Source organism: Chiroxiphia lanceolata, unplaced genomic scaffold (genome assembly GCF_009829145.1).
Source record: "Chiroxiphia lanceolata isolate bChiLan1 unplaced genomic scaffold, bChiLan1.pri scaffold_52_arrow_ctg1, whole genome shotgun sequence".
In the NCBI taxonomy this organism is placed as follows: Eukaryota; Metazoa; Chordata; class Aves; order Passeriformes; family Pipridae; genus Chiroxiphia; species Chiroxiphia lanceolata.
The window spans coordinates 207,294-278,295 of record NW_022476525.1 but is presented as its reverse complement, the minus strand read 5'-3'; the positions used below and the strand labels follow the sequence as shown (position 1 = coordinate 278,295).

The following is a 71,002-nucleotide window of genomic DNA, read 5'->3' as shown; positions in this document are numbered from 1 at the left end:
TCTTCGGAATCCTGACTTGGGACGCTAGTCCTCAGGTTCCCGGGCCCTAAAATAAAGCACCGCATAAACCGGCACTCTGTTGGTTTGTGTTTTCGTTACGGGCAACAGTTTTCTGGCGACCCAGATGGGACTTCGGGGGTAGCTGGGGCGGCTCACGAGCTGATCCACTCCATGCCGGCAACCAGGTGATTTCTGGGGAGACATCGACCCGTGCCCGACCCCGCGCCCGCCGGACAACCATCCAGGTAAGCCCGGAGGTGCTTTATTCTTTCAGGTTTGTTGGTTGGGAGCCTGCCCATAAGACGGGACCGTGAGTTTACCCGCTGGGTTGGGTAAAGGTTTTATTGGGAAGCCTAGGCGCTGGTCGTAAGACGGGGCGAAAGCCGCGCTGAACCAGCACTTGTCACTCATAGTGAGACTTGACAAGTTGGTATAGGAAGGTATTGGTTTATACTGTTCGTATCGAACTGTTTACTATTTGTATTGTACTGTTTGCTGTTTGTATTGTACTGTTTATTGTGTGATTGTACAGTGTGTGTGACTATGATGCCTTTTAAAACCTTTAAGGCACTATCTTGTGCAGAAAATGATATTCCTAGCGATTCTCCGCTTGGTTGCTTGTTAAAACATTGGAAGGAAGGAAATTTCGGACAGGAGTTAAGTAAGAGACAATTGATTGATTATTGTAATAATGTATGGCCTCAATATGAAACAGAAGGAATGCAGTGGCCTAGGAATGGTATATTAACTTCAGAAATTATAACCCCCTTGATGCAAAATTTACGAGAGAATGAGAGGTGGAATGAAATACCGTATTTAGATTTGTTTTATTATTTGAAACGTAAGACTGGATGGCAAAAGGAATGTGGTATGTTGGTGTTAAAAGAATTGGATGATAAATGTATAGGATGTCAAGAACCAGAGGAAGGGGAGGAATGGGTAGAGGATTTAACAAACAATCGGGATTCGGAAATCAATGTGGGGGAGGACGTGGTAAGATAGGTCCAAATCAATGTGCTCTTTGTAAAGGACAAGGACATTGGAAAAATGAATGCCCACTGAATGCTGGAAATGGAATAAATCCGTGGCAACTGAATGCTGGAAATGGAATGAATCCGTGGAGCCCCCAGAGCTTTGCAAATTCGCAAAACCCTGTTAATGTGGGCACGCCACAAGGTGTCGCTCAAGCATTTATGTTAGGGAATTACCAGAATCAAAGCTGACTAGATCGGGATTTAACAGTTGTTTTAGAAGTAGAGGGAGAGCCGACAGAATTTAGAATAGATACTGGAGCTAGTTTCTCGGCAATGAATAAATTGATGGGGCCATTAAGTGATTCAACTGCATGGGTGGTAGGAGTTTCAGGACAAATAGAGGAAAAGACGTTTCTAAGACCCCTAGATATCAAATTTAGAGGAAAAGAATTAGATCATCAATTTTTGTACATGCCCAACAGTCCTGAATGTTTACTAGGAAGAGATCTGCTCTCAGCCTTGCAAGCTAAAATTATATTTGAAAAAGGAAGGGTCAAGATAGAAATTCCGGAAGAGAACTTAGCAAAAATTTTTGTTGTAAAAGAGGTAGAAAAGGAAGAGATACCGCAGGAAATAGAACAGGCTGTAGTGCCTTGGGTATGGGAAACAGGGGTCCCTGGAAAATCCAAAGCTGCTACTCCAGTTAGAATAGAATTAAAAGAAGGAGCACAACCCGTTAGAGTGCGACAATACCCAATTAGTTTAGAAGCCAGGAAAGGAATAGCCCCAATGATCTCACAGTTTTTAGTTTTAGGGATATTAAAAGAATGTGAGTCAGAGTTTAATACTCCCATTTTTCCAGTAAGAAAGCCTAATGGTAAGTATAGGTTAGTACAAGACTTGAGAGCAGTAAACCTCATTACAAAAGATATCCACCCAGTAGTAGCAAATCCCTATACTTTGTTAACATCTGTTTCTGAGAGATTTCAGTGGTTTACAGTGATTGACCTGAAAGATGCCTTCTTCTGCATACCACTGGCACCAGAAAGTTGGAAGATTTTTGCCTTTGAGTGGGAAAACCCAGAGACTGGACGAAAGCGACAGCTTACTTGGACTCGATTACCACAAGGATTCAAATGTTCACCTACAATATTCGGTAATCAGTTAGCAAAAGAACTTGAAGAATGGAAGAGTACTCAGGTAAAGGAATCTCCTTTTTCATATATAATACTTCAGTATGTTGATGACATCTTCCTGGGAGCTACAGAACAGGGACTCTGTCGTCAGTTAACCATTGAACTGTTAAACATACTGGGGCAAGCAGGCTACCGGGTTTCAAAAGAAAAGGCTCAACTAGTAAAACAGAAAGTTATTTATCTGGGATGTGAAATTTTTCAAGGAGTTCGGCGTTTGGGTGCAAATCTTATACAAGCAATATGTGCTATCCCAGTACCCCGAAATAATCAAGAATTAAGATCCTTTCTAGGAATGGTCGGATGGTGCAGGCTGTGGATTCCCAACTTTGGGCTGACTGCCAGACCATTATATGAAGCAGTAAAAGAGCCCAAGCTGACCTGGGGGACGAAGCAGGAGAAAGCATTCCAGGAACTGAAAAGAGCCCTCCAGGAAGCACCTGCCCTGGGACTACCAGACCTAACCAAAGAATTCCAGTTTTATGTCTGCGAGAGACAATGAACGGCTTTAGGAGTACTCACTCAGCGGTTGGGATCCTGGAAGAGACCGGTTGGGTATTTCTCCAAACGGCTAGACGCAGTAAGTGGGGGATGGCCGGGGTGCCTCAGAGCTGTGGCAGCGACGGTTATTCTAATTCAAGAAGCACGAAAATTGACTCTGGGGAAACACATGGTGGTGTACGTGCCCCACATGGTCATAGCAGTTTTGGAACAAAAAGGGGGGCATTGGCTCTCATCTAGCCGCATGTTACAGTATCAGACTTTGCTAAGAGAGCAAGGTGATATTGAACTGAAAATCACTAACCATCTCAACCCAGCAGAATTCCTTAGGTCTACACAGGAAGAAGGTACCCTGGAGCACGACTGTGTAGAGACCATTGAACAGGTCTACGCGAGTAGAAAAGACCTGAAGGATGAACCGCTGACAGATCCTGACTGGGAGTTGTATACTGACGGATCTAGCTTTGTGGAGAATGGCACCAGGTATGCTGGGTATGCAGTGGTCACTCTACAACAAGTGATAGAAGCAAACGCACTACCCCCAGGTACGTCTGCACAAAAGGCCGAAATTTGGGCATTGGTGAGAGCTTTAATACTAAGTCAAGGAAGGAAAGTTAATATATGGACTGACTCCAAATATGCCTTTGGAGTAGTTCATGTTCACGGAGCACTTTGGAAAGAGAGAGGACTTCTTACTTCTCAAGGGACATCAATTAAACATCGAGAAGAAATTTTACAATTGCTAGAGGCAATACACAAGCCCTCGGCAGTGGCAATAATGCATGTCAGAGGACATCAAACTGATCCTGGACGAGAATTTCAAGGTAATCGACAGGCTGACCAAGCGGCTAAGCAAGCCGCCAGAGAGGTATGGACTCAGATGGCTCTTTTACCCGTTCGGAATAATCCAGCAATAGCATATATGGAAGAAAAACCATATTATTCACAAGAAGATGAGAAATTAGCTCAAATAACAAAAGCAAGGAAAAATATTAAAGGGTGGTACATTACTCCCATAGGACAAGTAATCTTACCTGTCAGAATAATGAAAGCAGTACTCGAGATGGAACATAACAAGTGCCACTGGGGTGCAGAAGCAATGGTAAAATTTCTGAAAAATGAGGTTCTCTCAAACCAGATGTTAACATTAGCAAAAAGGGTAAATGCAATGTGTCCCATGTGTATTAAAAATAACCCAGTGGTCAGAAAACAGGTACAAATGGGAAAGTTACAGATAGGACAGTTACCAGGAGACTATTGGCAAATAGATTTTTCTGAGTTGCCTAAGGCCCAATCCTATAAGTATTTGTTAGTATATGTTTGTACCTCTTCAGGATGGCCAGAAGCCTTTCCATGCAGGACTAATCAAGCAAAGGAAGTAGTTAAGACTCTTCTGAGAGAAATTATTCCGAGATTTGGGGTACCTCTAGGGTTATCATCTGATCGAGGGCCACACTTTACCGCAGGGATAGTGCAAGAAATATCTGCTATATTAGGAATAACATGGAATCTCCATACACCATGGAGACCGCAATCTAGTGGACAAGTAGAGAGGATGAATCAGACATTGAAGGGTCAATTAAAGAAAATTTGTCAAGAAGCAAAAATCCCGTGGCCCCAAGCGCTACCTCTTGCCTTGCTGAGAATCAGGATTAAACCCAGGGAGAGAATAGGAGTAAGTCCATACGAAATATTGTATGGCAAGTCCTATCATGCAGCTACCTATCAAGGGGATCCTCATGTGGTGGGGGATCAAGCAGTGTTTAACTATGTGTTATCCTTAAATAAAACTCTCACAGCCCTCAGAGGAGCGCTGCAGTGGAATCGACCTCTGCCCCTGGAGAATCCGGTTCATGACATTTCTCCAGGAGACCAAGTCTATGTGAAAAACTGGTCGGTGGAACCGTTAAAGGAAACATGGGACGGTCCTCGCCAGGTGATAATGACCACTTACACGGCGGTGAAGGTCGAGGGAATCGACAATTGGATCCATTACACCCGAATCAAGAAGGTTCCAGTCTCGTGGTCGGTAGAACCTCTCTCACCTACAAGGATGGTATTTCGAGCCAACCATTGAGGATCGTAGTATTCCTGGGGCTGATGAGTTTAGCAGAGACCACCGTGAGAATTGAGACCCCAGATCCTTATTTATTTGTACCAGAATACACTGATGTGAATTTAACCTGTCTGTTTTCTGATGACCAGGGAGCTGAATTAAGAGATGTTAAAGTCAAATGGAGATGGAGAGATCAAGATCGAGCCATGACAGAAGGAGTGACGACAGTTTGGGATGCGACACAACAAAAAGGTTATACCGTCCTGCAGGTACCCAAAGTGTCTAAAGCTATGGAAGGAACATATATGTGTGTAGTTTGGATTTGGGAAAGTTTTGATTATGAACATATAGAAATACGGACAATAAACACGACCCAGAAAACGGTGACCAAAGTGCGAGTTATGCCCACTAGGAAACAATTTGACATGTGGGATGGTCCTCCCTTAAAAATCAATTGTGCCTTCCAATTTGATAATTGTCAGAAATCAGTTAAAGTAAAGTGGTGGAAATTGAATATAACAAATCAATCTTGGGAATCACAAAATCAAGGAGTTAGCTGGTGGTCTAATAGTAAGGGAGGTAAAGGGTGGCTGAATATTTCTGATCCCAGAGTAGGAAAAACAGAGGGTACATTTCTTTGTGTGGTCTCATGTGGAAAAGAAAAAGATTACGGGATAAGGACAGCAGTGGCCGTACCACATCAAGGAGTAAGAGTTAGACCAGAATACAGTGTTTACCCGGCCCAGGAAGGAAGTGATCTGACTTTAAGTTGCAAAATTTCAGAAGGACAGTATTCTGAATATGGGTGGTGGTTTAAGGGACAGAACTTGAAAGTCGGGAAGAGACATCAGATTGAAAAGAGGGCAGATGCAATAGTTTTGAAAATCAAAGAAATACGAAGAGGAGAAGATGAGGGCCAATATACTTGCTGGATAAATAGAGATGACTGGTGGGATACTGGAATTACTGTCGTCTACATAAAGACTGAAAGAACAACCCGGCAAGTAAGTAACCTGCAGATTCCAGATCGAGAAGTAGAACAAGAAAACCTAGTCGTAGGCCTAATTCGTGATTTTGGGAAAGTACAGAATGTCACAAAAATCACTGCATGTCTCCCTATGCCTTATGCTGCAGGAGACCCAATCCCATGGGGAATAATTCCAGTGCCAGAAATTCCTAAAGTGTTTAAGAATACTACATGGAATTGCAGATTTGTAACCAAAACATGGAATGAAATGACAGATGCATGTTTATTAAAAGACAAAATGACCAAAAAACAATGTGAACAGATGCCCGGATTTTTCCGATGGGTAGTAGTTGGGACATGGGTAACAGGCGAAGACATTGGCCAATTAAAGGGATCTTGTTTAGTTACAGATTTGGTAACATACCCCTGTTCTAAAGTTCCAGTTCAAATAAAACGAGAAAAACAAGAAGAAGTATGTCAAAATATTACTAGCTCTACAACTATGGAGGAGTGGCAAACAATTTGGGGACCCAGCCTACTAGAGACTTATAGTTATATTGGAAAAGTACAGTGGTGTATTCACTGGAAAGGGAAAAAGAATCAAACTTATTCTGCAGGTAATAGAGGAAATCATAATTGGAGGACAGAAACACGTACAAAGGAGAATTGGAATTGTATTCGAATATACACATGCGATACCCCGGACGATGAAATAGGCTTGATACCAGTCAAAACACTCTTGCAGTTAGGATGTGAATGTCGAGGATATAATCATACTATTAAAGGATCTGTTAGAAACATTGATTGTCGTACCACCACCGTTAGGAGTCCAGGAAATTTAGTGTGGGTAATGGGGCATGGCCAGTGGACCACCCACATGCCAATAGATGGTCCTGTTGTGCCTGTCACACTAGGGATACCTACTCTCTGTCCATTCTGGAAACAGGATAAGTTAACATCAGTAGAAATACAACCACGGGGAAAAAGAGAAATTAGTAAGGACATTGATGACTTGAGGTTGGGAGATTGGCATGAACCATCAGCAGGAGTTAAATTTGGATGGGTATTAGAATCTTTGTTTGCACCAATCTCAACATACCGAAACAGAGAGATGTTGTTTAAATTAATGGGACAAACTGAAAGGTTAGCAGCGGTCACTAAGAAAGGATTTAAAGATCTAAATTTACAATTACAAGCCACCACTAGGATGACAGTACAGAATCGAATGGCTTTAGATTTAATCCTATTAAAGGAACATGGAGTCTGTGGATACCTGCATGCAAAGGACGAGCATTGTTGTGTGCACATCCCAAATGTCACTCAGGAAGTAGAGAAAGATATTAGTCAATTAGAACAAATTGACGAAAATGTTCATGAATTACAAAAGGAAACAGAGCACAATTGGATAGGAGAATTATTCAACTCCCTAGGTCTTCATGTGTCAGGATGGATATCTTCTGTTATCCAGTACGGAATATTGATTGTCATAGTCATAATTGCTTATAAGTGTCTTTTAGGAATGATTGCAAAAGAAAGTCAACATACGAGACGCATTATGAAGGCTATAACAAGAAAAGAAGTAATCTCACCGCAAGATGAATCACCTCCTGCCTATCAAGAAACTGCAGCCTGAAGATTGCTACGTTTGAGCATCCTTGCAGGAAAAGCCTGAAGAATGCTCAAAAGGGGGGACATGTTGCAGAATGATTCAAATTTAGTAGTAGAATGGCTAAGGCTTAGTAGGAGAGTAGGCCTAGAGAGCAGCACTCCAAAGTAGTAGGTTAGCAACCTTGTTCGTGAGAATGGAATGTACTGAAGAGGTAGGAACAATAATCAAAAGATTTAGCCAAGCATGTATATAACGATTTGTTACCTTAGATATAGTAAGGGTCTGCTGAACAGTTTCTATGGGGTTTCTATGGAGTAGGACAACTTAAACAGATTTATGATTAAAAGTAGATGATTACCAATTGTTATCAGTATGAAATATGAGTTTGTGCTTGTAACTAAGTGTAACTGCTTACAAGTAAGAACTGCACGTAGACATGTTTGTGTAAAGGTATAAAAGCTGAACTGAAAATGAGGGTCTTCGGAATCCTGACTTGGGACGCTAGTCCACAGGTTCCCGGGCCCTAAAATAAAGCACCGCATAAACCGGCACTCTGTTGGTTTGTGTTTTCGTTACGGGCAACAAGCCCACAACCAGCAGTGCTGAGGGAGGCCCTGGCAGCTCCCCCGTACGACGGATTAGTGGGACGGGGGAGACCTCCAGGCTCTTGGGTGCCAGCCCATAACCTGGAGGGTGAATGCTCTTCCCCCCTGCCCCCCAGCACGTGGCCTTGCGACCCCGTAAGGAGCACACAGACCACCAGGGAGGGACGGACGAAAGAGGAAGTTTATTGTGGGGTAGGGGTTTATAAGGCTTTTAGGAGGGTCAAAAGGGAATCAATCACAAGTTCAGGGTCACATAGAAAGAACCAATCAGGTGAAGGGTCAACAGCTAATAGGAAGGGGTTAACAAAGGCCAATGGGAAACACCTCAGGACACCTTCCCAGGACACCTTGTGTGGGAGCACAGGGGGTGTCGGGAAGGAGATCAATGACTCTGCAAAAAGGTAAAAGCCATTTTAAAACCTGTTTAAACCACCTTAAAAACTTTACTTTCTATAACATTTGAACTGTTCTCATTTTCTTCACTAGTCCATCTCTGACAGGACTTCTTCCATCCTGCATATGGTAAATCCATTGCCACACCGCAGCACCTCCCTCTCAGTGGGACATCTCTGGTAGCCTCTTGCAGCTTGGGAACCCTCCAGTTTGCAACACTCCAAAGACTGTTGCTGATGCCCAGGACAATTCTGATCCCCCTCAACAAACACTCCTCCAGCTGTGACCCTTGTCTGTTGGGAAACACAAAGGGATTGCTGGAAGTGTTTCCCTAACAACAAGGAGAATTTGGGAGAGGGACCTTCACACACCCAGCTATTGATGTGTCCACACATCTCTGCCTGGGTGTGGGTGTGAATTGACTGTGGTGTGAATGTTGTTATTGTGAATCTATAATTCAGTCACTGTTAAAACTGTAGCACATGCTATTGAATCACTCGATAACTGTTCAATTAGTCAATGATTATAAATGATTAAGTGCTAATAATCTCTTTTGCCCCCTTATCTTTGTGTCCAAATCCTTTGCGCCCTGACGCTCTTGCATCCCAAGGCTCTGTGTAAATCAATCCCTTTCATCAAAAAATATATATTTTCGTGACTTCCACTTTAAAATCTTCCTCCTTAGCTAAACTGCAAAACAACTCCAACTAGCTGTTCAAGTCTTCAAGACTTGAAGACAATTAAAGGAAGGGAAATAACTTGTTTTTCAATGTTTTAATGAGCCCCACAGTGTGTTTAGAGCTGCATCCATTGTCCTGAGGTACTGAGAGAAGATTGAAGAAACTCCTCAAGAAGTCCAAACTCCAAGTCCCTTGAAGCATTGCTGGGCCCCACTGAGGGCAGGCACTGACAAAGCCTCCCCAGGGACTCCTTCGAGCAGCTCCTTGGAGGCCAGGAGTGCAGGCAGACAAAGGCTCTGGGCAGACCCCTGCAATGCTGAGCAAAGCCTGCCTTGGTTTTGTGGAGCACAAAGGCCAAGGCCTGAGCCCCAGGCCCTGGCCCAGCAGATCCTGTCCCTCCCGGCTGGCTCAGGGCTCTTTGGGGGGCACTGGGATGGGAGGGGGAGGAACAACAAAGGCCAAAGACTGGGCAACCCCTGCCAGGCTCCTCAGGGAGGGGAGAGGCAGAAACCAAGTGCAGAACCTGTAAGGCAAGTTGCTTGTGGTGGCCTGAGTGGCAGAAGCAGCTGCCAGAGGCAAGGGGACAAAGGCCTGGGTGCCTTTGGGCCTTGCAGCCCTGCCAGAGCCCTTGGCCATCTCTCCTGCAGGCTGTCCTGCCCTGGCCCTGCTGCTACTCTGGCCTTGCAGGCTGCACACACCCCTCCTGCTTTCCCACCCCCCTCCCAGCAGCATTTCTAGACCCTCCCTGATGTCTCTGCACCAACTCTGGCTGTTGCCATGTGCAGTTGGCCTTCTGAACCTGGATCCTGAGCCCCTGTGCCACAGGACATCCCTCCCAGAGCCCAGGCCCTTCTCCTGGGGGTCACTGCAGAGCTGAGCAGATCCAGGTCACCTCCCATTCCTCTGCCAACCCCCTGGGCCTGCTCTGGGCCCTGCAGGTCCTTGCCCTGCTCCCAAGGGCTGTGGAGGTGGTTCATGGTCAGGGCTTGGGGTTTAGAGCTCAGGGTGGGGATTAGGCAGAACTTTGACAGGTTTGTTGTTCTGTTGGTAGTTCATTAAAGCAGTGGATTCCTTTCAATGGGAGGGGCAGCGCTTTGGGTAGTGTTGGGGCTTGAGGTTACAAACAAGTTAAAGGTCCATCAGGACTGTTTCCACAATCTGTGTTTCAGCACCCTCAGCATTACTTGAACCTGTTTTTACCTCATCAAAATCTTTCCTCTCTGTTGGCCAAGCCTCAATTTCCTTCCCTTCCCCAATTATTTTATCCCTATTGTTCCAGTTCCCCCTAACCTCCCCAAAACTTCCATCTGGGTGGGGTCAGCTTTGTGATGACACTGTGCTACCTCACGGAATCAAGGGGCCATTGTGACACTGTAGGAAACCAAGGAACTCATGGAAACCAAGGAACTCAGGGACAGTGTGCAACCTTCTGAAATAATGGGGTCATTGTGACACTGATAAAACCCACGGAATCAGGAGGCCATTGTAACACTGGAAAACAACATGGAATCAAGGGCCATTGCGGCACTGCAAGGGCCTCATGGAAACCAAGGAACTCAGGGACACTGTGAAATTTTGTGGAATGAAGGGGCCAGTAAACACTTGGGACCCTGTGGAAAGAAAGGAACCCTGAAACATTTTGGAATCTCATGGATCCAAGCAGCCATTTTGAAAGGGCAGGTCCTTTCGGAAACAAAGGAACCCTGGGACATAATGGAAGCCCATGGATCTAAGGGACCATTGTGACACTGGGGAACCTCATGGAAAAAACAGGAACCCAGGGAAACTGTGGAACTTTGTGGAATCAAGGGGCCATTGCGACACTGTGGCACCTCTGGGAATGAAGGGGCCATTGTGACACTGAGGAACCTTATGGGCTCAAGGGGCCACTGTGCAACTGCAGGGCCTCAGGGAACCCAAAGAACCCTGGGACACCTGGAATCTGCTGAAATCATTTGGCCACTCTGATGCTGCAGAACCGCATGGAATCAAGGGTCATTGTGACACTGCAGGGCCTCATGGAACCAAAGGAATACAGGGACATTGTGGAATGTCATGGAACCAAGGGGCCACAGTGACACTGAAGAGTCTCATGGTACCCACTGTGCCTCCCCAGAACTCCATGGAATCAAGCAGAACCGCTGCCTCCCCCCCGCCACCGCACGGACCGGAGTCGCCGGCCCTGCCCCGCTTGGACACCTCTGGAGTCAACGTATTCTTGGGCAGCACAACTGATCTGGAAGAAACTTTGCAATTTCAAACTCCTTTTGAGTTCTTGAGAATATTTTTTACATACTCTCAGAGACTGTCGCACGTAGACAACACCAAATTCCCCTGAGGGTCATGAAATACCTGGGGCTGTTGCTGTGCTGCTGAGCTGGGCCGGGCTCCTGGCACCCAGGTTGCTCCTGGCAAGCGGGCAGCGCTGCAGAGAGACAGCTCTGCCCAGGAGCAGCTCCTCTGCACAGCCCAGCAGGGTTGAGGGCACTGCCAGGCCAGCTCAGGGACACCAGCAGGGCACAGACAGAGCTTCAAGGGGCTCAGCACTGGCAGGAGGGTTGAGAGCTCCCTGCAGGAGGAATCTTGGCAGGGCTGCACACGGTGAGTCTGTGGCTGCAGGGCAGTGCAGGGGCAGCTCCTGGAGGCATCGCATCTCCTAAAGCTGGTCCAGCCCCAGCTGATGGGATGGGGGAGCAGGGGCTGTTTTGGGGCACTTTGGAAGAGCTGTGAAGGCAGGGGTGCAGCCAGGGGTGCCCAGGACTGTGGGGCAGAGCAGGGTCCTGCAGCCCAGGGTGCTGTGCTGGGCAGGGACTCTGCTGCCTGCCAGGGGCAGCTCTCAGCCGGCCTGGGGAGCTGCTCCCAGGGCTGGGGGAGAAGGTCTGTGGGCAAGGAGCAACCCCTGGGAGGGCAGGGAAGGGCTCTTCACCTGTTTAGAGTAGGTTGCAGGTTGTGAGGGCTGCTCATAGCTCCAGATCATTGCAGAACATTTCTCAGATGAGTTTTAAGAAAGCACAGCAAGTCATGGGATACCTGAAAGTGGAGGATCCTGTTCTTTCCATCTTCAAATATGTGTTTTCTAGGTGGGAAATTGATCATAAAATTAACATCACAGTTCAGGGGGAGGCACTGAAACTCCAAATATATTCATCTTAGAGGAGAATAGACCAGGCAGTATCAGAAATCCCCACACCTGTGCCTTACATACAGCTCTGAGTCACTTTTCCAGTCTCCTCAGGGTTGCTGTGATGTTGCCATCAGAGCCTGCACAGCCAGAGATTCCCCCTGGGCAATGCTGCATTGCTGGGCTGGAACAGAGAACATTTAACAAAGCTGCCCTTTTAAACAGTGATGCCCTCCACTCATAGGGCTGTAGGTATTTGGGTTTATTAAAAATTAATTTGTATGTGAAGTTATGTTCAGGCAGCACGAGGGAGAGAGCACAGGGATGATGGGAATGGACTGAGGGACACTGCAGTTCTCCTGGCTTTGCACTGAGCTACAGAGAGCTGAGCTATTTGTCCTCACTTTTTAAAGTCTCATTACAGTTTGCATCATAAAAACGAGGATTTGTACTCCTAAACAAGAACAGGTACCAGATGCAACCATAGAAAATAATAAACACAGACAACATTATTTGAAGGACATGCTAAACCTTTCCACTGAATCACACACTGTTCCATGTCTTGAGAGTGGAGACTGAACTTTTCCATTCAATGTGGATGATGCCTGACATCCCTTGGGAGTGTTTGATGCTGTCACAGACCAGTTCCATGGCCCCACTGGAGCAGAGGAAAACTGAGCCCTTGGCAGCACATGGGCAGAGCTCCTGATCCTCACAGCACCCTCAGCCACCACAAACAAGCGAAAGGAAATGCCTTTCAGTTCAGGGCATTTCTGTGAGCAATCAAGTGGCTTTGCTTCGAGGAGTCTGTCTCAACTTCTCTCTGTCCTTTCATGTTTCTGAACAGTGTCCCTGAGCTGGGAAGCAACAAATGTCCAACAGCAGCAGCTCCATGCCCCAGTTCCTCCTCCTGGCATTGGCAGACAGGCGGGAGCTGCAGCTCCTGCACTTCTGGCTCTTCCTGGCCATCTCCCTGGCTGCCCTCCTGGCCAACAGCCTCATCCTCAGCACCGTAGCCTGCGACCACCACCTGCACACCCCCATGGGCTTCTTCCTGCTCAACCTCTCCCTCACAGACCTGGGCTCCATCTGCACCACTGTCCCCAAAGCTATGCACAATTCCCTCCAGAACACCACAACCATCTCCTACATGGGATGTGCTGCACAGCTCTTTTTCTTTGCCTTTTTCATGTCAGCAGAGTTTTCCCTCCTCACCGTCATGTGCTACGACCGCTACGTTGCCATCTGCAAACCCCTGCACTACGGGACCCTCCTGGGCAGCAGAGCTTGTGCCCACATGGCAGCAGCTGCCTGGGCCACTGGCTTTCTCAATGCTCTGCTGCACACAGCCAATACATTTTCCCTGCCCCTGTGCCAGGGCAATGCCCTGGGCCAGTTCTTCTGTGAAATCCCACACATCCTCAAGCTCTCCTGCTCACACTCAGGCTACCTCAGGGAAACTGGGTTCATTGTGGTTAGTGTCTGTTTACCATTTGGTTGTTTCGTTTTCATTGTTTTCTCCTATGTGCAGATCTTCAGGGCTGTGCTGAGGATCCCCTCTCAGCAGGGACGGCACAAAACCTTTTCCACCTGCCTCCCTCACCTGGCTGTGGTCTCCCTGTTCCTCAGCACAGTCATGTTTTCCCACCTGAAGCCCCCCTCCATCTCCTCCCCATCTCTGGACCTGGTCCTGTCAGTTCTGTACTCGGTGGTGCCTCCAGCACTGAACCCCCTCATCTACAGCCTGAGGAACCAGGAACTCAAGGTTTCCTTGAGGAAAACAATGCCTGGATGCTTTTCAGAAGCAAAAAGCTGCATTTTTCCTTCTGTAAATCACTCATAACATTACTTGCTACTGGTCAACTCTCTTTTCTCAGGATTTTGGAGGGGCTAGGAATGTTTTCTTCAGTATTTTGACTTTTTATGATGTAGTGCACAATAAAATTTTGTTCTGGACCTGCTTCTAATTCACTGTCTTCCTGCTGAATTTGACCCTGCCCCTGGGTGAATGAGGAACCCTCTCTGTATATTAAAACAAATGAAAGGACACAGTAGAAACCTGGTGTTTTTGAGATGATTCTTCAGACACCTTTGTAAAATGTCAAGGCAGTGCCTGTGTGCAGGGGGATTGGGGAAAAATGGACCAGAACAGCAGCACTGCAAGGGAGCACCAGCACTTGATACTTCCCAATTCAACACTCTCCTTCTGTGCCTTTGGGGAAGGTCCCTGAGTGCTCTGGCTGGTTGGTCCCTGTTCTGCTTGGTGTCAGTGCTGTGACCGTGGGCAGGGACAGGCCATGGGCACTGCTGGGACAGAGTTGGGCTCAAGGACAGCAGAATCCTGCCCGGGGTGGAGTCACCAAGTGATACAGTACCACATGTCTGGGGTAATCCATGAGAGCACAAGGCACACAGCAGGAACAGGTAAAGGAGTCTGGGGAGTGACTCATCTTCCCCTCAGTGAACTTCCACAGGTCAATCAAGAGAAGCCTCCAAAGCCATGTCCCAGCTCTGGAACAAGGCAGGGCCCCTCTGAACCCCCTCCATGGCCACACAGGAGCGTCTGTGAGAGGTGGTCAGCGCAGGGAGCACCATCAGCTGGCTCTGCCTCCCAGCTTGAACAGCACAGCCCAACAGAGTCCCCCATGGCCCCGGGCTCCACAGCCCCCGTGCTCTGCAGAGCAGCCCCCCCAGTTCGGGGGCTGTGGGGAGCACAGGGAGGGGGTGCAGGAAGGGCTGCTCAGGTCAGCACAGACGTTTTCCCCTGGGGAAAGGCTCTGTGGGGAGATGGGATGTGCCAGGAGAAGAGCAGCACACCCTGTGTGAGCAGAGGGGCCATGGAGAGAGGTTGCCCTGGCCCTGGGGCAGCAGGAGCTGCCTGAGCTGATGATGCTCAGGCATTGCTGAGCACTGTAGACACAGAGGGCTCTCCTGAGCATTGTAGACACAGAGGGCCTGTCCCTGACCTACATGGTCTCCATTTCCTGCTGCAGGGCCAGACCTGACTGTGCTGCTCTGCTGGACTGGGGCAGGGGCAGGGAGATGGGGGGACCAGGGAAGGGCTGGACTGGGCAGTGCCAGGGAGAGAAAACCCCAGTATTGAGCTGAAGTGTGTGAGTGTGCAGGGTAGGGGCTCTGCAGTGTCCTCACAGAACCAACCCTCCTGGGAGGGATGTGAAGGAGAAGCAGAGCAGGTCTGTTCCATGTGCTGGACACCCTGGGAAAGCTGCCCCAGGACAGCAGTCCCAGAGCAGCCAAGAATAATCACAATTGCCTTGTCCATCCCTCAGGCCTTGGGACATCTCAGACAGGGCAGAGCAGGTGATACCCCGCAGGGCTGAGGGGCCTCCAGCCCCTGGCAGTGGCAGCAGGAGCCAGGGAGACACTGCCCCTGCTGCCAGGAACTGGGGGTGTGTGTGCAAGGGAAGGAGTTGTGTCTCTGCACAGCCCTGGGGGTGTGAGCAGGGCAGGAGCCCAGCTCAGCTCTGGAGCCCTATCAGAGCCCTGACAGTTCTGGGGATGACTCCACGAACAGCCTTTACTGTCCCAGGGACATTCATTCCACCAGCCTTGGACACACCCACTGCAAATGGCCCTGTCTCCTCCATCACCCTCCTCTACCTTTCTGTCCTGACCCTTTCATTCCACACCCCAAGAGCAGCCTGGGCAGCATCTCACCTGTGCAGTTAGAGGGGTTCTGGGACCAAGACTGGTGTTGTTCTTGAGAACATTTGTCCCCTTTCTCATGGCACAGCACAGCTCACTGATATGACAACACTGCCAGGGACACATACCTTGGAGAGACCTTGGACAGTAAAAATAGGCAGATGAAGAACAAAAGAGGAAAAATTAGAGATATGAAATGTGTTCAAAAAATTCAGGAGCTCCTCTGAGCAATATTTCTTCATTTAAATCATTGGTAGGAAATTTGTTTTGATTAGTAGCTGTACAAACCTGTTCATACTGAGAGTGAATCAGGTTATAGAATATGGGTTTGGTTTGTCAGAGCAGTCACAGGGTTGGCCACTGCCCAGAGATGCCCTGGGGCAGCTCAAGTGCCCAAGTGTGACAAGGGCCCCAGGGTGTGTGGGAGCCCTTTGGAACAGGAGCTGGTGGGCAGGAAGGGCCCAGCTGGGGAGGGGCAGGGAATCCTCCCCCTCCAGCCCTGCTGCCCAGGCTGAGGAGGGTCCTCTCCAGCACAACAGGACATTGTGTGCCCTTGGGGGCTGGGCTGCCAGGGGTGTTCCCAGGAACTGATTGGCCAAGGAGGGCAGGCAGATGCTCAGGGGTCCTGAGGGTCATCACAAAGCTGAGCCCATCCAGATGAAAGGTTTTGGGGAGGTCAGGAGAACTGGAAAAAAATGTATGGGATATTTGGGCGAAGGAAAAGGAGATGGTCAACAGAGAAGAAAGATTTTGATGAGGTAAAAAACAGGTTCAGGCAATGCTGAGGGTGCTGAAACACTGAGTGTGAAACATTCTTGATGGACCTTTACCCTCTTTGTAACCTCAAACCTCAATACTACCCAAAAGTGCTACCCCTCCCATTGAAAGGAATCCACTGCTCTAATTCCAAGCCAAAAAAAGCTTAAACCCAGAACTCCAGACTCTTATTTGTCCTCTAATGCCCACCCCAATCCCAAACCTGAAGTATTAGTATGAAAAGCCAAGCTTTAATCCTAACCTAGCCCCAAAAGCTCTTCTCCTAATCATGAACCAGACACTGCCAGCAGAACAACAAACCTGTCAAAGTTCTGCCTAATCCCCACCCTGAGCTCTAAACCCCAAGCCCTGACCATGAACCACCTCCACAGCCCTTGGGAGCAGGGCAAGGACCTGCAGGGCCCAGAGCAGGCCCAGGGGGTTGGCAGAGGAATGGGAGGTGACCTGGATCTGCTCAGCTCTGCAGTGACCCCCAGGAGAAGGGCCTGGGCTCTGGGAGGGATGTCCTGTGGCACAGGGGCTCAGGATCCAGGTTCAGAAGGCCAACTGCACATGGCAACAGCCAGAGTTGGTGCAGAGACATCAGGGAGGGTCTAGAAATGCTGCTGGGAGGGGGGTGGGAAAGCAGGAGGGGTGTGTGCAGCCTGCAAGGCCAGAGTAGCAGCAGGGCCAGGGCAGGACAGCCTGCAGGAGAGATGGCCAAGGGCTCTGGCAGGGCTGCAAGGCCCAAAGGCACCCAGGCCTTTGTCCCCTTGCCTCTGGCAGCTGCTTCTGCCACTCAGGCCACCACAAGCAACTTGCCTTACAGGTTCTGCACTTGGTTTCTGCCTCTCCCCTCCCTGAGGAGCCTGGCAGGGGTTGCCCAGTCTTTGGCCTTTGTTGTTCCTCCCCCTCCCATCCCAGTGCCCCCCAAAGAGCCCTGAGCCAGCCGGGAGGGACAGGATCTGCTGGGCCAGGGCCTGGGGCTCAGGCCTTGGCCTTTGTGCTCCACAAAACCAAGGCAGGCTTTGCTCAGCATTGCAGGGGCCTACCCAGAGCCTTTGTCTGCCTGCACTCCTGGCCTCCAAGGAGCTGCTCGAAGGAGTCCCTGGGGAGGCTTTGTCAGTGCCTGCCCTCAGTGGGGCCCAGCAATGCTTCCAGGGACTTGGAGTTTGGCTTCTGACTTCCTGAGCAGCTGCTTCAATCTTCTCTCTACCTCAGGATAATGGATGCAACTCGAAACACACCATGGGGACCATTAAAACACAGAAAAACAAGTTATTTCCCTTCCTTTAATTGTCTTCAAGTCTTGAAGACTTGAACAGTTAATTGGATTTGTTTTGCAGTTTAGCTAAGGAGGGATATTTTAAAGTGGAAGTCATGAAAAATATATATTTTTTGATGAAAAGGAATGAATTATACAGAGCCTTGGGATGCAAGAGGGTCAGGGCACAAAGGATTTGGATCCAAAGATAAGGGGGCAAAAGAGATTATTAGCACTTAATTAACAGTTCAATAGTTATCCAGTGATTCAATAGCATGTGCTACAATTTTAACAGTGACTGAATTATAGATTCACAATAACAACATTCACACCACAGTCAATTCACACCCACACCCAGGCAGAGATGTGGGGACACATCAATAGCTGGGTGTGGTGGTTTGAGACCTCTCAAAAATTCAGTTTCCAAGTTCAAGCCCCCCTCCCACAATTGCTTCAGTGTGAGAGGGTTTTCAGACAAAACACAGCTACTCAGCATTGGAGGAAGGGGAAAATACTTACAAAGATTTATTTGCATACACATATATATAGGTAACAACTTAACTATCTCTTCTATGATGAAATAATATATTTACATCAGATTAAATTTCTCTTTTTCTTCAACAAGAGTCCAAGAAGAAAAGAGAAAAGCCCTTCTGTTACTCCTCAAGTCACAGTTCCTTCAAATTAGTTTCTGTTATTTTGTGAAAATCCCAATCCCTCGAGCCAAAGCCTTTGGGGGATTTCCTTGGACACTTCCACTCTTTTTCTCCGTTGATGCTGCATTTCGGAACTCCCTTCAAATGGGAACCCACTCCTCTTTCCAAAAGATGGTCTCTGAAAGGGGTTTTGGAGAGATTTAATTCAGTCTTACCCCCAAAAACCGTCTTCATTGAGTTTCTCTGTTCTGTTACCAGCTCTCCCTCCTTGCAGGAACATCTCTCTGCGTCTCTGAGCCAGGCTCCACACCATCTTGCTGCTGCTGTCTATCTTTCTGGCTTTCAGCCACCGCTGTCTCTGTTCAGCTCTGCCAGAAGCCGTCTTCTTCCCCCTCTCCCCCAGAGGAGGGGAAGAAGGTGCGATCCAGGGGTCTCTCTGATTCTTTCAGAGTCCCCCCTCAATCACCAGCTTCAGGGGGGCTCCACTCAGCTACTGCGCTGCTCCAGGTCCCCCAGCCAGAGGCTTTGCAACATGGCTACTACTCACTCCAGCTGCGTCATCTCTCTTCTTTTCTGGTCTGTTGTGATATGTTTAAATTTTGCAGGGGCGCTGATTGGGTCAATATTAGGAACAACCACCCCCTGGGACTAACCACTTTCTAACTCCAGGGGAAAAACCCTTTTTAACCTAGGACACTGGGTGTGTAAAGGTCCCTCTCCAAAATTTTCCTGTTGTCAGGGAAACACTCCCACAAATCCCTTTGTGTTTCCCAACAGACAAAGGTCACAACTGGAAGAATGTTGGTTGAGGGGGATCAGAATTGTCCTGAGCATCAGGGAGGGTCTTTGGAGTGTTGCAAACTGGAGGATTCCCGAGCTGCGAGAGGCTGCCAGAGGTGTCCCACTGAGAGGGAGGTGCTGGGGAGCTGCCAGGGCCTCCCTCAGCCCCGCTGGGTGTGGGCTCACAAGGTGACTGGCTTTAGTTATCTGCTGAATTTCCATCCTTGTGTCAGGAATGACTGGAGGTTCCAAAATATTTGGGAATTGTATCCAAACTGTTCCATTTGGGCTGTGATTCAGGCAGGGAATGTTCCAAGGCTTTCATGGGATAACTTATTACCCTGAGTTCCCAAATTGTTCCACTCCAGATTGTTCCCATCTGTATCATTCAGGAGCACCTGGTCCAGTCCAGGGACACTTCCCCACACCCCTGGTCCAGTCCAGGGGCTCTCCATTGCTCAGCTGGTTTGGTCAAGGTTTGTCAGGAGCTCCTGAGATCATAGACCAGGCCTGAGGAGAATGGGGGGAGGATGCATCACCACAGAGGTTTACAGGAAAGATGGGGACAAACTTTTTGTAGGGCTTAGATATGGTGTGATAGGACAAATAGTTTTAAGCTAAAAAAAGGCAGATTTGAAGTAGATATTACCAAGAATTTTTTACGCTGAGGGTGGTGAAACACTGGCACGGGTCACCCAGAGAGGTGATGCCTCATCCCTGGAAAGGGCAGGTTGGACAGGGCTCTGAGCAACCTGATGTAAATGAATGTCCTTGCTCATTACAGGGGAGTTGGACTAGATGAACTCCAAAGGTCCCTTCCTACCAAAACTCTTCCATCATGGAGCCAAGGCTGACAAGGATCACCCAAGTTTTAGACCCAGCTGAGCATCACCTTTGATGGCCTATCTGGCAGCTCTGCTAAAAAGTTGCTGCAAAGAACCTCCAGACCTATAGGAGCTATAGGGCTTTGCTGCCTGGGGTGTTTCTGCCACCGTGGAGGGCCTGGAGGCTTCAGGTGACTCTGATGTGCAGGAAGGACAAGGTGCTGATGGAAATGTCCTTGGCTTTGGACATCCTGTGATCCAGGAACACTGTGAAAATCACTGGTCTGTTCCTTGGCTGCAGCATCAAAGGGATCACTAAGGGTTATCAACATTGGAACAGAATGTCCAGGGAAGTGGTTGAATCACCACAGAATCATAGAATTATTAAGGTTGGAAAAGACCTCTGAGATCATGGAGTGCAACCATTAACCCAACACTGGCATCTTCACCACTAAACCATGTCCCCAAGTGCCAAAGCTCAATGTTGTTTAACACTTCCAGGGATGGTGACTGTAAGACCCCAGGTTTGAGCTACGAGCTCATGGAAGGGGTTTTACTTTAAAAAATATAAAAGGCACCAAAAATATCTGCCTTCCAGATATTTGGAAAGGGCCTTCAGTTCTTTTAATACCTTGAGAGAGACCACAAGGGAGAAGACACCGCACACGTTTTCTCAGGAGGTCAAAACCCACACTTTTATTGGTAAACTTTACAAAATAAGGGAGCTTGGTAAAAGTTGAAAGGGCAACATTCAACCGGAATAGAGCCATTGTGACACTGTGGGGCCTCAAGGAACCAAAGGAAATAAGAGACACTGTGAAACCTCATGGAATCAAGGAGCCATTATAACACTGTGGAACCTCGAAGATCCTCAAGGGAACATTGTGACACTGAGAGGCCTCATGGAGCCAAAGGAACTCTGAGAGTTTTTGGAACCTCATGGAATCAAGGGGCCGTTTCTGGCAGGATGCTCTGCTTTGATAATACTTCAAAAATTGTCAGAGAATGCAGACAATGCACGCTCTCTGTGGTGAGTTACTGCTGGTGTCAAGGGGCTGTTTTTAATGTTGAATTATGCTCAACCCAAAATGCTTCCTGAAACTTCAAACACACATCCTGCTTTTGGAAGCAGGATTTGACAGATAAGATGCTCCCTGACCTGGAAATATGTCTGGCAGTAAACACTTTATAACTAGAAAAGTCCTGTCCAAGTTTCATGTGGCAGATTCTTCCACAGACTTCCTTGAAGTATGTGGAGTTTCTGCCATGAAGCAGGGACAGCTCTTCATGGTCACTCCCAAGGGGTTAAGTGAAAGAGAGAGAACTACCCCCTGTCGTGGTGGGGTGAGTTACCTCGATCTCTGCTTCAGGATTGTTTCTTTTTGCTGGTTTTGATCCAATTACTTTGGATAGACTTTGATAGACTACACTGTCCTATCTTACACTATACTGCTAGGAGATTTTGGTTTTTATACTGTGTAATAATAATTCTTTACAAGGTCTTTTGTCTGTTCGTTTGTCTGATCAATTGTCTGTTCATTTGTCATAATAAATAGTTAATTTTATAGAAATATTTCTGATTTACCATCACTAAAACCTGCAAGACAAAGTGATTGAGTCACACCTCTATAATTCCTTCAATTGAACCCAAAATCTGAGCCTGAGATTGGATCCAGCCACCCCCAGGTTCCTCTCTGAGAAGGAATTTAGAAAGCAAGGGGGTCCTTTCTGCACTCAATGAGACGGCTTCTTCCATCAACTTTGTCTGAGCCTTCCAGCCCCCCAGCCTCAAGCTGTGACACATGGGCATGTCTTGTCCATGCAGTGCAAACATGGACTCCTGAGCTGGTCATTTATGTCCCTCCTTGGAGGGAAGAACAAGCCCAATGGCCTGGGGTGAGAGGCCAGTGCTGGCAGCGGCGCTGGCTGTGCCAGGGCACTGCTGGGTGCCCCCACCCTGAGCACTGCCCCCCTTGTGCTGGTCACTGCTGTTTTCCTCTGCAGGGCGTTGTGTTGGGCACATCCTGGAGAGCAAAGTGGAAAGCAGATGGAAGCTTTGAGGCCCTGGCCTGAGGAGATGCCCCTGCAGGATGGCAGTGCCGCTGCAGAGGTCAGCTCTGGGCCAGCAGTGCCTGTGGCTGTCCCTGCCTGCAGTCCCTGGACAGTCCTGCAGCAGGACTGGCACCGACTGCCAGAGCACTGAGGCCTCCAACAACACAGGGCTCTGTAGGACAGTGTGGAAGGGAGGGAAGAGGAGGTCACACAGGAGAAGGGTTGCTGCTCCCTGGCAATGCTGCTCTGCTGGGACTCTTTTCTCAACCAGCTCTGCAGAGAGGCCCCAACCCTGCAGCTCCAGAGAAGTCAGAGAGGAAAGATGTCAGGCAAACAAGTCAATGCAGAGTTCTTTATTGAGTACAATTCCCAATTTTGTACAACCTCTGGGCCAGGCAAGAAAGGTAAGCACTGATTTGAAAATTATGTTTATATATATATATATTTATACATATAAAGATTTTTTGTTGCGAGCAAATTGTCACAAAAATAACACCCCTACCAAAAGCAAAAAATAGAGGAGATGTGATGGGCCTTTAATGGAGTACAAACAAGATTGGCCTTTAATGAGGTACATAACATGCAGAAGAAGGAGAGTTTGTTGCTTCTGAAAAACACAGTTATTAGTTTCCTCAGGGCATCCTTGAGCTCCTGGTTCCTCAGGCTGTAGATGAGGGGGTTCAGTGCTGGAGGAACCACCGAGTACAGAACTGACACAGTCAGATCAAGAGATGGGGAGGAGATGGAGGGGGGCTTCAGGTAGGCAAAGAATGAGGTGCTGATAAACAGAGAGACCACAGCCAGGTGAGGGAGGCACGTGGAAAAGGCTTTGTGCCGTCCCTGCTGAGAGGGGATCCTCAGCACAGCCCTGAAGATCTGCACATAGGAGAAAACAATGAAAACGAAACAGTCAAAATAAAAACAACCACTAACCCCAAGAAGCCCAATTTCCCTGAGGTAGCCTGAGTGTGAGCAGGAGAGTTTGAGGACATGGGGGATTTCACAGAAGAACTGGCCCAGGGCATTGCCCTGGCACAGGGGCAGGGAAAATGTATTGGCTGTGTGCAGCAGAGCAGTGAGAAACGCAGCGGCCCAGGCAGCTGCTGCCATGTGGGCACAAGCTCTGCTGCCCAGGAGGGTCCCGTAGTGCAGGGGTTTGCAGATGGCAACGTAGCGGTCGTAGCACATGACGGTGAGGAGGGAAAACTCTGCTCCGAGAAAGAAGACAAGCAGAAAGACTTGTGCAATGCATCCTGAGTAGGAGATGGTTGTGGTGTTCTGGAGGGAATTGTGCATGGCTTTGGGGACAGTGGTGCAGATGCAGTCCAGGTCTGTGAGGGAGAGGTTGAGCAATAAGAAACCCATGGGGGTGTGCAGGTGGTGGTCGCAGTTTTCAGGGAAATCCCCTACAGGTTAAGGAATTTCTTTTCTCTGGTTTGTGCTCTCTGAGGGTGCTATGAGGATCAGGAGCTCTGCCCATGTGCTGCCAAGGACTCAGCTTTGCTCTGCTGCAGTGCAGACATGGAGTTGGTTTGGGATAGCTCTCACAATCACAGGGGATGTCACATGGAACCCAACTTTGATGGAAAAGTTAAATTCCTGTACTGTTGTCTTGGAGCAATTTGGGCTGCAGGAGAGAGGCACAGTGTATCCTTAAAATCATTTTGACTGGGTTCTTTGGTTACAATCATAACACCTGGGGTCTGTTTTTTTAGGGGCAAATTTTTCTGATGACAAATCTGAAGAGTGTTGAGACAGGACAGGCAGAAGGGCTGAGCTCTGCATTGCTTATTGCAGAGCCAGGAGAGCTGCAGTGCTAATCAGTGCCTATCTGCCCTGTACTTTCCCTTGGGCTGCCTTGAAGAGGACTTCACACACAGATTCATCTTTAAAAACCCCACCAAGATCTGTGCTGAGAGCAGGGCAGCGCTGCCTCAAAGGGCAGCTCTGTGAAGTGTCCCCTGTGCCAGCCCAGAGGTGCAGCTGTGCTGGACAGAGCAGGACAGGAGCCCTCCCACAGGGAAGCCAAGGGCTGGGACAGGAGAGTGCCCACCCCCAAGGGAAGGCTCAGCACTGCCCAGGATCCTGTGCTCATTTCTGAGACTGCCTGAAATATTCATCTCTGAGAGTAAAAGAGTTTGAATTTCAGTGCAGTCGCCTGATCTGAGAGAACAATGTCTGTGATACAATGCCTAAGCAGGAAACACACCTCAGGGCTAATTCCTTTCTTGTAGTCCCTGTCTTTTCTGAGCTTTGCAAACAATTCTGCGTTAAATATGGAGTAGTGGTGTGGAGCTGTGAGCAGGTCTCACCCTGCAACACTGAGACATGGAAAAGATCCTCCCTCAGCTGCCAGGTTTGCTCCTTGCCCACAGACCTTCTCCCCCAGCCCTGGGAGCAGCTCCCCAGGCCGGCTGAGAGCTGCCCCTGGCAGGCAGCAGAGTCCCTGCCCAGCACAGCACCCTGGGCTGCATGACCCTGCTCTGCCCCACAGTCCTGGGCACCCCTAGCTGCACCCCCGGCTTCACAGCTCTTCCAAAGTGCCCCAAAACAGCCCCTGCTCCCCCATCCCATCAGCTGGGGCTGGACCAGCTTTAGGAGATGCCTCCAGGAGCTGCCCCTGCACTGCCCTGCAGCCACAGACTCACCGTGTGCAGCCCTGCCAAGATTCCTCCTGCAGGGAGCTCTCAGCCCTCCTGCCAGTGCTGAGCCCCTTGAAGCTCTGTCTGTGCCCTGCTGGTGTCCCTGAGCTGGCCTGGCAGTGCCCTCAACCCTGCTGGGCTGTGCAGAGGAGCTGCTCCTGGGCAGAGCTGTCTCTCTGCAGCGCTGCCCGCTTGCCAGGAGCTCCCTGGGTGCCAGGAGCCCGACCCAGCTCAGCAGCACAGCAACAGCCCCAGGCATTTCATGCCCCCTGGGGGGGTTTGGGAATGAGTCCCTGAACATCAGGGCTTGAGAGTTCCGACGCACTGACACGCCATCATCAGTTGCCATTGTAACGATTACATGGGCCCATTTTATGGTTTGTTGCCATGACAACCTGTACTGAGACTATTGTTATGGTCGGTGCCATGGCAACCATTTTAGGGTCCCATTTCTAGGGTTTGTTACCATAGCAACAATGATAAGGATCCCTTCCAAGTTTGGTGTCACGGCAAGCAACATCTGGACCAACTGTAATGGTTGATTGCCATGGAAACCTGCACTAGGGTCCGTTGCTAAGGGCGGGTGTCACTGCAGAGTCACAGGGGATCCATTGCTATGGGCTTGTGCCATGGCAACCTGCACTGGGATGGTCAGGTGCTGTGGGAACCATCAGCAACACCCACTGCCAGGGTCAGGTGCCATGGCAACCAGACAAAAAGATTCATTGCTAGGGACTGTTTCCATGGCAACCACCACTGGGAGAAGACACCTGGGTCTCCTCTCATAACAATTACCATGAAAACCCATTGCTGGGCAGTGATGCCATGGACACTTGCACTGGGACACTGCTGGAGTCGGTTGCCATGGCAACCGCCATGAGACTGCATTGATAAGCAGGATGCCATGGCAACCATCATAAAGATCTGCTGCTGCTGTTCAGTGGCACGACAACCTGCATGAGACACTTTGCTCAGGTTGGGTTCATGGCAAACACCCTTTGACCTGCTGTGATGGTGGGTTGTCATGGCCACTGAACCGGGGTCGTTGCTGGAGAGTGTTGCCATGGACACGTGAACTGTTACCAGAGCTGGCTCCATGGCAGCCATCACAGGGTCCTGTGGCTGGGGTTGGTGCATGGAAAGGAACCCAGAGACCTGTGGGGAGGGTGGATGGACAGTGTGGGCTGTTTTGGGCTGGGGCAGAGGTAATTTCCTTCCTGGGGACTTCTCTGGGGCTCTGCTTTGGATTTGTGGATAATTCAGGGATGTTTTTGTTATTGCTGGGCAGCACTTGCACAGCTCCAAGGCCTTTCCTGCCCCCGGTACAGCCACGCTGGGGAGGGAGCTGGGGGTGTGTGGGAGGGTAGGAGGAAACACACCTGGGGCAGGTGACCCCCCTGACCCAAGGGCTGCCCCAGACCATGTGACATCACACTCAGGGTGTATGGGGGGCAACTTTGGAGCGACGGTGTTTGTCTGCCCAGGTCACCATTACTCAGGACAGGGCCTTGCTCTCCTGGAGGTGCTGAACAGTCCATGGGAAGCTGGGAATGAATTCCTGGTTTGGCCTTGCACATGTGCACGTTTTTGACTCAGCCACGGAGTTTGGTCACTTCTACCCTTCTGATTCTCTCCCTCATCCCTGTGGTGGGGAGGGAGTGAGCGACTGTGCAGTGCTGAGTTTCTGGTTGACATTGCTAAACCTGACAGATGGAAAATCCACAGGTCTCTGGGACCCTATTCTAGTGCTGAACCGTCCCCTTGGTGGGTTTTTAAGAATTATAAACTTTTTTATTCTGTATGCCAAGTTACTCAAGCCTTACAGAATTCAGTGTAAGATTTCCTAGCAGGGCAAGGTGCCCTTCCTATCCTTTAGCTTTTTAAGCTGATTCCACACAGGGACACTGTCCATAGGCCATGAGGTCTAGCAAGGAATTTCTCAAAACCAAAGGGAGTCACCTCTCATGGGTTGTGTCACCTCTGGGGCTCACTGATGACTGACCACGATTGCACTGTTTCCCCTTAACGTTACATTGGTCAGATCCAGCTTGAAGGAGCTCTTGACACTGAACTCTTTTGGGGCACTGAAGGTGCTCTGGAGGACAAAGATGTCATGGCAGGGCGGGACATAACAGGAATGCCTCAGGACACCTTTCCCCTTCTGGAGGAGGAGGAAAGTCAGGCTGGACACATGGTTTTGTTGGAGCGAATATGGGATGCTTTGTTCAGGCAACCACATACCCCAGTGGGACCTGTAGCATCTGGGACCATTTTACACCCTCTGTAGGATCACTTTGTCCATAGGAGTCTCTTCAAGGTCATTCTCACTTCCTTATTCTTCAGGCTATAGATGAGAGGGTTAGACATGGGAGTCACAATTGTGCAAAACAGGGCAGAGTATTTGTCAGGATCTCCAGAATCCCTCGAGTGTCCCTTTAAGTAGACGACTGTGGTTGAGCCATAGAAGAGTGTCAGCACCCCGAGGTGTGAGGAGCAGGTGGAAAAGGTTTTGTACCTGCCCAGAGCTGAGGGGATTTTCAGAATTACCCTGATAATTTTGAATGTAAGACAGAACTATTAAGCAGAAAGGAAGGATTACAAAAACCAGGGTGATGGTGTGCAGCCCCACTTGGTTCCAGAACGTGTCTGCACAGGCCAGGTCCAGCAGCGGGGGGACGTCACAGAAGAAGTGAGGAAGGTCATGGGATGCACAGAAGGGCGAAGTGAACAGCTGGTAGGTCTGTCCTACCTACACTGGTGCCACAGCCCCCCAGGAGCCCAGCAGCAGCCTGGTGCAGAGCCCCCTACTCATGCCAGGGCACAGGGCAGGGGGTGGCACAGGGTCATGCAGCGTTCGTAGGCCACGGCAGCCAGGAGAAGGCTTTGGGTGCTGCCCAGCAGAACCAGGAAATACAGCTGGGCAGCACAGCCAGGGAAGATCCTGCCATCTGCCCTCAGGAGACACACCAGCATTTTTGGCAGAGTGACAGAGGTGTAGCAGACCTGCAGGAAGGACAAGTTCCTCAGGAAGAAGCACGTGGGGTTGTGCAGGCTGGAGTCCAGCACAGTGAGGAGGGCAAGCAGGCTGTTCCCTGCCAGCACCACCAGGTAGATGAGCAGGAACACTGGGAAGCACAGGCCCTGCAGGTTGGAGTGGTCACAGAATGCCAGAAGAACGAATCCAGATCCAACGGTGTGGTTCTCCAAATCTTTTCTTTGGGACATTTTCTCTCTGCAGAGCAATCCAAACAGCAGCTCTTCGAGGGTGTTCATGGACTGTCCACCACCACCCGCACTTCAGGCCTAGAGAAAGACTCCACACACCAGCACACATGGGACTGCAGGAGGAGGGGAGCTGGACCTGGACCAAGCTCTGTGGGAAGGTTTGGAAATCCAACAGGGGCTGTTTGCTGCAGGGAGGTTTGCAAAGGGAGGGAAGAACAGAATCTGTGAGCCTGCATGACCCGGCTTTGCCACAGAGATAAGGGAATCTTGACTTGCTTGGCCGGAGGGGATTTTATTAAATAGAATGCCTGGGGATAGAGGAGGAAAAAAGGAAGGAAATGGATAAATACCAGCTCCTTGCTGAGCAGTCTGGTTTACATTCCTTGTCCAGATCTTGAAGAGATGCATTTAATGTAAGAACATTGAGAAGAAAGAGGGTGAAAAAGGAGGAAAGTGATGAAAACGGGGAAGCAAGGCAAGGCAAGGGAAGGGGAGGCAATCCAAACAAATGGTTCAGTTCTTAGACCTTAGTGAGACAGATTAATCCCAGTTCTCCTCACATGTGGGAGCTCATCCCCTGGCACTCTGTCAGCACACAAAGATCTGGGAGACTGTCCAAGATCTGAATCATTCACCTTTATGTGGTGAGGGGTGAATCCCATTGGAAGTAAACCAGGCTTCTCTCTTCCAGTGAATCCAGTGGCTCTGATGCATCCATGAGGCATTTTAGCAAGACAGGGAAGCAACGGTTTATGCAAAAGTAACAAGGGTTCCTAACTGTGCTAAAAGACAGTTTAATGCAAGCAGTGCCGGTGTGTCCTGCAGTTTTCAGTCATCCAGAGAAGAAAGTGGTTCAAAGAGGGTGATCTCCCCACCATACCTGATTTGCCTGAACAGGTCAGGCTTTTATAACTTCTGGAAGAGTCACTGATAATTCAACATTCCCGACCTTGCTGCTCTGTCCCTGGGATTCCTGAGCCCTCACAAATCCAGCCCAGGGCCCGCTCGCTCTCATCCCAGCCCTGCAACACTCCCCAGTGCCCAGCAAGCCCTGGCAGAGGCCAGCAATGCTCCTGCTGCCCGGGGAGCTGAGCCCTCCCTGTGCATTCCCCACCCTCCCAGAGCACAGAGACTCCCTGCAGGGCTCACTGGTAGGGGGGGAGCTACAAGGCAGCAGCTCCTCCATGGCAGGTGCCTTCTAATGAAGCCACAACTCAGCTGAAAAGGGGGTTCAGAAACTCAGTTTGGCCTGGGGAGGGAATATCCTCTCCCAGGCAAGTGCTGTGGCTCTCAGCCAGCACCAACACCCACTGAGAAGTCTTCTTCAACTCAGAGGTGTCACTGATGAGAACAGCAGGTCAGAAACCATCAAGTATCCAATTAGCCAAGGGACAAGCACAGGGCATTTTTTCAAGAGGAAAATCTGAATTCACACAAACATGTCATCCTAATACTTTTCATGTTTTCCCACAGTATTTGTGCCATTTTCCTGTGAGTTTTATCTGTCTCATAGAGGTGTCATTCAAAATTTCCAAGATCAAATTAAAGTTTGCATGAGAGAAAGTCACCATGATTGTTTTCTAATCTATCAACCTCATAATATAAATATACAGAAAAATTAAATATTCCTATTTAAAACCCAAACAAATCATTGAGATACTCACATTTATTGTAATTCAATGCTTTAACTCAAAGCAACCATTCCCATGCAGATTCTCCACATACCAGCAATCCCTGCTTGTTGCCAAATGTTGTCAAAGATGCAGCCTCCTCTTTTTAACTCTCAGGTGTCTCTCTGCTCCAAAGATCTCAGGTGGAGCCCAGAGCAGGCCAGGTTTGCTCCCAGGAGCCTGCCAGAGCCCTTCTTAGGTGGTGCCAATCTCACAGGCAGCATTTCCCAAAGCTGGAGGAAGCCTGAAAAGGAAGGAAACTTCCCCAAAGCGAGCCAGGCTTTTCTCAGCACCTGAGCTGCTGCCCAGAGCCTTTGCCTCCCTGCACCCACGGCCTCCAAGGATCTGCTGGAGAGTCCCTGGGGAGGCTTTGTCAGGAATGGTCCTTGGGGGGCTCCTTAATGCTTCAAGGACCTGCAGGATTTTCAGAGCAATTTGGGTTTTTCTTTTGATTTTACATTTCTGAGAGGTTTGTGCAACCATGGCCTCCAATTATCTGCTGTAACGAGTCCCCTGAGAGCCTCAGACAGTGACAACCCTCAGTGGGGCTCATTAATGCTTCAAGGCACTCAGGGTTTATTAAGACACTTCTTTTTGACACTGAGTCTCTGAGAGGTTTGTACAGTCATGACCTCCAATTTTCTGCTCTAATGAGTCCCTGGATAGTCTTTGTCAGGAATGGCCCTCAGTGGGGCTTGTTAAAGCTTCAAGGTACTCAAGGTTTATTAAGGTACTTTGCCTTTTCCTTTGACTCTGAGTTTTTAAGAGGTTTGTGCAATCATGGCCTCCAATTATCTGCATTAATTAGTGCCTGGAGAGTCTTTGTCAGGAATGGCCCTCAGCAGGGCTTATTAATGCTTCAAGGTACTCAAGGTTTTTTAAGGAACTTTGCTTTTTCCTTTTCCAACTGAGTCTGAGAGGTTTGTTCAGTCATGACTTCCAATTATCTGCTTTAATTAGTCCCTGGAGAGACTTTGTCAGTAGTGACACTCAGTGGGGCTCATTAATGCTTCAAGGTACTCAAGGTTTTTTAAGGAACTTTGATTCTTCCTTTTTCAACTGAGTCTGAGAGGTTTGTTCAGTCATGGCCTCTAATTCTCTTCTCCAGTAAGTCCATGATGTAATAAGTAAGCAATGGTAAAATTTACTCGTCAAAATATATATTGTATTTTCTGTATATTATAGCTAATGCCTGGTTGGGACTAGGGAGTTGTAAGCTGTGGAATAGTTAATTGCTGTGTTACTATTATAAGCTGACTGTCCTGCAACTGGCAGTTCCCTACCTAGTTGGCAAAGATAAAGTATCTTGCTTTACTGAGCACGTATACCATATCCTGCTTTTCTAAAAATATTGTTTAAGTGTACTCATTAGAAAAGAAGAAGAGAACGAGGATCAGAGGGTCAAGGATGGACATGATAAAGAAGAGCCAAGGAGAACATCTGGACCATCTGGACCATCTGGACACCTTCCCATATTCAGCTCCAAGGACATTGGGCTAATTAAAGCTATTGAATGGCAAGTACTGATGGAAAGTCCCTGGCAATCAAAATGGGACAGAACCAACCAGAACGAAGCCCGTGAACCCAAGCCCAGTCAAGAGCTAACAAGTGACTATGGGAGGGGGAGTTGAAAAAGTATAAAAGTTGCTGTTTGTTTTTATTGGGCTTGTGGGCCGGTGAGGAGTAGGGGTCTCCTCAGGCCACCCAGTGTGCTGATTTGCTTATCTGCACTTTATATAAATCTTACAATAAAATTTTGCTGCCAAATTTTGATTTGGTTCATTTACCTATAACAGATTTGGTGCCGTGACTCGGATCTGAGCTTTTGGGGCAGTGGGACCCCCTCTGGGGCGGGCGCCCCGTCCCTTTTTGGACAGTCCTGGAGGGAGTCCTACTGCACCGGCTCTGAAAATCCAACCGAAAAGATTTAGAAAAGGGCAGATAAGCAAATAAACTACTGCAGTTCTCCATAATCTCTGTGCACAGGCCCGGACAGGGGGGCTGTTGATTTGTCCGGTTGGAGAACCGTTCAGTGAGGAACTGAACGGATACTTGCCTCGAGAAGGAAGGTAAGTATTTAACCCCATTTTTGGCTGGGAGGGAATCCCGGAATGTGAACAAGTGAGACGTCCAGTTGGACGAGGTGATTGGGGGCCCTCCAGTAGTGCATTTCTCATCGCCCGCGAGGGGCCGAGTCACAAACGAGGGGAAGCGACTGAATTGAGTGAAACGTGTGTGTTTGAAGGCATTCCGGAAGATGGGACAGAAGAAAAGTAAATCTTCTGTTCCCATGGGTGGCTGTAAAACTAGTCAAGATAGTCCTAAGGTTGAGGAAAAACCCAAAGAGAAGGCTGAAGTAAGTGCTCAGAAAGAAAAGTTGCAGAGTGCTCCGCAGGATAAGAGAAAGTCAGAAAATGAGTTAGTGGCAAGGTTATCTCCAGATAGTCCTTTAGGGATTATGATTCAGGTGTGTGTAAGAAGGGATGAAGAAAAAGAGGAGGAAAAGCAAAGGAGGGAAGAAGAATTACAAGGAAGGCAGGAAGAAATGCAGAAAAAGCAGATGGAAATGCAGGAAGAGATGCAGATGGAGATGGAAATGCAGAGGAGGCAGACAAAGATTTCAGTGGCATCTATAAGAGATGAACAGAGAGAAAACAGAGACCAGAGACGAAGGATCCTTCATGGGTCCGATAGACGTGAGTGGTCAAGAAAACGTAAAAGACAATCTCTAAGTGAATTAGAGTGCCACTACTGTGGGGAAAAAGGACACGTAAGAAGAAACTGCAGAAAAAGGCTGCAGGATGAGTAAATTTTTTTTTTTTTAAAGAAATAAGTCAGGGGCTCTACCTGTTGGGGACCCAAAAGAACACCGAGCCCTTGATAAAACTTAAGATAGGTCCCCAGCAACAAGATCGAGTTCCTAGTGGATTCGGAGGCAGAAAGATCAACTGTTCAAAAACTATCCTGGGGCTGTATGGCTTCATCAGACACAGTCCAAGTGGTAGGGGCTAAAGGAGAACCTTTTAAAGTGCCTCTTATTAAAGATGTGAAAATAGAAGCTCAAAATAAATATGTATTAGGAACATTTTTGTTGGTTCCTGAGGCTGAGTATAATTTATTAGGAAAAGATCTAATAATAGAATTAGGGATAAATTTAGAAGTAAAAAAGCAGACATTACTATTGTAGCTATTGGGGTTGTGAAACAGTGGCAACAGCCTGGAAACCTAGGGTACCTGATGAGTACATCACTGTCCAGTGGGGACCCGAGGGCTGTAAGAAACTCCCTTATGGTGGAACCCTCAAGGAATACAAATTAAAAAGCCTGAGGATCCAGGGTGGATAACAGGAAGGATTTGGAGAGTACCTACTCCACATCCAGGAAGCAGAATAAAAATAATAAAACAATCAATAGCCACTGAGACCCAGAAAATAGGATCCAATAAAGAGATAGGAGGAAAATCTAGTAAAGTACAATCCCCAACTTCTGCTAAGCCTGTATATCACAATGAGAAAAGAATCTTATATGAAAAGGAAGATTCCTTATTGCACTTAGCAGAAGCATCTTATAATGCTCTCAATCAAACAGAACCAAACATGACTGATTCATGATGGTTGTGTTACGATGTACAACCCCTTTTTATGAGAGAGTAGGGTTAAATGCCACCCTTAAATTAAGTAATGAGAACCTCCCGGCACAATGTAAGTGGCATGAAAAAGAAATTGGGCTAACCATGTCCCAGGTTAGTGGACATGGGGCATGTATCGGAAATGTGCCCCCAGACCAATCTGACATATGCAGCTGCACAATAACACTACGTCAATCAAGCTATAAGTGGAGTATACCGAGCATAAGAAGATGGTAGGCTTGTTCAAAAACTAGATTAAAGCATTGTGTTGAAATATCAGTAATGAATGAAAATGACGAATGTTGTGTAAAAAAAAAGAATAAACCCTGAGGTATGGTATACCTCCGATTTTGTAGGAAAATTAGATATAAAGCCGTTTGAAGTCTCTATTCGAAATCCAGGAGAGCCTATAAGAGTAAAGCAATATCCCATCCCTTATGAAGGAAAAGTTGGACTTAAGCCCACCATAGAACAGCTCCTAATGCAGAGATTGCTGGAACCATGTATGTCCCCACATAATACACCTATTTGTCAGTAAAGAAACCTGATGGGTCTTATCGATTGGTGCCAGATCTGAGAGAAGTAAACAAACGGACAATTACTTGATTCCCAGTAGTGGCCAATCCCTATACTTTATTAAATTAGCTATCCCCTGAAATTTGAAGGACGCTTTTTGGGCATGTCCTCTTAAAGAGGACAGCAGAGATTATTTTGCTTTTGAATGGGAAAACCCTGACTCTTATAGGAAGTAGCAATTTAGATAGACTGTTCTACCCTAAGAATTTACAGAGTCTCCAAATTTATTTGAACAAGCTTTAAAGCAGTTGCTAAAATCTTTTGAACCTTGTCAGAGCACAGTCCAATATGTAGATGATTTGCTAGTTACCAGGGAGAGATCAGAAGCTGTCAGAGTAAAAGCATTAGACTTTTGGATTTCCTAAGTTTAGAAAGCTTGAAAGTATTAAAATCTGAGCTGCAATTTACAGAGGAAGAAGTTAAATATTTAAGACATTGACTAAGTAAGAGACATAAGAAGTTAGACCCTGATTAAGTAAATAGAATTCTGTCATTACCTATGCCCAAAACCAAAAGACAGATTAGACAACTTTTAGGCTTATCTGGATACTGTCGACAGTGGATTGAAAATGTTTACCAGACAATCAGAAGCCCTTTATCTATTTGTAAACACTGAGAATGGCACAGTTTATGGAGCTTTGACTCAGACCTAGACTGAACAGAGAAAACCAGTTGGATATTATTCTAAATTATTAGATTCTGTAAGTAAAGAATCTACTTACAGTAGCTACTACTAACTACTGCTAGTAGCTACTGCTTAGCTAGTAGCTACTGCTTTGTTAGTTAAGGAAGCTATAAAAGTGACTTTTAGAAGAGAATTAAAAGTTTTCACCCCTCACAATATAAAGAGTGCTGCAGCAGAGAGCTAAGAAATAGTTGACTGATAGTTAGCTGTTAAAATATGAAAGTACACTCACCCAGGCTGGCGTTAGAAGTGGTGACCTTGTAAGATTCAACCTGTTTCTTGTGTGGGGGGCCCGGGGGAGATCTGGTGCATGATTGTCTCCAAGTAGTGGATCTTTAGACAAAGATTAGAGGGGTTTGGAAAGAGAGAGGAGTTAAATAGGGATAAAAAGTTGTATGTAGTTAAAATAGTTAGTGGAAGTCAAAGGTCAAGATATGCAGCAATAAATTGACTTTTCAAAGCAGAAAGTCTGGATCCTTAGATACGGCGTGGTCAGTTACAGTTATTAGACAAGAAAACAAGCACTATATTTATAGATTTTAAATATGCATTTGGGTAGTTCATATATTCAGCAAAATATGAGAGGAAAGAAGACTAATTAATACATCAAGTAACAAAATTTTTTTAAGAACTCTCAGAAAACCAAAGCAGATTGCAGTGTGTAGTATAAATTGCATTCATTTAATTCTAGTTCGAGTGTTATAGACCACCTTCATTGCAACTCCATGAATCCTTCACAATTTCCCTCTCTGGAGCCAGCTGCAGAACACAGACACCGAACACGCCTAAATAATCTAATGAATATGTGGAGAACAGTACTGCAGAAAAAAGGTCTTAACCTTGAAGGAGGAATTATAGATATAAGTGATTAGCAAAAACAGTTAATGAGTGCTTGTCACACTCATGGTTGCTTATGTTACCCTTGAGTTTGTGTAAAGTGTCATAATTGTAATGAGAAAACTTAGAGAGTAGTGAAAGAAAGAGAAGTGAGAGAAGAAATTCTTAACATACTATGTTTAGCTTGTAGCTCTCAAGCTCAGCAATTATGGACAGGAGAGTGCTGGGCCTCTGACTTTCTAAACACCCCTATTCATAATAGAGAAGTACATCAAGTTGTACAGCGTATTGAAAACTTAGAAATCAGAACCTGTGTATTCTTTTTTTATGTAGTTATAATGCGAGCCATAAAATCTCAATTGTGCCAACAAAACATTATCATTACATCCGAATGTGGACAACACATTGCAGTCCCACATTCTCCCATTGTTGCTGATGAACAGTGGGAACAAATTAAATCATATTGGGAACAACGCAGACAACGCAAACGAAAGTCAAAAAGATGTTTGGGCTAGTTATGATAATGCTAAAAATAAATAACAATCAGTTAACACAGAAGCACAAATTCCTAAAAGACAGTTAAGATAGTAGAAACAGAAGACTTATGCTTAAATAAGCATATGTATCTTTAAAATCCTTCCTCACAGTAAAACACAATCTTAAGTATTTTATGTAGGAAATAGATGTGTATGTGTAAGAACTATTTGTAGTGACATCACCATAGATAATTGTAACAAAAAGTTCATTGTGGAGAGAGGAGAGAAGTCTTAATTAAACTGGAGGATCTAGACTGTATAAAATATTTGGAATAATTTTTTGTGTTGAGAACTAAAAGGTAATTTTCCAGAACCTCCTAATCCCCTCCGAATACCTTGTGTTAAACATCATTTTAGTTGGTTGATTTGTGAATGCATAAAATGTAGTAGACAGTGGTGTTGTTTCACTTAAGAGAAATCCACATTGCCCATGTTGTAGAAGAAATAGAACTGAAGATATAGATTGGAATGGATCTAGCAGAGAATTGTTAACCAAAGCAAAAGTAATTTAATAATTATAAAATCTCCTAAGTGTAGGAGAAGTTCCAATTTTTTTTAAAAAAAATAAAACACATGGGCAATGCATGCATAAAAATATGGAATAAACCAAGAAATAGTCTGAGACGGTGGAATAGAATACGGGAAGTGTTTGAAATTGAAATACATTTCACAGGCATACCAAAAGCTACTCAATTAGAAGATATTAGTAGAAGTTTAGCTCAATTAGAAATTGAAGCCCAAGTTCAGAGACAAGAATTGCTTGTTATAATAGAATACCGTATAAAGGGTTTTCTAAAAGAATTAGAAGAAAAAAGTATAGAGTTAGGATATAAACCTTTAGTAATAGAAGATTTTTTAAGTGAGCTCCAGTTTAGAAGCATGAATAATGAGACCTTAATTTCCTAAATCACACATGAAAATACAAAACTCCTATTCCAAGTTATAATAAGTTTGACAAATAAACTAGCATTTCAAGTTCTAATCAGTGGCAGAGAAATATTACAGGCACACTCCTGAAGAATATCTCTGTTGCCAAGAAGATCTAATACCCCGTTGCTCTGTGCAAAGGAGTAGACGAAGGGAAGGCAGAGAGGTAATACGGTGGAGTCAACTTGCCTGTAATTGATACCACTGATATTGAAAGATTAAAATGGCCAAACTTCTTGTTTTTGTCACGATCCTGATATTTGTGAGAATTACGGTGGGAAATTCTCACCAACCATAGAAATAGAGCATTATCCGGTTAGATGTCATAAAGATTATTCGAGAATTGGTAACTACAAGTATCCCTAAATTTCAATTGAACAATTGTGAACTCTAGTAAAAGAAGTAGAGACTCATTGTAAAATTTTTAACGAAAATATAAATAGCAATATAAAGAGAGAATAGTCTCCCATGTTAGAAGCAGCAAGAGAAGCTGTTGCAAGATTTGACGAGAAAATTTATGAATAAATAAGAAGAAGGGGAACTGTAATAAGTAAGCAATGGTAAAATTTACTCGTCAAAATATATATTGTATTTTCTGTATATTATAGCTAATGCCTGGTTAGGACTAGGGAGTTGTAAGCTGTGGAATAGTTAATTGCTGTGTTACTATTATAGGTTGACTGTCCTGCAACTGGCAGTTCCCTACCTAGTTGGCAAAGATAAAGTATCTTGCTTTACAAAAACCCTGTCACTTCCATTAATACAATCCAGTTTTCCTGTTCCTTTAGGGGGTTACAGCTTTGTACACAGGTATAATTGTAAGAGATGTTGGTGGGTACTTCCACACTGACTACCAGGTCTACGTTTTGGTGAAAGGAAGTGCTTACCCAGGGACTAGGAATAATTTCTCCTGGAATTGGGAAGGAATAAATGGGTCGTGGCTTCCCTGTGTTTTATGGTAAATGACTGCTCAAAGAATGGCTTTGAGGCAACACTTGGGTCACATTTGGTACTAAAATGAGATATAAATTTTGCTCCCAATTCAAGACCAAATTAACAATTGCCAGGAGAGTAAAACAAGACTGAAGCATTTTGTTTCTGCAATCAAGTGGGAACTTCTGTCTGATGACATTCCCAAATGTACCTCAAATCCAGGGATTCTTGGATTCAACAGTATTCCACTCACTTCCCCAGCCCGGCTGGTGTCACAAGGAACAGCCTCTGGCCACCCAGAGAAGGTATCCCCCAAGACTAGGAGATCTTTACATCCCCTTTTCTGGGCAATTCAGTCACATCCATCTGCCAATATTCACCTGCAACATTTCTACATTTCCCATCATCTCTTCCCACTTCACTGGCAGGGTTTGGATTATTTTTCTTCCACACACCACACTGCTGACTCACTGCTTGTACAACTGGGGTCAGTTTTGGACCTAGAACCCACTTGTGCAAACGTTACAGTGCAGAAACAACAATGATCAATGGATAAAACAAAGCCAGAGACCAAATTGGGGAATACCAAATAACCCACTTAAAGAGCTGGAAGATCCACACGTCTTAGATGGACAGGATTCCCCAAAAGAATGCCTTATTATCCAATGGGATCTTCCCCCATCCCAGACCAGTCTGGGGATCTGTGCTCTTCTCCAGGAAAGTCCTGGGGCTGGCGTGAAGATCCAGAGATCCCTCGGATCCATGGGAGATCAGGCAGAGGGTCCCATCTGGGGCCAGAAATGGTCCCCAAAAGCAGCAGAAAGCAACTCCTTAACCCCAGCTGGGAGGTGTTAAGAAGCAGGCATTCTTTAGGGCAGCGTGCTGGACGCCTGCAGGAGAGTTCTAATCCAGCCTGCTCAGGGACACAGGCAGGGTTTTGGATTACACACACTGATTCCAGAGGCCTTGGATATTCCCCCTTACTTAACACATTTCCATTACTGTGCTTTACACAGTCACACCCCTATTGCAAGTACCTATTTGGTCATTTGGGGTCTTCTTTGGGGGTCTCTGGTGGGTTTTTCTGTGTCTGGTGCCCCTCCCAAGTTGAGGTCTCTGCTTCATGTCCTCAGTTCTGAGCAGGCACTGAACAGTCAGTGTTTTTCACCACAAAGACTGTAACATTTGATTTTGATCTTCTCTGGGTCCACAGAGTTCAGCTTTCATCCTCTTTGCTTCAGGTACATCCTTGATTAAATCCTCTAGGACTTCTCTAAAGATTCTCTTGGTCCTTATTTGGCCACAGCAGAATATTGTGAGTAATGTTCTATTTCTCCTGCCAAAAAGTCCACGGAGGCTCATCCATCTGGAGTCCAGCAGGTCTCAGGGAGGCTCTGGGAGGGATGGAGGCTTGTGGCAGAAGTAATGGAGGTGCAGAGATATTCCTTATCCTTCTTCTGCAATGCTGGCTTGAGAGGGCACCCTGGAGATGAGAACAGCTGCCTTTGCCACTGGAGGATCTTGTCCAGCACTGTTTGGAGGGTCTTCTCCTACAGCACCATCGCAGTTTCCTAAGAGCCTTGGATTGGGCACTGGCAGCTCCTAGACACTTGCTGATGTGCCACTTGCTCCTGGGAATGCCTTCCTTGGGACCTGGAAAGGGTTCATGACTTCCAGGCTTTTCCTGGCCATGTCCATCCTCCGGGATGAGCGGGGTCTGCTGATACCCACAGCTCTGAGGGAGCACTGAGACCTGTCTGCAGGGTCCCCTCCACCTGGATTCCAGCAATTCTCACAGAGGTCCTTTGGAGGGATGGAGGCTCTTACCAGAAGTAACTGAGGTGTGGAGATATTCCTCATCCTGTTCCTCCACAGCTGGATCGAGACAGAACCCTGGAGGTGGGAACAGCTGCCTTGGTTGCTTGAGGATCTTGTCCACCACTGTTTGTAGGGTCGTCCCATATGGCAGCGTCCTGGGAGCCATGGATTGGACATCAGCTCCTCCAGGAAATATTCTGCCCTGCCACTTGCTCCTGGGAACGCCTCACTTGGGAGCCTAGAAAGGGCTCGTTACTTCCAGGCTGTTCCTGGCCATGGGCATCCTCAGGGATCAGCAGAGCCTGCTGGCCCCAAGGGTACAGGGAGTCCTGTCCACAGGGTTACCTTGGTTTGGAGTGTGTCAGGGCTCAGGGAGGCTCTGGGAGGGATGGTTCTTGTCAAAAATAACTGAGGTGTGGAGACATTCCTAATCCTGTTCTTCCACAGCCGGATGGAGAGAGCACCCTGGAGATGGGAACAGCTGCCTGTGCCACTGAAAGATCTTGGCTAGGACTGCATGGATGGTCTTCCCACATGGCAGCATCCTCGGAGCCAGGGACTGGGCATCAGCACCTCCAGGAAGTTTTCTGCTGTGCCGCTTGCTCCTGGGAAGGCCTTAGCTGGGAGCCTGGAATGGGCTCGTTTCTTCCAGGCTTTTCCTGGCCATAAGGATGAACAGGTTTTGCTGATCCCCATGGCTCCAGGGGACCAGGCAGTGCTATCCATGGGGGCTTATCCATCTGAAGCCTGGTAGGTCTCAGGGTGGCTCTGGGAGAGATGGTGGCTCTTGCCCAAACTAACAGAGGTGCAGAGATTTTCCTTATCCTGCTCCTGCAATCCCAGATCGATGGAGCACCCTGGAGTTGGGAACACCTGGGAGACCTGTCTGTGGGGGCTCATCCCTGGGGAGTCAGGCAGTCCCCACACAGGCTCTGGGAAGAATGGAGGCTCCTGACAGAACTAACGGAGGTGCAGAGATATTTCTCCTCCTGGTCCTCCACAGCCGGATTGAGAGAGTGCCCTGGAGATGGGAACAGCTGCCTTTGACCCTGGAGGATCTTGTCCAGGACCACACAGAGGGTCTTCTCCTATGGCACCGTCACAGCATCCTGGGAGCCTTGGATCAGGCACTGGCAGCTCCAGGACTTTTCCCTGTGTGCCACTTGCTCCTGGGAACACCTTACTGGAATGGGCTTGTTACTTCCAGGCTTTTCCCAGCCATGTGCTTCCTCAGGGATTAGCAGAGTCTGCTGATCCCCTCGGCTCCAAGGGACTTGGGTGACCTATCCAGGGGGGCTCTTCCATGTGGATTCTATGAATTCTTATGGAGACCCTGGGAGGCATGGAGGCTGTTGCCAGAAGTAACTGAGTTCTGGAGGTATTTCTTATCCTGCCCCTCCACAGGCAGATCAAGAGAGTGCCATGGAGTTGGGAACACCTGCCTTTGGCACTAGTGGTTCTGGAACACTTGCTCCTGTGCCACCTGCCCCTGGGAATCCATTAATGGAATGGGCTGGGCTCCCACTGTGACTGGATTAGCGGGATCTGCAGATACCCACTGCTCCAAGGGAGCAGAGTCTTATCCATGGAGGCTCTGGGAAGGATGCAGGCTCCTGCCAGGAGTAACAGTGATATTCCTTATCCTGCTCCTCCACAGCCAGATCAAGAGAGAGCCTGGGGATGGGAACACTTCTCTTTGCCACTGGAGGATCTTGCCCAGCACCATGCAGAAGGTCTTCCCATATGGCAGCATCCTGGGAGCCCTGTATTGGGCACCAACACTTGCTCCTTTGCCACTTGATCCTGGGAATGCCTTACTGGAACAGGCTTGTTGCTTTCGGTCTCTTCCTGGCCATGTGCATCCTCAGGGATGAGTGGGGTCTGCTGATATAAAATATAAAATAAGATCCTTAATTTCCAGGAGCTACAAGCTGTAATCACACACAAAACATTTGTCATTTTTTGGTTTTGCTAAAGTTTGGGAAACTTTTCCCTTTTATACTTTTCCCTTCTAACTCATCTCTTTCCTTTCTCTCCCTTCCTCTACTCAGCAGACTTTTCCTATGGTTTATTCCTGTACAGACTCTCTGATCCTTCCACAGGACTTTATAGAGACGTAGCTGCAAAAAATTGCAAAAAATTAGATTTTTTTTTTTATTTTGATTTAGACTATGTTCAGATGATGAAACACGTATTTTACATTATCCCAAACTGGAAATTTGTTACATAATTAAGAGAAAATATATTAAGAAAGGTTTGAATAGCACAATTTAAAAAAAAGGTTCATTACCTGTCCAATTGCCATAAAGTAAATCTATATTTGTCATCTAAAGAGGAAAAAAGCTTTTTTCCCCCTTTTGATTTGACACATACATTTGGACTTTTTTCCTGTATCAAATGAAGCAGAAAGAATATGTTATTACAGCTTTATTATTTCCTAAATGCATGATGTGTGCTACAGATCACCACTGAACTGTGCCAACATTCCTGCAGGCTTGATAAACTCAGTGTAGATTTGCATCAAGAGCTATAAATCATTAACCATCCTCATGCCCTGAGGTGGAACCCTGACCCCAGCAATGCCTTCTCCTGACAGGTTCTCCATGTGTGCAGGCATCCTCCCTCCCCAGAGGTGTTCCAAGTTCCCCTCTCCCACTCCCCTCCATCTATCCATGGAATACTGACAATCCAGAATGGTTTATACACTGGGATGCTTTTTTTCCTTTGGTAGATCTGTGGCAACCCAGAACTTGCTCAGCCTCTTGTGCCCTGTTCAAGTGGGGATCTGTCACTTTTCTTCCTGCAATAATCCAATCAAACTACTTTGATACTCCTCCAAGTAATTATCAGAAGCATTTGCTGTATTTTCCAATTATGTATCTATTTTATAAACCCCAAGGTTAATAAGTACCATTAAAAAAAAATAAAAAATGACAGAGTTGTAGAAACCAAAGCCCTGCAGCCTGCTCAGCATACCTGATTCCTCCTCTCCACTGACCGTCAGGAACAGGAGACTCCCACATTGCAGGGTCTCATCTGTAGATACTGGATTAAGGACTCACAACTTCTTAAGAAAAGTAACATTATCATCTCACAGTTCTGGAAAGGTTTTGTTATCAACTGCGTTTAAAAGTAAAGCCCTGTTGCCAGGACCAATTAATGCAGGAGGGTGCTATAATGCCAGAGGTTATTTCTGTTGCTGCTCTCGTTACACTCTGTAATAACTTCTGTAGAGATCAGTGCTGGCAACAAGAATTCCAGTGGTACACCTGTTTCATTTTTCAGACTTTGCATTTCAAGAATGGTGAATTTTTCTTGGAAACTTTGAAACGGTTGTAATGAATTGCCTCAGAGATTTTATTTTATTTATTTCTAAGGCAGAATTTTCAAACATATCCTTTGGGTATGCAAATAGTTGAATGATTTTTATTTACAATTGTACATTTGCCCTGATTAATGTCCTAATTTATATTTTGCTAAATATGAGTTCTTTGGGTGTTGCCTTCTGTAAAAAATGGCTTTTCATTATTTTTTTTTAAAATATAACCCATAAGCATAAAGATGATCTCCAGAAGTGTTACAACCTTTTAAATCCACTTGTTCCCACAGAAGCACAGCATGCAAATACTACATCCAAAGATACTGATAGTTACACCAGAAAGTTTTGACTTGATGAGAGTTCTACATAGTAATGAACAGAGGACTGGGTTTATGTGTCATACAACTGTGGTGACCATGAACATACACTCTTAGCTTTTATTTATTGTCCCCATTTATAACTGCCTGCCTTCCCTTCCCTTCATGGGGAACACAGGCCTGTATTTTGCATGGGTATTTTTTTTTTACTTTGCAGTGTAGTGTGGGGTGAAGTCGCAGCCCCAAAACTGAAGTTTGAGGGGTTTGGAATATTACAAAGTGTTGGGCCGTTTTCCATGAGAGCAGTGGAGTTAATTAGATAGTTCCCGTGGACACAGCCTTGAGTTATAAAGAGTACAAGGTTAAAGCTGTTTGGCTGAGTGCAGGTGCTGCATTCCGGGGTGTTTTTATAAGAATATGTTTATATTATATGTGTGGGAAAATAGAAGTTAGGGAACTCAATAAAGCTGCCTGTTGAGCAGGCAGACATCTCTCTGGCTCATGATCCTAGTGTGTGTTGTGTATCTTTCTTCCCCCACAGACCAAGGCCTCCAACAGGTACCTACGACAGTGTAGAGTAGGGGTAGAAGACATTTTGGAGCCCAATAGTTTGATCCCCATTCAATTCATTTATAGGCGCATAGAAATCAGGAGCTGGACTCGATGGTGCTGAAGGGCCCCTCCCAACTCAGCACATTCCATGAAGTCCAACTGTCCACCCAGTAATGCCCCAGGAACCCCCAAACCACTGAACCGTGTCCCTCATCACCAGATCCAGATGCCTCTGAAACACCTCCAGGGATGGGGACTCCACCTGGGCGACCTATTCCAGCGCCCGACGACCCTGTCGGTGAAAACAACTATTCCAGTCTCTGGCCTGGATCTGCCCGGCCTCGGCCCGAGGCCATTGGGTCCTCCCAGCACCGGCTCCTTCCCAGCAGCCGCCTGAGGAGAAGGCGGCTCACGGTTCCCCTGTGCCCCCCGGTCGGCCCCACTCAGCTCCGGATGGGGAGGGAACGTGCCCTACTATGGTTCCAGTCACTCCCAGTCACTCCCAGTATATCCCAGTTGCCTCCAACATGCTGCCAGGTGCTCCCAGTACGATCCCAGTTGCCCCACTTCTGGTCCTGCTGGATCCAGTCTGGGTCTCGGTGTATCCCAGTGTCCCCCCTGCCCCCCCACCCCGGTGTCACCCCCTTTTCTCTCCCCGCAGAGCTCCTGAGGCAGCGGTGGCCGCAGCCCCTCCCCGGGGCCTCAGGTCCAACTTGGACACCCCCCCCCACTCCCCGAGGATTTTGGGAGGGATCATGTGTCCCCCGTCCCCTACTGTCACTCTGCCTCTACCCAGTTGCTTCCAGTGATCCCAGTAAAGCTTCCCAGTTCTCCCCAGTCCTGGTTTTTGGGGGGCACTGGGGGAGGGGCTTGGGGGAATCCCAAGGGCTGGAGACGAGTTTGGGGGGGCAGAACTGGCCCTGGGATGGATCAGGAATGGGGACCTCTCTGTGTCCCCCTGTGTCAACCTGCTCGGGGGGGGGCTTTGGGAGAACACCTGCCCCTCAACAGGCACCCAGTTCACCCCAAAAGGTGCTGGGACCTCCCCAAAACCTCCCTACGGACCCTCAAGGACCCCCAAACACACTCAAAGCTCACTCAGGACCCCACCTAACCCCTTTTCTGGGGGACTTCTCTGGGCACTGGCGGTGCTGGGAGCCCCCCTGGCTGCAGGCGAGGAGCTCTCGGGTGAGCGGGGGGTGGGAAGGGGAGGATGGTGGGAAAAGGGGGGTCAGAGAGGATAAAGGGGTGGTGGGACCCCAAACTGAGTGGGACGGGAGTGGGACCCCCCAAAAGTGGAGGGGGAGGGGCACTGAGGTTTGGGGGATGATGGGAAATGGGTGGGAGAGGTCAGAAGAGTGGGGAAAGGGGGAGGTGGGACCCCCAAACTGAGCATGAGGGGACTGGGGAGTGGGGGGATGATGTGGAAAGGATGAGAGAGGCAGGAAAAATGGGGGTTGGGACCCCCAAAGTGATCCTGAGGGGGGCTGGGGATTGAGGGGACCATGGAAAAGTGGAAGGAACAGGGAGAAGGGTGGAAAAGGGGGGGTGGTCTGGCGGGTCCAACTGTCCCATGGGAGTCTTTGGGCACAGGGAGGTTGGCAAAGGGGGGTGACCCCCCTGAGCTCCCAATTTACTGTAGGGTGCTGGGGGCTGCTGGATCCAATCTCAGCCTTGGATTATGCCAACAGTTTCAGTTTAGAGGAATTACAGAGGTGTGACTGAACCACTTTCATCCCCCAGGTTTTAATGATGGCAAATCACATCTATTGATAGAAATGAATTATTTAGGGTTACAAATGACCAGACAAAAGATCTTCATCAGAATTATTTACTACACAATATAAACACTAAAACTACCAGGAGTACAGGATAAGATAGGGCAGTGCTCTACACTAAAGAAATTGTTGAAGCAATTCTACTAAAGCTGGTACAAAAGCAACAATTCTTAATAAGAGATGGATGGAACTCCCCCAGACCAACGCTTGTGGGGAGATCTCTGCTCTCAACCTCCAGTAGTGACCTTGGGGGAGTCCCCAGTGAAGGCAGGAATCTCCACACACCCCCCCAAGAAGGGTTCTGCTGGAAGAATATGCCCCTGTGAAAGGGGATGGCCCTTTCTGGTCGAAAGGGATGGATTGACAGTCACTGGACTCCAGGGGTTGCCTCACCATCAGGGGGTTCATTCTGGGTGGAAGCAGCGGTTGACGCTCTTTCCACAGTTGGGGCACTGGTAGGGTTTCTCTTACTGGTGGGTCCGTTGGTGTGAGGTCAAGGTAGAGCTCCTGGTGAAGCTCTTCCCACACTCCCCACACTTGTAGGGTCTCTCCCCGCTGTGGATGCGCCGGTGCCTGACGAGGGTGGAGCTGCGGTTGAAGCTCTTCCCGCAGTCGGTGCAGTGGAAGGGCCTCTCCTCTGTGTGTGTCCGCTCATGCCTGAGGACATCTGAGCTGGTCTGAAACCTCTTCCCACATTCCAAGCACTCGTAGGGCCGTTCCCCAGTGTGGATGAGCTGGTGGGCATGGAGGTGGGAGTTGATCCTGAAGCTCTTTCCACATTCCCTACACATGTAGGGCCGCTCCCCAGTGTGAATGTGCTGGTGTCGGATCAGGTCAGTGCTGTCCCTGAAGCTCTTCCCACACTCCACACACTTGTAGCGCCATTCCCCAGTGTGGGTGTGCTGGTGGCGGATCAGGTGGTCTCTCTTGCTGAAGCTCTTCCCACACTCCAAGCACCTGAAGGGCTTCTCCCTGCTGGGAGGCTGCTCAGGGACCACCAGGTCAGAGCTCTCGCTCAAGCTCCATCTGCCTTCCCGGCACAGGCTGGGACTTTCCTCCTCAGAGCACCCTGGGCTGGCTTTAGAGACCCTCCTCCTGGGGGACCTTCGTGGCTTTCCCTCCCCGCTGCCTTCCTGCACCGTGGAGCCCTTCAAAACGGCCTCTCCCACCAGGCTCTGCCGGGGGGATTTGTCCTCTGTGCTCTCCGTCCTCAGCTCAGGGCCTGGGGCAGGAAGGAAGAAGGACAGGGAGGGGATTTGCCTCCGGCCCAGAGGGAAGGCCAAGGACATCCCCCCAACTCTGGCCCCGGCAGGACGGCGGCGGCAGCGGGGTTGTCCTGCAGCCGGGGGCCATGCTCAGCTGGGAGATACAGGACAAGACAGGGCAAAGGGGCACTGACTTCCTCCTCACCTGCCTGGGGGTCCCGGGGCATCTTCCTCTTCCTCGCAGCCTCCTCCTCCATCCACCCAAGCTTTGGGAAGGAGAAATCCTGCTGGGTGGGAAAACAAGGGCTGATTGCATTGGCTTGGGGGTTCCTCCTGCCCAAGTCCATCTCTAGAACTCACTGGGCATCCTGTGACCATAAAAACCTCCAAAACACCAAGATTCAGCCCAGAAAAACCCAAACCACCCAGATTCAGGCAAAAAGCCCCTCAGAAATAGCAAGACCCCCCCATCCCCCTAAAATGCAAAACTTTGAGATTCAGCTAAAAATACTCCAAAACATGAAGATTAGCCAAAAAAAATCTCTCCCAGAAGTTCCCCCTCTCTGGTCTCTCCCCTCTGGGATTCAGAGGGTCTCCCCTCTCTGGGATGCTGGAGGTCGCACTTACAGATGCTGGGAGTGTTGGGGGTCCCAAGGGTTCCTTCTCCTCCGACTCTCGCCTTCGGGGTGCCGCGTTCCCAGACATTCCCCCTCTCCAGGTTCTCCACTTTGTTGTCCCAGGGATCCCAGGGGTCCCCACTGTCCAGGCTTCCCCTTCTCCACACCCCATTTCAGGCTCCCAGAGGTCCTGGGACTCCTCCCTCTCCCTGCTCCCCCCTCCAGGCTGCCGGGGGTCCCCCAGTTCCGGCATCGCCCCGCTCCGCTCTCCACACTTGGTAGCTCCCGGGTTCCACCCCCAGCACTCCCAGGGGGGCCCCAAACCCACTGTGTCCCCCCTGCCAGCACCGGGCTGACAATGGAGCCGGTGGGGCCTGATCCAGCAACACCAATCCCCAACACAGGGGGGGGACCTGCATCCCCCCACCCACCGTTGGGGTTCTGCCGCCAACCCAGCCCAGCACCCCCAAAAAACACCTCCTGCCCACCCCCAAGAGCCCCCAGGGGCACAGCCCTGCACAAGGGTCGGCTGTGCCCAAGGCAACCAAACAGCCCCACAGGTGGGGGGACAGCAGAGGTTGCCCCAGGTCAACAAGAGCAAGGAGTGGATTGGGCCCCCTGCCATGTGGGCGGGCTCTGGGCTCAGCCTGACCAGGGACAATTTGGCACCAACAGCACGGCCCCGACCACTGCCCCGACACAGGGGGCCTGAGCTCCCCCCTCTCCAGGCTCTCAGGGCTCTCACAGCTCCCCCCTCTCTCCAGCCTCCCCCACCCTCCAGGAATCAAGGCATAGGGACACCAAGGCAGCCCCATGGCAACTCTGTTCCCTCTCTCCCCCTTCCCCTTAGTCCCCTTCTCCCACCACTCTCCCATTGTATCTCCAAACCCCGGCTCCCCTTGGGGGTGACCCACTGCCCCTCGTGCTCCCTTTGGGGGTCCCACCCGCTCTTTTCGCTTCTCTCACCCCTTTCCCATCGTGGCCGCTCCGCTCACCCAACAGCAGCAGGAAGGGCAGGGACAGGGGCAGAGCAGCAACAACAACAGCAGTAGAAGAATCATCCCCCCATCCCACGGTTGCCTGGGAAGGGGGAACTCGTCCCAAATATCCTGGGGGAGAATGCACGGGGGGTCGGGACATCCTCAGGCTGTGAGTACAGATTTCCCTGCAAAGTCTGCAGTGAGTCAAGCTCTGGAGAGCAGATTGTGCCCCATGGATGGGATTGCAGAGGGTCCCTCAGGTCCCCAGTGTGAATCAGCAACCGGGAATACACACAAAAGGCCCCCCAAAGATTTCTGGGGGAGTGTCCTTTAGGGAGGGGACAGTGTCACCCCACGAGGGTGGGACTGGTGAAACAGAGCAGGGATTTTTAGATGCTGGAATCCTTCTCTGAGAAGAGGCTCACAGATCCCACTCTGAGGAATGCTGCATTTAGGTTAAAATGACAGAGACAGAGAATATGTTATGAGATTACTTAAGGGAGAGAAGGTACCAGGCTCTGAGAGGCCTACCTGTGCTTGGTATGCTCTATTCTAATGAAAGATAAGAAAATGGTTGGCCTAGTAGTCATAAATTAGATAGGATGGACATTTAGGGGGTGTGAAGAGCTGAGTAAAGGGGTTTTTAGTAAGACTTTTGCACATAGTCAGAAAGAGTTGAAAAGTTCATGACGATGAGGAAGAGAGAAACGACCCTCAGGAGGCTGAAGAAACAGTAACGACCCCCAGAAACCTCCACAAAAGGATGACTCTGCTTCAAGTTCCACCTGAACCCCGCCTAATATCAATATTATAACTGGATGTTGTAATTTTAGTGAATATTCACCTAAAATATTGTAATCCCTCACTAAGACTGTATAAATTGCATGCCTTTTCACTGAAAACTTTAGAGCTATTTTGCCCAGCGCAAACTGGTAGCTCTTCAACATTGCACAGAATAAATACCCTTGCTGCTTAAAGATCAAATTTTGTCTCTGAGCAGTTGTTTTATGCTGTTTTTGGCGTCACTGGCAAGTGTGAGGCTGCTCCAGGTGTCTGGAGGAGGACTTGCACTCTGCTCAGCCCCATCAGTGGCTGGTATCAACACCCCCAGCTGCCCCTGGCCCTGGGCAGCTCTGTTGCCACAGGCTGTGCCCTCACCATGTCCCTGCCCATGTCCCTGTCCCTTGGCTCTCTCTCTGCCAGCTCACTGTGGGGCACATGGGCTGGGGGTCCCTCCCACGCCCCCCGGGCAGCCGGCGTTGGCTGGGGGGATGTGAGGGCTGGGCCTGCTCAGCACAGCCCCGGCCTCGTGCCCAGCGCCTCTTTCCTGCCTCACACAAGAGCTTCCCGTTCCCCCCAGGGCTCCCCTGCTGCTGCCTCTGCTCCTGGCCCTGCCTTTGCTGCTCCCTTGGCTGGGGCAGCGGCTGCAGGGGGGGGATGGCAGCAGCTTCAGCTCCACGGCACTTCCTGGGGGGAGCTCAGCCCGGGGGGGACGGGCAGGGACCTGATGGGGATGGACAGGGGCCCAGCAGGGACAGCCAGGGCCTGCAGGGGAAGGCACAGGGACAACCTGGCCCCCCACACTGCCAGGGTTGTCTCTGCTCCTCCTTGCAGGCTCCGTGGCCAGGCACAGTTTGTGTTTCTGGGTGCCCACCATCTCAGCACTTGCAGCCGCTCAAATCAGCGCCCGCAGCTCTGCAGCAAAGCCCCAGCTCACCTGGCACACAGGGGATGGACACAGCACCTTCTTGGGGATGGGCAAACACAGCTTTGTCTCTTCCCCACCACGGGGCTCTCCTTCCTCAGCAGCACCTCTGACTCGCAGTTATTCTCAGGGTCACTTCAGGGACAGCTCTGGGGTCACCTCCAGGCCAGTTCTCAGGCTCACCTCAGGGCCTGGGCTCAAGGACATGAACCTGCAGGGAGGGGAGATGATGTGCAAGCTCAAAGCTGCCTGCTTGCAGGCACTGGGCTGGGAGCTTCTTTCTCCTTCTAGAATCATCCCAGAACTTAGCCTGCTTTTCTAACGCCACATATTTACAGACTAACCTTGGAGATATATATGGACAGACATCTCCATCACCCTGTGGATGGAGCCTCAAGCATGTGCTGCCACAGGAATGGGAATCAGAGAATCACAGAATCAGTTGGGTTGGAAAAGACCTCAGAGATCATCAAGTCCAACCCTTGATCCAACCCCACCGTGGTTCCCAGACCATGGCACTGATGCCACATCCACTCTCACCTTCAACACCTCCACGGATGCTGACTCCAGTCCCTTCCTGCCCAGCCCATTCCAATGCCTGATTACTCTCTCAGGAAAAAATTTCTTCCTAATATCCAACCTAAACCTCCCCTGGCACAGCTGAAGACCCAGCTCTCTTGTCCTACTGCTGCTTCCTGGCAGAACAGCCCCACCCCCACCTGGCTACACCCTCCTGGCAGGGAGTTGCAAAGAGTGAGGCCTGAGCCTCCTCTTCTCCAGCCTCAACAATCCCACTTCCCTCAGCCTCTCCTCACACCACTTGTGCTCCACTCCCTTCCCCAGCCTCACTGCTCTTCTCTGGACCTGCTCCAGCCCCTCAATGTCCTTCCTGAGCTGAGGGCCCAGAGCTGGACACAGCACTCCAGGGGTGGCCTCACCAGCGCTGAGTCCAGGCCAACAATCACTTCCCTGCTCCTGCTGACACACTCTTTCTGATCCAGGCCAGGATCCATTGGCCCTCTTGGCCACCTGGCCACGCTCTGGCTCCTGTTCAGCTTCCTGGCAATCCACACTCCCAGCTCCCTTTCTGCCTGCCTGCTCTCCAGACACTCTGGCCCCAGCCTGGGGGGCTGACGGGGCTTCTTGTGTCCAAAGGGCAGGACCCGGCCCTTGGCCTGCTTGAACCTCATCCCCTTGGAATCAGCCCATGGATCCAGCTTGGCCAGGTCCCTCTGCAGAGCCCTCCTGCCTTCCAGCACATCAACACACCCCCAGCTTGGTGTCAGCTGCACATTTGCTGATGAAATGCCTGGTTCTGCAGGAGCTGGAGATGCTCAAGGGGGAGCAGGACCAAGTCAGGGACCTGGGGGGCTTTGGGGTCCAGGAGGGTCCTGGGGGAGCTGGGGAGGGACTCTGGGGATTGGGAGTACAAAGTAGGAAAGACCAGTACAAAACAGCACAGAGCAGTATGTCCTCACTGCTCCCTGGATCTCTCCTAGAGCTGGGCCACCTTGTTGTGGGACACCTGAGCCCCCTCCCAGTGCCCTCCCAGTACAGCCCAGTGCCCCCAGTACAGCCCATTGTGCTCCTGTCACAGGGTGCTGGGTGATCCCTCTTTGGGAGGGGTTGGAAGGGATTTGAGGGGGGGCTGGGGGAAATTTGGGGGAATCTGTGAGGGTTGGATGGGGATTTGGGGGGTTTTGTGGAGCTTTGGGTGCACCTGGGGGAGTTAAAAGGGGTCTTGGGAGGTCAAAGGGATCAGTGGGGGGAGGGGATTAAAGGGAAATTGGAGGTTAGGGGACATTTGAGGGGGTTAATGGAGCCTGGGAGGAGAGAGGAGGGGCAGCACCACAAGCAGGTGAGTCCTGAGACCCCCCTGGTGTCTCCCCAAGACCCTCTGATGTCCCTAATTCCCCCCTTGACACCCCAAGACCCCCCTAGTGTTTCCAATGTCCTTGGGGCCTCCCCATGGCCTTAATTCCCCCCTTGACACCCCCAATTCCACTGTCCCCAAACCCCTTCCCACTGTCCCCAAACCCCATCCCTGATGTCCCCAGCCCTCCATCTCATCCCAGGAGCCCCCCCTGGACACTCTGACCCCAAAAATGCCCCCCCCCCACACGCTCACAGAAAAGTCAAGGGCATCTGGGGACACGTTGGGGACAGCTGGGGGGCTTTGGGAGGCACTGAGTGATTCCTGGGGGATACTGGGACATACTGGGGGGAAGCAGGGGACACTGAGAGGGACTGGGGGATTACTGAGGGATGCCAGGAGGGCACTGGGAGAGACTGGGGAGTTACTGGGGCATTACCAGGACACACAAGGGGACACTGGGAGGTTACTGGGCCATACTGGGGGTTACTGGGTGCTCACTGGAGCATACTGGGGGGCAGTGGGAGGTCATTGGGACACACTGGCTGGTCACTGAGGGGGTTACTGGGTCGTACTGAGAGTCACTGGGAGGTCACTGGGCTATACTGGGGACACTGGGTTCCCTTTACTCGGATGTGGTACATTTCTCCCCCCAGACTTTAGGGGGCACCCCCAGGACTCCTTCCCCTGGGGCTGGGAGATCCCCTGAACCCCACTGCTGGGCTTTAGGGGACCCTCGGGCCCCCCTCCCTATGGGGTCTCTGTGTGTTGAGTGTTGGGGGTCTCTGGAGTTCGGAAGGGGCATTGGGATCCCCTTTCCCTGGGGTCGGTCCGCCGGGCCGACAGAGGCGCTTGGCAAGGAAGGGTAATGGCGGGCCGCGCGGGGCCTCATGGGAGTTGCAGTTCCTTCATGAGTACTCCACTGGCGCGCCTGCGCAGTGCAGCCAGACCCCGAGTGGGTTCCAGGCCCCGCGCTCTGACCCTCGGGAACCCCCGAACCCCTCGGCTAAACCCTCCCGAGCCTCCAGCCTTTCCACCCACAGCCGCGCTCCCCGCAGCCCCGAGGGGATACCCAGAGCCTCGCCCTCGCCACAGCCCCCGCCAGCTCTCACAGCGCAGCCGCAAGCACCGCCGCCATCTTTTCCCAGCAGTCAACACGGCGCTCTGCGCGCGCAACGCCTTCAGAAACCTCGGCGCAGCAATTCAGTACGCCCTCCACCTGCCCGCCCACTGTGCTGCGCGGGGCACCATGGGAATTGCAGTCCCTAAGGGGTTCTTTTCCACCCTTCTCCCTGTTCCTCCCACTTTTCCATGGTCCTCTCAATCCCCAGTTTCCCCCCCAGGATCGCTCTGGGCGTCCCAACTCCCACTTCCCCCGCAGCCCCACCCCTTCCACATCATCCCCCCACTCCCCAGCCTCCTCATCTTCAGTTTGGGGGTCCCACCCTCCCCTTTCCCCACTCTTCTGACCTCTCCCACCCATTTCCCATCATCCCCCAAACCTCAGTGCCCCTCTCCCTCCACTTTTGTGGGGTCCCACTCCCGTCCCACTCAGTTTGGGGTCCCACCATCCATTTTGTCCCCTCTGACCCCTCTTTTCCCACTGTCCCCCCCTTCCCACCACCCGCTCACCCCAGAGCTCCTCGCCCACAGCCAGGGGGGCTCCCAGCACCACCAGTGCCCAGAGAAGTTCCCCCCAAAAAAGGGGTTAGGTGGGGTCCTGGGTGGGCTTTGAGTGTGTTTGGGAGTGCTTGGGGGGCTGTGAGGAGGTTTTGGGAGGTCCCAGCACCTTTTGGGGTGAGCTGGGTGCCTATTGAGGGGTAGGTGCCAGCCCGAAGTCCCCCCAGAGCAGGTTGACACAGGAGGAACACAGGAGGGTTGCAATTCCCGATCTATCCCTGGGCCGGTTCTGCCCCCCACGGACTCAGCTCCTCCATCTGTGTCCCCCCTGTGCCACTGCCCCCCAATAAATGGGACTGGGGGAATGGGAAGCTTTACTGGGATCACTGGGAGCAGCCAGGTGGTGTCAGAATAAAAGCAGGGCTGGGGGGGACACATGACCCCCCCAAAATCCCTGTGAGGACTGGGGGGGGAGGGTCCTGGGAGGGGCTGCGGCCGCTGGTGGCTCAGGAGCTCTGTGGGGAGAGAAAAGGGGGTGACACCGGGGTGGGAGGTCCCTGGGGGGGTACAGATGCTCTGGGGGGGACACACAACCCCCCGGACCCCCCTCACCTTCTGGCACAGGTAGAAACCGAGCCCCAGCACCAGGGAGATGAAGCCCATGGCCCCTAATTAGGACCAATTCCTCAGGCTAATGAAGCCCAGCAGGGCCAGGGCCACTGTGTGATCACACACAGGGCGGTGTGTGATCCCGGTAGGAAGCGGGGAGGGCCCAGTGGTGTATCATAGAAATAAATTAAGACATATCTCCCTTTTACCCCCTGGGCAGTGACCATGAAGAAGTGTCCCTGCTTCACAGGAGAAGCTCCACACACTTCAAGAAAGTCTGTGGAAGAATCTGCTCTATGAAAATTGGCCCTGGGCTTTTATGCTTATCCAGTCATGGATTGCCAGTCACATATTCCCAGACCAGTGAGCAGCTGATCTGTCAAACTCTGCTTCCAAAAGCAGGATGTGTGTTGGAAGGCTGGGGAACCAGGCTGGTTTTGGCACAATTCAACACTAAACCAACACCTTGGCACCAGCAGTAACTCACCACAGAGAGCGTGCATTGCTTGAATTCTCCCATCAGATTCTTTTCTGTGGGGTGAAGTCACAACCCCACAACTGAAGTTTGAGGGTTTTGGAACATTATAAAGTGTTGGGCCATTTTCCATGGGAGCAGTAGAGCTAATTAGATAGTTCCCATGGACACAGTCTTGAGCTGTGTGGCTGAGTGCAGGTGCCGCGTTCCTGGATGTTGTTGTAAGAATATGTTTGTGTTGTGTGTGGGAAAGTGGAACTTAGCACCTAATAAAAAAGCTGCCTGCTCAGCGTAGCGGGCAGACATCTCTCTGGCTCTTCATCCTAGTGTGTCTCTTCATCCTAGTGTGTGTGTGTCGCATGTCTTTCTTCCCCCACAGGACCGAGACCTTTCGACAGATACCCAGCGACACTTTTCCAGGTAGAACATCCTGCTCCAAGGGGTCATTGTGACACTGCAGAATATCATGGAACCACGGGGAGCCTGGGACACTGTGGATCCTGATGGAATCAAGGGGCCTTTGAAATGCTGCGGAAACTCATGGAATCAAGGGGCCACTGTGACACTGCAGGGCCTCATGGATTCAAAGCAAACCTGGGACACTGTGTAACCTCATGGAACCAAGGGGACATTGTGTCAGGCAGGAACTCATGGAGCCAAAGGAACCCTGGGATGCTGCAGAACATCATGGCATCAAAAGGCCACTGTGGCACTGCAGGGCCTCATGGCACAAAATCAACAGAGGGACATTGCGGAACCTCGTAGAATCAACAGGACATTACAGAATCACAGACTCAAAGAATATGCCAAGGTGGAAGGGATTCACCAGGATCACTGAGTCCAACACTTAGCCCTGCTCAGGATCACCCCCAAGAGTCACATTGTGTGTCTGAGAGTATCATCCAAATGCTGCTTGAGCTCTGGCAGCCTCGGTGCTGCGCCCACTGCCCTGGGGAGCCTGTTCAGTGCCCAACCACCCTCTGGGGGAAGAACTTCTTTCTAATATCCAATCTAACCCTACCCCGACACAAATTCAGGCCATTCCCTCGGGTTCTGTCGCTGCTCATGAGTGATCAGTCCCTGCCCCTCCTCTTCCCTCATGAGGATGTTGAAGGTTGCAGTGAGGCCTCCCCTCAGTCTCCTCTTCTCCAGCTAAACACACCAAGTGCCCTCAGTGTCCTCACACGCCTTCCCCCCAAGGCTCTTCCCCATCTTGGTTGCCCTCCTTTGGACACTCTCTAAGGGCTCGATCTCTCCCTTCCATTGTGTCCCCCAAACTGCCCCAATGGTGCAGGTGAGGCCGCCCCAGGGCAGAGCAGAGCGGGACAATCCCCTCCCTGGCCCGGCCGGCCATGCTGGGCCTGATGCCCCCCAGGACAGGCTTGGCCCTCCTGGCTGCCAGGGCACTGCTGACTCAGGGCAAACTGGCCACCCACCAGCACCCCCAGGGCCCTTTTCCAGACTCTCCTTCCCAGTCTGTCCATCCATGCGGGGCTGCCCCATCCCAGGGCAGAATCCCCTTGTTGAAATTCCCAAGGTTGGTGATTCTCAGCCCTTGGATCTGTCGAGGTCTCTCTGCAGGACCTCCCTGCCTTCCAGAGAATCAACAGCTCCTCCCAGTTTTGGGTCACCTGCAAACTTGCTCCATGTCCCTTCCAGTGCTGCATCCAAGTCATTGATGGAGATGTTGGAGAGCACAGGGTCCAGATGGAGCCATGTGGAACCCCACTAGTGACCCCCATGTGATGTCACCTGTTGTAAGACAGAAATTGTGTGAACAATTTCTTTTGCATTTCTGTGTGTTTCACCTTGGCATAGCTGAATGCTGATAGTAAAAATTACTGCGCCACTAAGATGGCTACAGGACCCGAAGTTAGAACAAAGGTGGATTCATGCCAGATGCCAAGGAGGAGTTTTGGCAAAGTGAATAAGGTGTTCTCATCTCCTACGACCACCTGTTTTGGTCCAATTAGCAGTGGACAGCAGAACAGTTTTCCTTATGCAACCAATGTAGTGTGAACAAGAAACTAAGCGTCATGAGCACTATATAATCTTTCTTCTAATAAAGATGACATATTGCCTGATCATATTGACCTAAGAGCATCTGTCCGTTCCCTTCCATCGAAAGTCACCCCAGTCACTGTCACCCTCTGTGCCTGACCTGGGAGCCAATTGCTCACCCAGCACAGGATGTGTTTATCCAGCAGTGGGCTGGACACTGTCCAGAGGGATCCTGGGAGAGACAGGATAGAAAGCTTTACTGAAATCCAGAAAGATCACATCAACTGACTTCCCTTGGTCAGCCAGGTGGGTCACCTTGTCATAGAAGGAAATCAGGTTGGAGAAGCAGGGCTTTCTGCTCCTGAAGCCCTGCTGGCTGTCACCAATGACTGCGTTGTCTTTCAGGTGTTTTTCAACACCTCCCAGAATAATCTTCTCCATAACTTTACCAGGCACTGAAGGGAGACTGACAGGGCTGTAGTTTCCAGGGTCCTCCTTCTTGCCCTTCTTGAAAATCGGGACAACTTTCACCAGCTTCCAGTCAGCCGGGGTCTTCTAGGATTCCCAAGACCTCTCAAAAATCATCGAGAGAGATTTTGTGATGACATCAGCAACTCTTGGAGGATTCTGGGATGAATCCCATCAGGCCCCAGAGATTTGTAGGGATCCAGCTGGAGCAGCAGATCCGGCATAATGTCAGCCTCAAACTGGGAGTTGCTCATTCTCACAGTCATGGTCCTGCAGCTCAGGGCACTGAGACCCCCTTGGCCCCTAATCTGTGTTGAAGACAGAGGCAAAGAGAGTGTTAAACACCTCTGCCTTGTCTCTGTCCCTGTTTGGGAGGTGACTACCCCCATCTTGGAGTGGGCCACTGATATTTCTGTACTGCCTATTTGTAGGGAACACGTGTTGTTGTACCTTTATATAATAAAGAAGGATGAGCACGCTCTTCTGAGGTGGAGAACAAAGAGGTTTATTTCAAATTCGGTGCTTCCTTTTATCCCTTAGAACCACGTGACCTCCTTAACCAATAGGGTTGTCTATTTCAGCACATGCTCCCCTGGGCATTCCTGCCCCAGTACATCCTCTGTACCTTGGACACGCCTCCTACACCTAATGCCATTAATCTATTTGAAAAAAAATCCATTTTTTTGTTCCCCACGTTTCTGGTAGCTTCAAGTCCAGTTGAGCTTTGTCCACACGAATTTTTTCCCTACAGCAGCAAGCAGCATCTCTAAATTCTTCCCATGTCACTGGACCTTCCTTCCAGTGGTCACGCACTTTCCTTTTCTGCCTTATCTGCAAGTCATGATGGCCCCTTTATTCCATAAGGCCCTGCAGTGTCACTTGACTCCATGAGGCTCAGAAATGTCTCAGAGTTCCTTTGGTTCCATGAGACCCTGGATGGCACAATGGCGCCTTGGTTCCATGAGACTCCACAGTGCCCCTGCTTCCTTTGGCTCCACCAGGCCCTGTAGTGTCACAATGGTCTCTTGGTTTAAGGAGGCCCTGCAGCATCACAAAAGGCTCCTGGTTCCATGAGGTTCCATCTTCCTGGGCTCTTTGGTTTCAATAAGGCCCTGCAGTGTCACAGTGGCCCCTTGATTCCATGAGGTTCTACAGTGTCCCAGGGTTCCTTTGTCTCCACAAGTCCCTGCAGTGTCACAGTTGATTCTGTTGATTCCATTAGGCCTTATTGTGTTCCAGTAACCCCTTTATTCCATGAGGTTCTGCAGTGTCACAGTGGTCCCTTTATTTCATGAGGTTCCACAGTTTCCCAGGGTTCCTTTGAATTCATGAGGCCCATCATGCCACAATGGCCACTTGATTCCATGAGTTTCTGCAGCTTCCCAGTAACGGCGGAGGGGGTCAGACAGAAATGCACACAAATCAATATGATTGGCAAAAATGTCCGCTTTATTAGAGGACAGACAGCTTATATGCTGCCTGTGACACACAGACATGTGATTCTTCCCCAAGTTACATTGGATACTGTGGTGTACAGTACTAATTGGATAACAGCAGGTGTCCATAAAACTTGTTTTCCTGCCAGAACAACTCCTCCTTCACCTTGGCACAAGGCCTGCAGCCGTATTAGTGGCGCAGTATTTTTTACTGTCTGCACCCAGCCATGCCAAGGTAAAGGTCTCAGAAATGCAATAGGAATTGTTCACACAATTTCTGTCCTCCGACAAATCCCCCGTTGAAGTTTGAACAATTTAAATTGCATTTCTGTAACATTCCTTATTGTATCCATAACATCTCAATAAACGCAAACATACAATAACACTACTATCATTAATAAACTTAACAGCCTATTGACCCCAAGATGCGTGCTCCCAAAGTGTGCCTAAAAGTGCTTCTTTAAATGTGGGGTTTATTCTTAAAACTTCCACTCCGTCCAGAACATCCTTGGAAATGGAACTCCGTTAAACTCTGGGCCATATGTCTTCTGTTATTCTTTTTCACACCTTGGTCCTTAAATAACACAATGACATAATCATATATTACCACTGGATCTTCTGTTTCTATTGGACTCTTTGCATACCATTCTATTGCAGCCAGGAGAGTTTGTTCAGGATTTTTTGTCATTTTATGTAAAGGTATCGGTGTATTTGTTTATCTAAAAGTGTTTGTGTATGTGTAATTGAATATTCACACATACACATGCATACATTTTCATTCATTCACACGGTGGCCACCATCATTCAAACACACTTCACACAAACATACTTTTGAATCTCATTTCACTGTGTCTCATGAATTATGAAACCATACTAATTCTCTAGTACCTTTTGGTGTTAAAGCTTCTCCACCAAACAGGTAAACTTTCCTCTACCAGTACCCAGTGAATAATCTAAGATCTTTACCCTCTATAACTATATGCTTAAACATACTAAAAAATTGTGCTCCAACAAAACTAAAAATACTGTGCCTTAACAACACTAAAATGTGCTCGTAATGCCAAAAAATTGTGCTCTTGTAATACTTACTTTAAAGTTCGTACAATACACTCTCTTAAATCCTTAATTTCATGTGCTTAAAAAAATATACTAAAAAGGTGTATGTCACTAAAAAAAAAACTATGCTTATAATACTAAAAAGAACTGTGCTCCAAAAACTGTGTTCTAACAATATTGAGGAAACTGTTAGCCACAACAGCTCCTGATGTTACCATTTTTACCTGCAGAAAACAGCATCAACCTTGTTCTTTCTTTCCAAGGTTTTATTCATCATGCAGGCAGCTACAAATACCTGTGTACGAAAAAAAGCCTTAACATATGAAACAACTTACTTTCGCAAGGGAACTGAGGGGGCTGCTACCTGTTCCCTCCCCGTTTCTGTCTTGCAAAAGTGTTTTACAAATTCTTAAATCACTGACCCCTATACCAAATACATAGCATTGTCTGGCAATTTAGTAGTATTTTTCAAACTGGACAAGCAATCCACCCTTTTAAAGTTTTTCTAGTTTGGATATGATATAGAATTTTGCCCCAAAAATTGTTCCAAATTTTGGCTAAATCCATAATACAAATGTAATCATATTATAAATTTTTATGCGGAGAAAAATGCAAGTTGTGATTCCAACTGTAATTCTTGCTTGCTAGCAATATAATACCACATACAAAAAGAATAAGTGGAAACACCTTGTTGGTGACAGAGATTTCCTTAACTCTGGAATAGTAGATTCAGGGATCTATTAGGGCAAGAGGCCTGCTATACAAGAAAGAAAAAAACAATGCATTTTGTTCTTTAAGATGCATGGCCAGCATTGAATGATTAATGCATGGCCATAGTTATTGTTCTGATTAATACAAAGATGACAAAAGCAAATAGAACAGTTTCTCTAATTTCCTGTATTTTGCATCATCTTCTCAGTCTGGGGCTAGGCTCACCGGAGCCACAGATTGGCTCCTCTTATTCATGACAATTACTAATGATAGATTGAGAATGAACATTTTTGACTTGTGATATAACCAGACAAATAAGGATTATTGGAAGGCATAGGAGAGGTATTGTTAGTCATACCAATTACAACACCAGGTGCATCCCAGGGCTTTTCAATACAGACCATACATTTCTTGGCTTGGGATCAAATTTAAGATTTTGTTTTGTGTTCTCTCTTTTTCCAAAACTATAATTAATATTATCTCAGCTGGAAACTAAAAAATATAACCACAAAATTAAAAATATAACTACAAAGGTCTTTCTCTTCAGAACACCATAGAAATGTTGCCCACTACTCCAAGAAGGAAGGAAAAGTTAATTACGTAAAAGTTAATTTACTTACTTTTCAATATATTTAGCATGTTTAAGTCTACGACAGTGAAAAAATACTATTTGATTATTCTGTTTAATACTCAGCTGTAAGCTACATGTGCAGTTCAGAAGGATAGAGAAGGCCAGATTCCAGCTTGCAGCCGGTTCCTTAGATGTGAGCTACATTATTTGCTCGTATTTTTAGTTCTTTTACCTATGAAGTTTCGGTAAGAGAACAGAATTCACAACATAAGCAGCACAAATGAAAACAAACTGTTGTAAGATCATGTAGCTCCATAATTGTGGAACAACAGCACAGAACAGGTAAAAACTACACCTGTTATATTAAAATCTGAAATCACTCATAGTCTAAATTTCAGATGTACCATTTATAAGAGCATTTATAACTGCAGATCTTAAATTATGACATCGAACTTTTCCAAAGGTTGAATTTCCGAAGTTTTAAACTTAAATTTTTAAATAATTTACCGAATGAAGATAACTAAATCTAGCTTTGAGATCATTACATTGGGAGGCAGACTAGAAAAATTTTTACAAAATTCAACCTGACTCCAGTAACTCAGTGTTGTTGCAATCTCTACTGATTTCCTGACAGATTATCACGTAGTACCCAGACATTTCTGCTTTATAAATCAAATGGGCATAAAAGTTCTAATTCACGCAGCAATGGTTTTTGAAAAGTGTAATTTAGTAATCTGCCCTTTTATTGGTATAAATTAAACACACACATTTTGCATCTTGTTAGGTTATTTTAAAAATAATCTGAAATTCATGTAGTGTAACTGTTGACGTAACATCAGGGCAAAGAGAGATAAGTCAAACTTCACAGCATAGTGTGTGCCTGAGTAGTGTTTTTAATAAAAGCAATTAGGCTGTATGCTATATCAGCAGTTAGAAAACATTTAAAAACGTATAATACGTTTCATTTGACCAAACTGCTCTGTACATACTGTACGAATCCACGACAGAAGATATATATTAAAATCTGAAAAAATGTACTTGCTGCTATGTTATAAATAGAATATTAACAAGTGCTTAAGCAGTACATGAAATGCAGCTCAAAGGTGCAACTCTGTCACAAACACAGAAGAGAAAAAAAAAAATGAATTCACTAAACTTGACCAAGGAAAAGAAATAATATCAGACAGGAATGTAAACTAAACATCCAAATGTTAAAATCAGCTGAGTAAACCTTTTTAAAACATAATTCTAAAGATGTGATTTCCACTGTCACAATCACTTCTCAGTTTATAACAGGAAGATAGAGAGATGTTTTATCCAAGAATTAAGGAAATCCTCAGCCTGCCGGCTTTCCATTTATCTTATTTGCAAATTTGTAGTTTTTGTAAGGTAAGTTCTACTCTCTCCCTAGTTCTGAGAAACTGCTAGAGGTGGTTTGAGTTCCACCCAGTTGCTAAGCAACAAATGATCTCTATTGTGTGAACCTTATGTCTCCTCCTGCTAAGGCTGAACACGATATTTGGGCAGAAGGTCTTTACAGGGGTAAGATGTGACTAAAAACAAGGCAATTCACTAAAGCTTTTATATAAAGATTCATTCTCTGGGAAACTCTTAAAATTTCTTGCATGCTAACTTTTAGTAAAACACAATCTTTTAGTTTTAAGTTATCTACAAGTGAGTAGAAGAAGTACAAGAGAGAGATTCTGCTTTCTCTTCTCAATTACTGACATGCCTGGATTCTGCAGGGCTACTCCCCCGCAAGCCAGTCACCGCCGAGCTGCTGTTCCCTGGGCCGCTCCGTGCGCCGTGCAGCTCCCGGGGATCCCCGCAGAAGTCTGGCTGGCTCTGCAGAAGTAGCTGTCGGCGTTGCCGCCTGTCCCTCCGCCGCCTCTGTCGCCGAGGTCCCTCTACCGCCTCTTGCCGTGGCTGCCAGCGCCGCCTCCCCCACGGCCGAGCTCGGCGCAGCGGCAGCCCCAGCCCGCGGCTCCCAGCCCTGGCGCGCGGCCCCAGCGCCGGCACGCCGGACTCTGGCAGCTCTTTGAGTAATCCTAAAGGGAATTTTTATGCTTTTATGTGTACCCGAGACACTCTAACGGGAGGAAATTCCCCCGGACTCACACCTCTGGGTTGTAACAGTTACTAACAAACGTACGGTCGCTTCTCCACACAAACACACAACCCCCAACACACACACACTAGCACGGTACCGTTAGCAATACAGTGAGCTCACAATGACATTGGACACACAACACAATTAACACGAGAGTTAACAAAAATACGGGAAGGCAGTTCTCTAGCCTGCCTCTCCTGTCAACGAGAAGTGGCACTTTTTTGGGGGTTGCTCGTTGTGCTGATATAGCATCTTCTAATGCAAGGCTCAATAGCTGCTACTTTCTTTCATATGTACCATACCTGGAAACTGTTTTCTTTTTGTTTGTTTGTTTGTTTGTTTGTCTCGAAGACAGCGTCCGTTGCCAAGGCAGCGATCCACAGTGGCTTTCTTCCGGGTTTCATGGTGGCTTCAGGCGCCAGCGATGCAGCGCCATCTAGCGACGCGGAGGCTCCTAGCAGCGTTGGTCCAGACGACACATGCGCAGTAGCAGGCACAGTGAGGAGCGACACTGCCGACTGCGCAGGCGCAGTAGAGAGCGGTGCCGCTGGCACAGCTCCAGCTTTAGTCTCCGCCGCTACTGATTTTCCTGCAGCCTCTACACTGTCTGCTGCTACATACAGGGTGCTAAACGGAGGTGATCCCGCTGCTTTAAGGGTCCCAGCATTCGCAACTTCGCAGCCACAGGCACGGGGATCTCCCCTACAACGGACCGATCGGGGCGGGGACTTGCCGTAGTCCCGCCATTCCCCGACAGAGCTGTTTGAACATTTATGAGTTCCCGTCGCTCAGAACTCAACTCTTATAGCGACTCAACTGCCAGACGCCAAATCATAGTACACTTTCTAGCGTCTTCCGATCCCGTAGAGATCCCGTCCCAAAACAATCCCTTTACAGCGTCCCTTATGGACACCTGAAAGGCGGTCGAGCAATGGGAAGCAGATTCTTCGCTCTCACTCATTCTATTAACCCCTTAGGGGCTTTTTCACCAGAAACAGGCTCTCTTAGAGAGATCATAAATTGGAGGAGCGTTTCCACCACTTCGTCCTCTGTGGATAGTATGGGGCCCTTGCTCTCTCCCTCGGTCGACTCACCTGGCCAGGGTGAGGTTCCTCTGCACCATGCACGTGGCTTTGTTCTGTGACGCCGGGGACAGCATCACCTCTCACGACCGCTTCCCTCAGCTCCTCCGTTCACCTTACGTCCCTGCAGAACTCGGTGAAGTAGGACTCCCTGTTCAATGGGCGCCAGATAACGGCGGAGGGGGTCAGACAGAAATGCACACAAATCAATATGATTGGCAAAAATGTCCGCTTTATTAGAGGAAAGGCAGCTTATATGCTGCCTGTGACACACAGACGTGATTCTTCCCAGGTTACATTGGATACATAAGGGAAACATACTGTGGTGTACAGTACTAATTGGATAACAGCAGGTGTCCATAAAACTTGTTTTCCTGCCAGAACAACTCCTCCTTCACCTTGGCACAAGGCCTGCAGCCGTATTAGTGGCGCAGTATTTTTTACTGTCTGCACCCAGCCATGCCAAGGTAAAGGTCTCAGAAATGCAATAGGAATTGTTCACACAATTTCTGTCCTCCAACATCCCAGGTTTCTTTTTTTCCATGTGGACCTGCAGTGTCAAAACTGCACCTTTATTCCATAAGGTTCCACAGTCTCCCAGGTTTCCTTTAGTTCCATGATGCCCTGCAATGTCACAATGGCCCCTTGATTCCATGAGGTTCCACAGTGTCACAAAGGCCCCCTGAGTCCATGAAGTCCTGTAGTGTCACAATGGCCCCATCATTCCATGAGGTTCTACAGTGTCAGAAAGGCCCCTTGATTGCAGGAGATTCTGCAGTGTCCCAGGTTTCCTTTGGTTCCACAAGGCCCTGCAGTGTCACAGTGGTTCCTTTGGCTCCACAGGTCCTTGCAGTGTCACAATGGAAACTTGATTACACAAGTTTCTGGAGAGTAATCATGACCCCTGGCTTCCATAAGGCTCCACAGTCTCACAGAGGCCCCTTGATTCCACGAGGGTTTGCACTGTCTAAAAGGCCCCTTGATTCCAAGATGTTCTGTGGTGTCCCAGCGTTCCTTTGGTTTCAAGAGGCCCTGCAGTGTCATAATGGCCTTTTGATTTTATGGGGTTTCACAGTGTCACAATGGTCCCTGCGGCTCCATAAGGCCTTGCAGTGTTAGAAAGGCCCCTCGATTCCAAGATGTTCCACAGTGTCCCAGGGTCCCTTTGGTTCCATTAAACCATGCAGTGTCACAAAGGTACCTCGATTCCAGGAGGTTCCACAGAGCCACAATGGTCCTTGATGCTATGTGCTGGTTTGAAAGTTAACCAGCAGAGGAAACCAAGCCAACTCAAAGAGAGATTACAAGTCAGAATAACAATTTAATAAAATAATGCAATAAGTACGACCACACAGACAAGCAACAGGCAATAACCCACAAAACCCAAATGTACAACCCAGCACCCCGGGGCACAAACGAAGCGGTGCTACCTGGGCCCCCCCTTGAGTCCAAAACAAAGGGAGAGGGGAAAAACCTGCTGGTGGGAGAGCTGCTGCAGTCCAACCAAAAGTGGTAATTGTAGTCCGGCCGAGGGTGGTGAAGAGCTGCAGGTTGAGAGCGATGAGCTGCGGTCCTCCTCTGGATCCCACGAGTGGTAAAAGGGTTCCGAAACTCCAGGTTTATATACTCTCCAGTTCAGGTGGGAATGTTCAGTCCTCCCCTCAGAGCGGGGAATTCCATAAAAGGGTATGAGGGTGCTCATTCCATAAAAGGATATGAGGGTGCTCAGGAACATTCCCCCCCCCCCACCCCCCCTCGCAGGCCTCTACTGACAACAGTTTCTGGGAAATGGCATGGAGGGCTATAGAATACACAGTTTGGGCTATACCCATTCAGTGATGAATCGGTCCCAGCTGTTCTAACCAGGACATTATCCACCCCTTATTCTATGCCGTCCATGTCATGCCCAAATTAACCCCCTTAAAAACTATGTCTCCTTAAAACTATATACACTTACATATATATATATATATACAATGAAGCATTACAGACCATTCTCACTCAAAATTAGGTCCCCTTGTGGTACACAACGTGTCTCCCCATCTTTTTGCATTACCCACCAGGTGGAACCAGGTCCTTGAGCAAAAACAATCCCTCGGATGGGTTTGCCTTTGCTTGAGGTGGGACTAATCCAAACAGTCTTCCCTAACATTCCTCTCATATGCACCACAGGGACTTTATCTCCATCTACAGTATGCAAAAGTTCTGATTGAGCAGGGCCAGCTCGATTGATGGAGCCTCGGGTGTTGACCAACCAGGTGGCCTTTGCTAAATGCAGCTCCCAGTGTTTGAAAGTCTCCCCACACAGTGCCTTCAGGGTGGTTTTCAGCAGTCCATTGCACCGCTCAACTTTTCCAGCCGCTGGTGCATGGTAGGGGATATGATACACCCACTCAATGCCGTGCTCTTTGGCCCAGGTGTCTACGAGGCCATTCTTGAAATGGGTCCCATTATCAGACTCAATTCTCTCCGGGGTGCCATGTCGCCACAGGACTTGTTTTTCAAGGCCCAGGATGGTATTCCGGGCAGTGGCATGAGGCACAGGGTATGTCTCCAGCCATCCAGTACTTCCTTCTACCATGGTCAGTACATAGTGCTTGCCTTGGCGGGTTTTGGGGAGCGTGATGTAGTCAACTTGCCAGGCTTCCCCATACCTGTACTTCGACCACCGTCCACCATACCATAGAGGCTTCACCCGCTTGGCCTGCTTGATGGCAGCACATGTCTCACAGTCATGGATGACCTGTGAGACAATGTCCTTGGTTAAGTCCACCCCTCGGTCACGAGCCCATCTGTATGTTGCATCTCTCCCCTGGTGACCGGAGGCATCATGGGCCCATCGAGCCAGAAATAATTCTCCTTTGTGCTGCCAATCCAGATCTACCTGAGAGACTTTAATCCTGGCAGCTCGGTCCGCCTGCTCGTTGTTACGATGCTCCTCAGTAGCCCGTTTCTTGCCTACATGAGCGTCTACGTGACCGACCTTCACACTCAGCTTCTCTACCCGGCCAGCGATGTCCTGCCACATCTCTGCCGCCCAGATGGGTTTCCCTTGGCGCTGCCAGTTGGCCTTTTTCCATCGTTCCAGCCATCCCCACAGAGCATTGGCCACCATCCATGAGTCAGTGTAGAGATAGAGTCTTGGCCACTTCTCTCGTTCAGCTATATCCAAAGCCAACTGAACGGCTTTAAGCTCTGCAAACTGACTTGACCCACCTTGTCCTTCAGTCGCTTCTGCAACTCGCCGTGTGGGGCTCCATACGGCTGCCTTCCATTTTCGGTTTGTCCCTACCATGCGACAGGAGCCATCCGTGAAGAGCGCATATCGCCTTTCATCTGCTGGTAGCTTATCATATGATGGGGCCTCCTCAGCCCGTGTCACCTGTTCCTCTTCTTCTTCAGAGGATAGTCCGAAACTCTCACCTTCGGGCCAATTGGTGATAATTTCCAGAATCCCAGGGCGATTAGGATTCCCTATCCGGGTTCGCTGCGTGATCAGAGCGATCCACTTACTCCATGTCGCATCGGTGGCGTGATGTGTAGAAGGAACTTTTCCCTTGAACATCCAGCCCAGCACTGGTAGTCGGGGTGCCAGGAGGAGCTGCACTTCGGTGCCGATCACTTCTGAGGCAGCTCGAACTCCTTCATAAGCAGCCAGGATCTCTTTCTCAGTTGGTGTATAGCTGGCTTCAGATCCTTTGTATCCCCGACTCCAGAATCCCAGCGGTCGTCCGCGGGTCTCCCCAGGCACCTTCTGCCAGAGGCTCCAGGAAGGGCCATTCTTCCCGGCTGCAGTGTAGAGCATGTTCTTCACGTCCTGTCCTGTCCTTACTGGCCCAAGGGCTACCGCATGGGCAATCTCCTGTTTAATTTGTTCAAAGGCTTGTTGTTGTTCAGGGCCCCACTGGAAATCATTTTTCTTCCGTGTCACAAGGTAGAGAGGGCTTACAATCTGGCTATACTCGGGGATATGCATCCTCCAAAAGCCCACAGCGCCTAGGAAAGCCTGTGTTTCCTTCTTGCTGGTTGGTGGGGACATGGCTGCTATTTTGTTAATTACCTCCATTGGAATTAGGCGGCGTCCATCTTGCCACTTCACTCCTAGGAACTGAATTTCCTGAGCAGGTCCCTTGACCTTACTCTGTTTAATGGCAAAACCAGCTCTTAGGAGAATCTGGATTATCTTCTCTCCTTTCTCGAAGACTTCGCCCGCTGTGTTCCCCCATACAATGATGTCGTCAATGTACTGTAGATGTTCTGGAGCCTCGCCCTTTTCCAGTGCAGTCTGGATCAGTCCATGGCAAATGCTGGGACTGTGTTTCCACCCCTGAGGCAGTCGATTCCAAGTGTACTGCACACCTCTCCAAGTGAAAGCAAATTGTGGTCTGCACTCCGCTGCCAAAGGAATGGAGAAAAAGGCATTGGCAATGTCAATGGTGGCATACCACTTGGCTGCCTTGGACTCCAGCTCGTACTGGAGCTCCAGCATGTCCGGCACAGCAGCACTCAGGGGTGGTGTGACTTCATTGAGTCCACGGTAATCCACTGTCAGCCTCCACTCTCCGCTGGACTTACGCACTGGCCATATAGGGCTATTAAAGGGTGAGCGAGTCTTGCTGACCACCCCCTGACTCTCCAAGTCACGGATCATCTTATGTATAGGGGTCACAGAGTCTCGGTCGGTGCGGTATTGCCGACGGTGCACTGTTGCTGTGGCTATCGGTACCAATTGTTCTTCAACCTTCAGCAGTCCCACAGCAGAGGGGTCCTCTGAGAGACCAGGCAAGGTGTTCAACTGTCTGATTTCCTCTGTCTCCACAGTAGCTATGCCAAAAGCCCAGCGAAGTCCTTTTGGGTCTTTGAAATACCCACTCCTCAGGTAATCTATGCCAAGGATGCACGGGGCCTCTGGGCCAGTCACGATGGGGTGTCTGTGCCATTCCTTCCCAGTCAGGCTCACTTCAGCTTCCAGTACAGTCAGCTGTTGGGATCCCCCTGTTACCCCAGAAATAGAGATGGATTCTGCCCCTACGTATCTTGATGGCATTAAAGTGCATTGTGCGCCGGTGTCCACTAAGGCCTTATATCTTTGTGGCTCTGGTGTGCCAGGCCACCGAATCCACACTGTCCAATAGACTCGATTGTCCCTCTCCTCTACCTGGCTAGAGGCAGGGCACCCCTAATCCTGGTCATGGTACTCGTTGTGCTCTTCTTGTGAGTATGACCTGGAGGTCCCTTCAAGAGGATCAGACGTATCATCATTCCTGTACCGTCTGGAGTCTTGCCCACGAGAGACTGGAGCAATATTTACCCTTGAAGAGTTCCTTGTGGCACTTGTTCCTCTTTTCAGTTCACGTACCCGGGCTGCTAAGGAAGAGGTGGGTTTCCCATCCCACTTCCTCATATCTTCTCCGTGCTCACGGAGGTAAAACCATAGATTGCCACGTGGAGTGTGTTCTCTCTCCTTAGTTGGGGGACGCTGGCTCCTAATAGCAGAGACTCTTGTTTGTCCTGGTGCGATATGGAAGATCCCTTCCTTAATTTCTTCTCTTAGCTTCTGGTGTCCCTCTTCAATCTTCTCTTCCAGGCTTCGGACATGTTCGGCCAGTTTGGTTTCCACACATGAGACGTGGGCTCGCAGTGGAGCGGTGACAGTGTCTTCATAAATCCTGAGTTTACTGACCAACGCGCCCACCTTGTCCTCTCCTTCCCTCCATTGCAGCGTTGCTAAGTAGCGGGAATACATTTCTGGCCCGAGTCGTGCAAACTTTAACCACATCTGGGATGTGCACTGTACAGCATCTGGACTTTTAGGGAATCTTTCATCCTCTGAAAAGATTATCTCCAGTACAGCTAATTCTCTTAAACACCGGATACCTTGTTCCATCGTGTTCCACTGTCCTTGCTGTACGTGGAGGTCCTCCTTACAAAGGTATCTCTCCCTCACACTGGACAACAGTCGCCGCCAGAGGCTGAGAGTTTCCTGCCTCCTTCCAATCCCCTGGTCAATGACTACATCTCGAGACAGGGATCCCAGCTGTCTGGCTTCACTCCCATCTAGGATTGTATCGTTAGCTGCGGCATCCCAGATTCGGAGCAGCCAGGTCAGAATGGACTCATTCGCCTGTCGTGTGAACTCTCTCCGGAGCTCACGTAGCTCACCCAGGGATAGGGACCAAGTGATTATTTCTGGCTCTGTCTCCTCCGGTGGATGTGAAGGTCCTGCCTCTTCATCATCATTTGCTATATGGACTGATTTAGTCTTTGATTTCCTTTTCTGGACAGGGGCGACTGCTATTGGTTTGGGTTGTTCTTCTGGCTCCTCGATGGTTTGTGTGGACACGGTGCCGGTTGATTCATTTCTTTCTCCCTCTGACTCAGTTGTGGTTTGGGTGGACGTGGTACCTGTGGATCTGCTCCTTCTCTCCTCCCCCTGACAGCACTGTACCATGTCAAGTAGTGTCCGGTAGGCAGTGGCCAGGGCCCAGCAGGTTGCTGTGAGCTGACCATCTCTGGAGCTGCCAGAGCATTTTCCCTTCACCAGTCTTATCATGCTAACAGGATCCTGCAGTTGTTCAGGGGTGAATTTCCAGATCATTGGAGGAGAAAACTTCTCCAAATACTGGCCAATGTCCTCCCACTTCCCGTGCCACTCAGCATTATCTGCTCCCAGGGTAGGTGTCCAAACAACCTCCCTAGAAGGCCCCGTTCTGACCCTAAACATGGTGTAGACAGTACAGAGCAGACAAAACAACACTAACAATAACATTATGCTGTCCTTAACATCAAAAGGGAACTCAATATTTCCAAAAACTGTTGTAGCAGGTCTGAAGGGGAAGAAGGAGGTGAGAGGCTGGAAACAACCATTCCCCCCTGTTTCCCCAAAGGGCTGGGTGCGATTTTTAATGAGGCCCCAGAGGTAGCAACCCAAACCAGGACAGGCA

The 71,002-nt window shown here is 48.9% G+C and overlaps 2 protein-coding genes and 1 long non-coding RNA gene across 4 annotated transcripts; 1 reads left to right on the top strand and 2 right to left on the bottom strand.

The window, feature by feature from the left end:
• The first annotated feature begins 12,970 nt into the window (after positions 1-12,970).
• On the top strand, positions 12,971-13,942 carry LOC116781666 (olfactory receptor 14J1-like). Its single transcript, XM_032677349.1, has one exon. The coding sequence runs from the start codon at positions 12,971-12,973 to the stop codon at positions 13,940-13,942; it is 972 nt and encodes a 323-aa protein (XP_032533240.1).
• Positions 13,943-19,702: 5,760 nt separating this feature from the next.
• LOC116781665 (olfactory receptor 5V1-like) lies at positions 19,703-28,012 on the bottom strand. Its single transcript, XM_032677348.1, has 4 exons — positions 27,554-28,012; positions 26,772-26,834; positions 22,673-23,375; positions 19,703-19,731 (listed from the first exon to the last, which is right to left on the bottom strand). The coding sequence occupies exons 1-4, from the start codon at positions 28,010-28,012 to the stop codon at positions 19,703-19,705; spliced, it is 1,254 nt and encodes a 417-aa protein (XP_032533239.1).
• Positions 28,013-46,791: 18,779 nt separating this feature from the next.
• LOC116781675 lies at positions 46,792-53,065 on the bottom strand. Of its 2 annotated transcripts, none has more exons than XR_004354931.1 (3): positions 52,992-53,065; positions 50,059-50,257; positions 46,792-47,031 (listed from the first exon to the last, which is right to left on the bottom strand). It is a non-coding gene; the product is annotated as an uncharacterized LOC116781675 (long non-coding RNA). The 2 variants fall into 2 exon arrangements; XR_004354930.1 differs by having other exon boundaries at positions 46,792-47,028.
• Positions 53,066-71,002: the final 17,937 nt, after the last annotated feature.

Coding starts and splice junctions, on each gene's coding strand:
- LOC116781666 (XM_032677349.1), top strand. CDS start 12,971: ATGTCCAACAGCAGCAGCTCCATGCCCCAGTTCCTCCTCCTGGCATTG.
- LOC116781665 (XM_032677348.1), bottom strand. CDS start 28,012: ATGAACACCCTCGAAGAGCTGCTGTTTGGATTGCTCTGCAGAGAGAAA. Junction 26,835..27,553: donor ACCCCCTGCCCTGTGCCCTG/GCATGAGTAGGG, acceptor TTTGTCCTCCAG/AGCACCTTCAGTGCCCCAAA. Junction 23,376..26,771: donor TCAAGCTGGATCTGACCAAT/GTAACGTTAAGG, acceptor AATTCCCTCCAG/AACACCACAACCATCTCCTA.